General features: G+C 37.2%; 1 protein-coding gene across 6 annotated transcripts; it reads right to left on the bottom strand.

The window, feature by feature from the left end:
* Positions 1-20,437: 20,437 nt before the first annotated feature.
* Positions 20,438-54,599, bottom strand: pax2a (paired box 2a). Of its 6 annotated transcripts, XM_046874947.1 has the most exons (12): positions 54,041-54,599; positions 49,527-49,764; positions 47,529-47,706; positions 46,543-46,740; positions 43,145-43,230; positions 42,939-43,058; positions 42,130-42,174; positions 36,155-36,330; positions 33,226-33,346; positions 25,125-25,226; positions 23,433-23,519; positions 20,438-23,143 (listed from the first exon to the last, which is right to left on the bottom strand). In XM_046874947.1, exons 2-12 carry the CDS (start codon positions 49,567-49,569, stop codon positions 23,067-23,069), a joined length of 1,233 nt encoding a protein of 410 aa, XP_046730903.1. In that variant the 5' UTR covers positions 49,570-49,764; positions 54,041-54,599; the 3' UTR covers positions 20,438-23,066. The 6 variants fall into 6 exon arrangements, with proteins under 6 accessions (XP_046730903.1, XP_046730895.1, XP_046730913.1 ...); XM_046874939.1 differs by lacking the exon at positions 54,041-54,599 and having other exon boundaries at positions 49,527-50,125; XM_046874957.1 differs by lacking the exon at positions 54,041-54,599 and having other exon boundaries at positions 47,529-47,694; positions 49,527-50,125.
* Positions 54,600-72,089: the final 17,490 nt, after the last annotated feature.

The raw sequence follows: 72,089 nt of genomic DNA, 5'->3' as shown, positions 1-72,089 counted from the left end.
CACATCGAATTATACCTAGATTTATGGTTTTAGTTAAGTTAAACAATACGAATATACATGTTTAGGTTTCCACATGGTTTCTCCACATGGACCGGTCAATATATATTCAATAACGCAGATTGTTGGGTAAAATTAACTTAATTTATGTGACTTTTTTACATGAATTCATAAATTAGCTATAAAAATCATATAGAAATCTGAATGCGATTTTTAATAATCTAATAAGAAAAGGGTTAATGGCACATGCGTATCTTAAGCCTGACTTACCCCAGGCTATGAGACAAAATACCTAATTAGTGCTGCCACTTAGTGGTATTAGTTGATAAGATAATATAGAAATATGATGGGATATCAATTCATATAAGGTATACATTCGAACTACCTGTTTACTTGTGTAGATTTCACTATAATAGTGTGATCTCTTAAACATTACTGGACATCAGCTAAGCTAAACACTGCATGCAAACAACTTCACTTGTAATTGCTAAAAATCCAAAAAGAAAACCTATTTACAAAGTTATGTACCATGAGACACCATATAATATTTTATTCATCATTCTACTTAACATCTTATTTTCCCTGGTGCTTTTATTCTTCTTCTTTTTTTTTTTCTCTTTAATATGTAAAAACTGATTTGTGAGAGTATTTGTGAGGTTAATTTTGGAGATGCATTCAGTGTGCTCCCCAATTACTTGAAATGAAAATACTGCATCTTTCTATTGTTCTTGCTCATGCTTTTGGAGTAAAGGAATGTAATTCATGGGATATTCTTGGGTCCTCCACAGAAGCAGGTTCACAATCATTCAAATTAAATTTAGATGAATGTTAATCAGCTTGCACCTTTGCTTCCTATTATACACTCAATACTGACATGCTTAGGTGTCGGGTTCAGAAGTCAGGTTGATAATAAGGATTAATACGATGTTCATGCTGATTTTTGCTAAAGAAAGCACCCTGTGCCTGGATTTGTTCTTTGATGTGTCTGGTCTCTTTACATATTGGCAGTGTGGCTTCCATGTAATAATGATAAGAATGGACATGAGGCATTTAAGTAGCAAATCAATAGCAAATTAAATTTTTCGGGCTCTGAGGCGCACTTTCACAATCACGTCTAATTAGCCCTGACAGTCTGACTCTGGCTGAATTAGATTGCAGCCTCTTGTCATGTTACTGCCGCAGTCCCTTTTCCCTTGTTTTTTAAAGTTCATATTGGCATGCCAGGACTTCATGGTGAATTATAATAGATTCTAACAAAAACAGCACCTGAGCTGTATGTAAATATTGCTTTTTCCTATGACAAAGACAAAATAGTTTATTTAACCCTGCAGAAAGTTATAATTAAACCCTACTATATTGTACACAGCACTTTTAGATGGAATCGGGGACTTGTATTTGAGGGCATAAAATGCATTGTCTTATGCATAGCAATTTCATTGCAATGCATTTAATCCAATTTGCTGCTTGTCTATTCTGTACCCTCACATTCATACCCTCTGATCTTGGAGTTGGAAAGTCTGAAATTGTTCGTTGCTTATTGCACTTGTGCACCTTTGACTTAAAGCTTGAATATCCATATATAGTTTATTCTTTCAAGGAGATCACATTCAAAGGACAGGTCATGAATACTTCTCCTGATGTAGGTTAATCATGAAACACATGGCTCCTTCTTGCTGGAGAAAATGGGCTAGCCCTGGAGTTAGATAAAAAAGCCTGAGGACCCACAGGCACACCAATATAATGAATCGTGCTATGACAATGTCCTCCAAAACATGCTTCTTTGCTGGAGTTCATTATTCATCTCAGTTCTCCATATGAATAAACAGGGTCTTTTAATCTATCTTTCCTTCTTTTGCACGCAAGGCATATGGTCGCATGCTGCATGTGCAAATGTACAAATTCAGATGCATATACACAAAGAACAAAAACTCAGAGGAAGTTCTATCGTTCATTCGAAACATAGTAAACAGTGAAAAACACACATGCACCCTTCTACAATTTTTTTTTGTTTGTTTGTAAAAAAATACAAGATTTTTTAAAAGGCTTAAAAGCTTTACTGTACATGGATTCTTTGCTGATTCAATACATAAAAACATGCATTGAACAGTACTATTATGCAGTATAAATATTCAAACACAGTATAATATCTTCACGCATGTATGTTAATGCAGTAAGCAGTAGAAACTATAGCATCCATTTCTTGTAGATGAAATATATTATATATTATATACTTAGATAATGTACTTTCTTTAGGTAGTGTATGAATAAATGATTTCATTTCCAAATTTAAGATTACGTTAAAAATGGTGCTCTTTTGCCAAGAGTATAAAAGCTTAAAACTACCCCTGCCCCCAAAAATTATAAAAATATAACAGAATCTATTCTAGTCTGCAAACAAATAAGATAAAAATAAATGCACATTTAAAGTGCCCTGTCTGCAGCTATAGTGGGAAATGTTTTCAAACCTCTTGCCTTTTTGTGGTAGGACATATGGGAACCTCAATCATCACCCTGTCTGGTTCCCACTATAGCGCTTGTGTGTGCATTGTTGACCAAATAGAAATTAACTGCACCTGAATGATACGTCAAAGACCCCCAATGGACCAGGAATCTGCACTCAAACTCCCTTTTAATAGACTTGCACCTCATTTGGCCTCTAAAGCCCATTGAAAGGTCCCAGAGGATGACTGGAGGCTGCGGCTTGCTCCTCCACAGCCGTCAGCAGAGGAGGGAGCCTGATTAGAGCATGCCTCCTAGCCTGAGGAGGCTACAGGGGACAATGCCAAGCTTTCCTTTTCAAAACAACAGGCCATCCCGTCTGACCTCTGTCACTGCCAATGTTTGTCACCACGAGGATGACACACACACACACACACACACACACACACACACACACACACACACACACACACACACACACACAAAAGAGCAGAGAAAGATCTTGTTGACAGATTTCATATTGACAAGACCTTCAGTCTACAGTATGTTTTATTTTGTATTCACTGCGAATGCGATACTTCACCCATTTTTTTTTTTTATGTCAAAAGCAGATCTAGGATACAAACCCTCATGTATACTTTGTATTTTACCTGTATGAAAATTGGGGCTGTGATATACAATTTGTATTTGTTTTTCTAGTTACTTTATCACCTGCTGATACTGCTGGCAATTAAGATATTTGTTTAAATATAGAAAAGAACAGCAAAAAAGTACACTTTACAGAAATGACACCCTGCAAATTTTGACACATAAACTGGGAAGTCATATACCGTTGATGGTTTCTAAAATATATGTTAGAGCGTCTTTATGTATCTGTTACCACAACATTTGTAGGTCCCTGCTAAATAATTTGTCTAGCTGTCACTTTTAAAGTCATCAAGTATTTCTTGTAATGGATTGTTTTGTAGAATTTAGATAAATAATAATTTATTAAATGCTTTCTCTGAAAATTGGGGCAATTTCAGGTAAATTAGGTCATATAAATTCAGTTCAAATAAATTGTATAACAAATAAAATGTATTACAAAAATGTACACCTGAGATTGTAATCTTTCATATATTGTATGCAAAGCTTTTCGCTTGTTTATTGTACATTTGGCTGATTTGGCAGATGGCTGAACTGATAACAGTACTGTCCTCACTGATGTGTAGCAATACAGCAAGTTTCCATGAGGCAAGCCTGGTTGAAGTGGTCATTAGAAACAAACGCCGTCATTTGGAATGGATCGTTACTCATCTGAGTATTGCTCGCTCATGTTAATATGAAGATGACCTTCTCGGGAGAGGGGGGCCAGGCTTTGCTTAGTTCCAAATTGGGATGAAAACCAATTGCTATTTATGACATACCACAAAATGCTTATGCATCATAGTGTCATATTCAAATTGGTGCCCATAACCTTGCGATCCCTAAAAAGTCATATGTTATGAATTTGGTTTATTGGCATTGTTTACGCTGCATTAATCATGCAAACATGCATTTGGAAAACAAATGGCTTATGCGTATTTTGGAAATGATTCAAGAATTTTGTCTTTCTCTAGGACTGCACAAAAGTATGCTACGTATTTATAATGCATAGGCATGGATAGGCTGTTGTAGATGTGCTAAAGTATCTGTGTAGTTCAGTTGCCAGAATTAGACTCATGCATTATGTTGTTCTATACCTATAGCCAAAAAAAAAGACATGGGCAAAGTACAGCCCAGTCCATTGTGACTGTATCAAATCAAATTAGGTTTATCTTGTTTGTGAGTGAGTTCAAAATCTAGTCCTTTATTATATGCAAATGAGATCAGTCTATGGCTTCTTGCTTATTGTCCTGACAACCTATTCTTTATAGGATCAAGCTGATGTTGGACTCTGTCTGGGTTGGGTAGTGCATTGAATTGAAATTATTATTGCTGACATTATGCATGCTGTCAATTATGGGTGGGCTTGACCTTAGTTACGTAGTTACTCATACTGAATGCAGGTCAGTAATTGAATACTGCAGCAGGCAGGCACCCTTTTCTTGGTGCGCTTGGAAACTGAAAGAGCTACATTCCCATTGCTGTCTGTTGAATAGGTTCGAGCACATCGAAATGAAGGTCATTCTTGGCCAGGACAAATAAAAAGGATGTTGGCGATTTTCATGAATCATAATGAATATGTGATGTGAACCTTATTGAGAGCTTAACCAAGCACAGCCACGGGTTTCCTCTTCCTTAGTTTCGAAAGGTGACGTCTGAGGTACTGATAAGGTGGTTAATGTACATGAAGGAGCTCAGTGTAGCTCATTTATTCATTGTTGCTTTCAAAGGCATTCTTTGTCTGTTCAGGAGCCCCATTGTCTCCATATTAAGTGGAGTTTCTGTGGAGATTTGAGCAGCATCTTGACTCCCCTAAGTTGAAGTGCGGCCGAGGTTAAGTGGTCTCCGTGCTCACAGCACCCATCTCCGCTACGGTGTGACAGCTGGGGACTGGGCTGTTGCTATGGTTATCACTCCCTCTGTTGTGCCGCCTTGCCCCAGACTGCTCATTTGAGACACAAGCCGCCCATCCAGACACAAGACAACAATTCGCAGATCAGTAAACTCTTCCAGACAGACTGCTGCCTTTCTCACTCCCCTATGACTCGCTTGCTTTTTTCTGGCTTTTGACTTCAACTATACTTGGTTTGCCTTCATGCATTTGCAACTTTTAATTGCACACATTTAAACGAGTCACATGAAAATGGAAAGTCATTTTTGGAAGACTAAAAGTAAATTCCAATCACATGAGATAAGCTCTGTTCAGTTTGTATTACTCTCTCTTACAGAGCACAGTAATGCAGATGGAAGTGTTCCAATTGATAGTGAGGCCAGTGATCAGGAAAATTATTTTTAAAATTCTGCCAATAGCACAGCCCACAACACTGGTCTTATATTAAAGTAAAGGGATTATGCATGGTGATGTTCTGCACACAAGGCTTATCAAATGTAGACTTACCTATCCCTATGAAATCTTAGCATAAATCAAAATAGCACTAAAAATATGTCTAAAATTGCCCTTAACTGTTTAATTTTGTATTTTAGTATTATTTATATTTATATGTTATATTTTTTACTGTGTCGTCTGAATATGTTGCAAATTTCATGCTTCTGACTCTCCATAAATTAGAAAATGGTTTCGGAATTTTTTAATTTTAGAAATAAATAATTTTTAATTAGCAGCACAGGCAAATAATAATAATAATAATAATAATAATAATAATAATAATAATAATAATAATAAAACACAAAATGTTTAGTCCTAATTAAATAATTGAAATGAACATATTGGTACAGGACTTTTTGTTGGCTATACATTTATTAAAAATGAAATTTTTAAGAAGTTATATTTTTAAGACATTACTTTAATAGTTTTTTTTTTTTTATCCTAAAGGGAGAAATACATATATAAAATAATTTTGTTATTGGCTTCATGCTAAAGTAAATTTATCTATCCATTTGCACAAAAACTATGGCAGACATTCTGTTATCTTTAAATCTCAAAACACAGAGGAACAAAAAAAAAAACAGCAGGCAAACAAACACATTTCCACCATCTGAAGCTTGTCTCTCACAGGGCAAACATTAGCAGTCTTGTGTTGTCTTTGTAATTACTGTTGTTCTACTGAGAGACATAAAAACGAACTTCAAAGATCAGTTTTACTGCAGTGCTGATAAGGAGATCTTTCCTTTTCACAAGAATTTGTCACATTCTCAGCCTTTGGCCTCTTTAGGTACAAACCAGCTATATCTAAACTGTAGAATATATACTATATATATATAAAAAGGTTCTTATAAATAATCTTATAAAGTTTATAAAAAATTATTATAACGATATTTTCACTTTTTCACATTTATTTTGCACCTCTTGTAGTATGGTGATATCTGGCCATCGTTATATATTGGTATTTGGCCCAGGCTGTCAGCACCTGTTTGTTGCTGGATGGCAGTATCAGGTCCAGGGAGCATCTGGAAGTCCCCACAGCATTACCATGCCTTTAACTTTACCTCCGCGGTAGCACCGGCCGGTCTGCGTGAAGGGTAAATGGGGGCAAAGCGACTGCAGGCCCCACCGGAGCCTCCAACCAGCAGGCTCACATTAGAGGACATTTGTTCCACAATATTGCTTCCTCCTGCTTTCCCTAGGCTGGGCTCAGCACAGAAGGTAGAGGCAGATATTTGGGCTGCGGCCAAAGCATCTCCGTAGCCACCTCGCTAGCACTGCAGGTGCTGAGCTGGGCTCCCCACTGCTCATGCTTAGGGTCCAGAGCCCACACCTGCTGACGGAACAAATGCCGGTCGCTCGCAAAATAAACTTATCTCACTTGCATGACAACACATGCCCTCGGGTTAGAGCGCTGCACTAGTTTTGCAAACCAAGAGGGGTCACTGGCTCATCTCCGGCTTGGAGAACACAGGAGGGGAGGGGTGGCTTTTTTTTTCACAGGGATGACGTCTACCTCACTCATAATTGGCTTAAATTTGTGTGTATGTGTGTGTGTGTGTGTGTGTGTGTATAACACTGTTAGGCATACATTTGAATGGTTTCCTATCATTATTATACAATAATTCCTATGTTGCAATTTATTACAAAAAAGAAAAAACTGGAATCAATTTGAATAAATCATTTCAGTTTAGAAGACAAATTTAATGGAAAATTATAAACTGTGATACAGTGTTAATGTGAGCTCAGTAGATTTAGCACAGAAAAAAGAGAATCTAATATGTGACGAATCTTTACGGATTGGTTCAGTCATGCTAATCCCTTAAAGTTTAATGGGCCAATCAAAGTAGCAAAAGACATGATTGATCACCAACAGATTATCCCTAATCCTGATCATGGTCGCATATGGCCCCCTCATTGTTGGGGGGTGCATAATGATTTGCAATGATGTAGGGTGAGGAGGTAGATGATGGATGTGGCTTTCCTAAAAGGTCAGACGGTCAAAAGGCAAAGGAGTGTTGACCATACAGGATCTTTAAACAGGCGGCAAATATGTGTCTTTATCATAATTAAGTGGCAATGGTTAACTCTGGACTGATGTGGCTCCTCAGGCCCATAGGGAGGCACAAGAAGACCTCCTCTGGGAAACTCAGCCACAGTTGTTGGCTATATTTCCAAATGATATGCTAATGCGTGTGACCTCTGCAGCAGGAGGGCTACTCCTGTGTCTGACAGGCTCCAGCAGTGAACTGGATTTTCTAAATAAAGTTTGGAATCTTGTTGTGAAAATGCTAAATGCTAAATTCTCAGGATTAAAATTTACAATACGATGACATATTGTAACGATATGCACCAAATTTTATTTTACTTTGCGGTCCTTTTCACACTTGCACACAGTGAAACTCCATATTGTATATTTTCTTCTTCATGCATTATTTATTTAGGATGGTTTCTAGTTTTTGGTAAGGGAAAATATATGTATAACTGAAGAAATTGATACAGTCCAACTGAGTTTAATGCTAGCAATGCCTAAATCGGACATTGGATTCGGAAGGGTCGTCACCGGCACATTTAAGTGTATGCATCATAGAGCAGGAGTGCTCAGCCAACTCCCCCAAAAATCCTGTCCCCCGGTACAGAGAATTACATGACCTCTCTCAGCTCACCGTAACCCCCTCATTATACACACACCAATGAGCTCGGATCATATTTTCCTAGGCAGTGGGAAAAAAATGGAAATAGGAGGCAGGGTGGTGCCATGCATTTGAACAATGCTTTGCTGTTTGTTTATTTATTTATTTATTTATTTTTATAACTCCCTGAAAGTTTAGCACTGATATTAAGTAGAAATCCCAATTTGTGTGCAATTTATACCACACGGTGGGAAAAACCAAATCATTAATTTTCAATGTAACACAAAAAAAAAAAATTATGTTTTGTTTTAATTGAAGAACGATTATAACATTAGCATTTGTAGCCTTTTAATATGTTGTGTTTAAAATAAAGGATGTTATTTTTTTAACAGTTAATGTTGTTCATGCTAATATTCTCTAGAATTACATTTTCATTATTTTTCATGCAGTACATAAAAACCCTCTCAAAACTGTGCAGTATTGAAGTTTGTGCTGTCTATGCGCTGCCTTTTTCTGTGGCCTCTCTCTTTCTCTCTCTCCCTCTTTAAATCCCTCCATTCATTTTCAAATTAACCTTCTAATAGACTTCATCTGTCCATAGAGAGCCTATTAACTAAAGATCTGTTTTCATCTGCTGGACAACCTAGGAGAGGGGAGACCCTTGCCTCAGACCTGCACTCTTGTGTAGTGAGCAGCACCAGGAAACAAAAATCAAATAAAAAAGAGGCAACAAAGGGATTTCATTATATATAGTTAATTATCTCCTAGGCCTAGGCCGACCCTTTCCTGGCTAAAGAATTAGAGGGGCTTAATTGCTTTATCACCCAGCCCTGTGATTTCCAGCAATCAGGCTGACTCCATTTAATTTAGCTGCCAGGAGCCAAAAGGGAGTGCACTGCTCTCTGGCTTCCTAGGAAAGAAGGGTGAGCACCAAACTGGTGAATTTAGTGTCTATAAATTAATGAAAATCAACAGCAGTAGCTGACGACTGCCCCTGAGGTGTGCTAGTGAATAAAGCTCTGCTGGAGAATGGCAAGGATACAAAAAGCCTGTTTCAGCAAAGGGTCAAGATGGAGGAAATCCTAGCAGTGGCTCCCTCCGGATAATTAAAAGGTCCAAGGGATTTGGATGGCACTGCTGATATCTGAACAATTAACACAGACTCTTTGAGCAGAGGGAAGCCTGGCAGTGTCTTCCTGAATGTCAGCATGTCTGATTAAAAAGCATATATTAATTAGAGACATGCTTTTTCATTAGACTAAAAGGATTAACATTCTTTGTCTATGAATATATTTTACATTTAGCTCTAGAGGGAAATAAGTCCTTAGTTCTGAGAGACTCCATCTCAGTGTAGCACAATGAAGGCCCTTGCCACAGAAATGCTCTGGAATATTTTATACAGCAGGTTCAATGACATAATTCCTGTATTACAGTGCACTCGTATAACATCTTGCATGTACATAAAAAAAAATATTTTTTGAGAAATCCTTCCAAATAATAATGCGTTCCTTCAAAGCAGTGGACATTCTCGTTTTAGATATTTATAATTTATAATTATTCTTTCATGGCGGTATCAGAGCCAATAAAAACTTGTTGATATCTTATATAGTGAGGGCAAGATGTACTGCATTATACCACAGTCCATCCTTTCTCTCTCTCTCATCCCTGTGAGGCTAATAAGGTCAAATTTAAATCCAAAGTTCCTGACAGAACATTTTCTGACTCTGCTGCTGCCAGGTTCTGCATGGCTGTTTGGATCAAAGAGTGGTTATCTCTTATATTGAGCTGTTCTAACCTCTGTCCAGTCTGATTATGTGCAGAATGCTGCGAATTTCCTTGTTAATCAGGACAGGCTTTCAGGGTCACTTAGTGTTTAAGACACTTAGGCAAGCAAAAATGCAAAGAAGGCTGTATACAGTTCAAAAAGAGAGTAAAAACTTTACTAAGTTATTGTTGTACTGATTCATCTACTTGAAAAAGAACCCAGTGATTGTTTTAAGTTACTTTTACACTGTAGTTAATTTATTATAAAATTAAACACTCATGTTATAATGCATATGTATGTAAGTTGTGTCAATTTGTGTATAAGTACAAATTGTAGGGATTTTTACACTTACCAAAATTAGCAGTATCCAGCTGTTTTAATGAATTCTTTCTTTTTAATGAACACCTGCCTTGTTAATAAATATTTTAGCCTTACCATTTTAGCCCTGACTAAATCAAAGGGACAATATATGAAACATGCACATGTAAAGACTTAGTGGTGCTCCTAAACAACCAAGACTTTAATTATTATTAGAAAAAGAAAATATTTTTTCCCCTTTATTTTTCAACGTTTTGTGTGGACTGGGAAATCTCTGCTTACTACAACATTGCAACAACAATTTATTGCATCATGGAATAAATACAATCAAATGAATGGACCAGAAATTCACATTTAATTTTCAAAATATTTCTTAAAATTGGGAAATATAAGGTTTTATGCTCTACATCCACAATTCAAGACTTTAAATGGACTACATCATTTGATGGTTTCAAGCTAAGTTATTTTGGTTTTGCCTGACTGGGTTTATAATCGTCAACAGGCCGATACAAACTTCCCTACAGATGCGCTTTTCCAATCACGATTTTGCAGTTTATTTCTTAGTGTGTTGACTAAGTAAACCTCCTGTCTTATATTTGGATGCATTATCACTAAAGTTCTCTCAACATTAGAATTTCACTTTAAATTGTCAGGTCCTGATTAAAATGTTGACTTCTTAGCTTGAATTAACTTACCGTAATTGAATGTAAAAGCCCATAGCTCAGCACAGGCCATGATCAGTGGAGATGGATTAAGAGAGAAGGCTTTCAAATTGAATATAGTTCTCCCCCCTCAGGCTGTTAATTGTGCCGTTTACCACTACCTGAGTCAGTGACCACTGCTACTTAGTTTCTCTAATGATGATGCACAGTCGGCTTGGGCTGGAGATAATTAAAAACGCTGGGCCTCTCTGTCTCGGACTTTCACTTTTGGCCCATTGCCAGCTGAGCTCAGACAAAATATTGAACTGTCCTCTTGGCAGCATCTTGACTCTCAACACCATGCACTTCAAACTGCCTCTTGTGCTTTTTTTAGAGAGTTAAAAAAAAAAAAAAAGAAGAAGAAGTACAGCTCTCTTCCTTTAAACTCAAGAATGTTTGTGCTTTATTTCATTTAAAAGGCGTCTTGCTGTGAGGTTAGGGAAATAGTTATACTAATGCTGTAAATACAATTTCTTGTTCAGGTTCATATACTGTGTACAAAGCTAAAGAAATGTAAAGAAATGTCTTGTCTTAGTAAATTTCTCTCTTCCTTGCTCTGTCCACTTGGTTAGTGTTATCCCATTGTCCCATTTAGTCAAATGGTACATATGACACTTTACATACCTTTTAGAATTAAAAAAGATTTTCTCCTGCCTCCTCAAAGGAAGTTGAAATGAAGTTCCTTCTCTCTCTCTCTCTCTCTCTCTCTCTCTCTCTCTCTCTCTCTCTCTCTCTCTCTCCTTCTCTCTCTCTCTGTTTGGCATAAAAGTGGAGGTCAAAGAGTTATTTCTACTAGAAATCAAATCAGTTCATTAAACCACCTCATCCACTGGTGTTATTTGTTTATTAGAGATTAGGTTAATCCACCCTGACCACCCTCATCAAATAAAATGCCACATTTTTCACGGGCTACTATAACAATCTTCTGTTGTTGTTTTTTAACAACAGATTCTGCAAGGTTGATTCTGTTGTAGCTGTTATATCAAACATGTAGATGCAGAAAATAACAGTCGTCTAATTAAGCCTTTAATGCACCTCCCAAAGCCAAGGCATTAGTATCATGATTTATTCCAGTTACCTACACACAACTTAGGTATTTTGTTTTGTTGTTTATATTGTTATAATACTGCTGGTGGTGATTACTAATATGTAGTGTCAGAAATAAAAATGACAATCAGATGTTCATTGTTCAGCTCATTTTTGTTTAGAAAAGGGTCTTTTACAGTACATCTAGAACACCTTTAATTTTTACAAAGTAATTACAATAGGCAGTTTTACTAGTACTATTGCTATAATGGGCACAAATAAAAAAAAAGACATTTGGACCGAACTTTTCAGTTATTTGAATGTGGCTATCGTCTAAAAATAATTAATTAATTTATACTTACAAATAGTATAATATAATATAATATAATATAATATAATATAATATAATATAATATAATATAATATAATATAATACAAATATTTATATTTATAAAATATTTTTTATTATATAAAAAATAATATCAAATATTTTTTCCCGAGTTCTGTATAAAGTATTAGGCAGTAACTGTACTAAAGAGTTACTGTAAACCCATCCTGCTCAACTACTGCTGGAAATACAGCATGTTTAATTGAGTTTACAGGTATATGAAGCAGTAAGTATTGTCATCTTGATTTTTAAATATGAAGTCTCACTTAAGCTCCCCAGAGGGGGGGACATGCTTGATTCTTTTTCCTAAAACAGTGGCAGAAAAGAGAGAGAAAAAAATTGCTCTCAATTTATGCTGCCACCAGTGCTGAGCATATGCTGAAATAATTAGGGGGAAAAATCTTGCGCTTATGCAAACTTCCAATTGCCAAAAAAAAATAAAAAAAATAATCTGTCTCAGACAAAGGAAAGACCCCCATGGTGCTAGGGTCCACAGTTTCTGTCATATGTATTCCTGTGGGGTTTCACATGACAAAATGCAGAAAGTTGTTTTGTCCCTCTTCCTGTCATGTTACACCCCTTAACCGAGTGTTTTTTCCCTCCTCCTTCTATCTCTCTTTCTCTCTCTCTCTCTCCTCTCTCTCTCTCTGTTTGGCATAAAAGTGGAGGTCAAAGAGTTATTTCTACTAGAAATCAAATCAGTTCATTAAACCACCTCATCCACTGGTGTTATTTGTTTATTAGAGATTAGGTTAATCCACCCTGACCACCCTCATCAAATAAAATGCCACATTTTTCACGGGCTACTATAACAATCTTCTGTTGTTGTTTTTTAACAACAGATTCTGCAAGGTTGATTCTGTTGTAGCTGTTATATCAAACATGTAGATGCAGAAAATAACAGTCGTCTAATTAAGCCTTTAATGCACCTCCCAAAGCCAAGGCATTAGTATCATGATTTATTCCAGTTACCTACACACAACTTAGGTATTTTGTTTTGTTGTTTATATTGTTATAATACTGCTGGTGGTGATTACTAATATGTAGTGTCAGAAATAAAAATGACAATCAGATGTTCATTGTTCAGCTCATTTTTGTTTAGAAAAGGGTCTTTTACAGTACATCTAGAACACCTTTAATTTTTACAAAGTAATTACAATAGGCAGTTTTACTAGTACTATTGCTATAATGGGCACAAATAAAAAAAAAGACATTTGGACCGAACTTTTCAGTTATTTGAATGTGGCTATCGTCTAAAAATAATTAATTAATTTATACTTACAAATAGTATAATATAATATAATATAATATAATATAATATAATATAATATAATATAATATAATATAATATAATACAAATATTTATATTTATAAAATATTTTTTATTATATAAAAAATAATATCAAATATTTTTTCCCGAGTTCTGTATAAAGTATTAGGCAGTAACTGTACTAAAGAGTTACTGTAAACCCATCCTGCTCAACTACTGCTGGAAATACAGCATGTTTAATTGAGTTTACAGGTATATGAAGCAGTAAGTATTGTCATCTTGATTTTTAAATATGAAGTCTCACTTAAGCTCCCCAGAGGGGGGGACATGCTTGATTCTTTTTCCTAAAACAGTGGCAGAAAAGAGAGAGAAAAAAATTGCTCTCAATTTATGCTGCCACCAGTGCTGAGCATATGCTGAAATAATTAGGGGGAAAAATCTTGCGCTTATGCAAACTTCCAATTGCCAAAAAAAAATAAAAAAAATAATCTGTCTCAGACAAAGGAAAGACCCCCATGGTGCTAGGGTCCACAGTTTCTGTCATATGTATTCCTGTGGGGTTTCACATGACAAAATGCAGAAAGTTGTTTTGTCCCTCTTCCTGTCATGTTACACCCCTTAACCGAGTGTTTTTTTCCCTCCTCCTTCTATCTCTCTTTCTCTCTCTCTTTCTCTCTCCCTCTCTCTCCCTCTCTCTCTTCCTCTCATGTTGTCTCGCTGTCTGTGCTGTCAGCCCATAGCCTGGCACCTGCTCTCATGTTCCTAATTAGTCTCATTTAATTAATTATATTCAGCTGCACATCTTCTTATCTGTCTCTGTACTCATTTTTCCATTTACTGTAGGCTGAGAAATAAAGAGATACTTGGACTGGTGAAAGTATGTGCGTGCTTAAAAAAACTTAATCAGTTCCCAAGAGCAATGGCAAAAAAAAAAAAAAATATATATATATATATATATATATATATATATATATATATATATATATATATATATATATATATATAATCATAGAGGAGTTTGCGAAGGTAGGGTTCTTTTTTGTTCAAAATGAGCATTATGTCTCATATTTGCAAGGCTAAATGTAAAGAGCCAACATTTGGAAATTTTCATGAAAAGTAACGCCATTTAGATGATTCTTCAACACGGACTTTATGTTGGTGTGGGAAACTTTAGACATTTGACATAAAATCACAGTTAATCACAATGTCTACGTATTTTCAGCATCTCCATCATTCTTGCAATATTCCGTTTTATTCACTGACTGAGATGTACATTCTGTTTTAGTGCTTGTTATTTGCCTGGCCTCGAGTGCAGAATGTTTACTTACTGACACACTCGTGCTTCGGTTCTTTAGCTCGCCCAAGAAAACAAGTCAGCTTTAAACACAGCATGTGAGTCTGAGTCAGGCGAGTACTTCAGCAAAGACAGTTTACCTAAGCACCTTTTTCTTCTCTGTTAGCTTCTCTATTTCATTTGTCAGATTCACTCAGCTTGGATGCCAGTGTTGTCTATCAGCTTTAAGACTGGGGAGATAAACAGTGGGCTGCAGTGGAGTGTGGACTGAAAGAGGCTGATCTTAAGGCTAGGTTACAGGCCAGAGTGGGCTTAATGTACCCTTTATAAACTCACATAACAGAGCTCATATATATTCACGCTTTTTCAGACAAATTTTGCAATTGACGATGAGACAGATGAGACAGGAACTGTCAAGCTGTTAAGTTTTTAAAAAAAGTTTAAATGTTGTTTTAAAAAGAAAATCTAATAAAGTACATCATCACTTTTGTACTGTGCTGACATTATTCTGAACATGTTGTACAGTCTAAAGTACATGCTATGGCGTTGTCCTATTGGATGTCCATTATGAATAGATGTGCCTCTTTTGGCAGGCACGCCACAACCTTTTTTATTCAATTGACAACCATGGAAGGCCATCCAAGGTTCGAGCGTCTTTACTCAGAAGACAACGTCACAGTGGAAAGAGCCTCGAGTTTCACTTGCTGCTAGTGGAGAGAATTGCAGGACAGGCTCGTGAGGAGATGCTGCCTCCCAGCTGCTTGTCTCTAGCCTCCTCTTAGAGCAGCTCCAGAGCTCTGCTCAAGAAAAGGCTCTATCAATAATTCAGTACAGCGATCAGGACCTCTACAATGGAGATGATCAAAGTTTTGGCTTAGCTCTGGCAGAAGCAGCCTGATAGAATTTCCCCTGCTTAGATAGCTTTGCATTGACCATATGGACATGATAATTACCAGTGGGATGAAGCAGCAACCGCTTGATCACCAGCCCAAAAATCACACAACACCTTAATTAGTTTGCGTTGCTCCAAAGCCCTGCTTGGGCTAATTCGGTGCTGTGATGATCTTTTTAAAGAGCTACATAAGAAATTAATCAATTGTACATTTCACATTACTATTCTAGCAAAGAATCCAGGCTAGACTATATTCTGGACAGTATTGTAAATAAGGCTGTAAATTCATCTGTGTTTTTTGTTCTGCTTATTTATAGTCTGCTCAATTAAGATATGTAGATATGCCTGGATAGTGATATGCAGAGCCTGGCCATGCCTGTTACACAACTTGAAGGCTTAGGGAGGTACAATAGTGTTCTGTCATTTAAAATTGTTTCACTGGAGAATTTTAGGCCACTGATGTTGTCTTAGTATTTTTATAGAGCACAAATGATTTCATTCATTTCAATAAGGTACAGAAATAGCAGAATACTGAAGTGTTTCAAGTTCACTTCAGCTGATCTTTAATAAGGTTTTTCAAAACTTTATAAAAAATACACTTAACCCTTTGTGCTCATTATGAGTAATGGGGAAAGTTTAATAGTAACTATTTGCCACAAAAATGCATAATTTTGTAAACTCTGGAATATTTTTGGAACACTGTTTTATTAACCTCAGTGTGGTGTTAAAGAATCTGTTTATGGTAAGGAAATGACAAGAAGTCAGGTTGACAGGCCTGGAGTGAGACAGTTAAATGCCCCTTGCTGCTTTGGATAATTAATAAATAAAGCACCAGGGGAGCCCTGCCATGCCTTCCTGTATGACAGGGGCTGTCTCCAGTGCGCTAAAGCATTAAATGACCAATTTCTGTCAGACTAACTTCCACTACGCACTCTCTCTCCCTTTCTTCCTCTTTCTCTGTGCCTCCCTCCTCCCGCTCTCATTCCCTTTTCCAAAGTAAGCCACTTTGCTCTTCGCAGCGAGTTTTTCAGCGACTGATGGCTCTAGTTCATTTCTGCTGAATTAATTGGTCCCTGAATGAATTCTGTTGACAGGGCAATTCATCATGTGTTTGGCCTGACAGTGACTGGGTGCTGGGGAAGGGTAGGGGGTAGAGAGAAAGATAGAGAGAGAGGGAGTCTGACTGGGGAGCCAGGGAGAGGTTGGGGTTAGGGAAGAAGGGAAAGAAGGGTTTGCACTTCTGCTGTATCTCGACTTCACTCTTCTATTTTTTTTCTCTCCATTTGTAATCCATATAAGGCATAATGATCTTCAGTGAGCAGACATGATTATTGTAAATGATATATAAGTGTAAAGGGGATGACACATCAGAAAATAATTTGCCAAATCACACCTTTAGGGTCCCTGGTTTGATCTTGAGTTCATATGTCTGTAAAGAATTTTTCCCAAAAGGGTTTCTTCTGAGTTCTCCAGTTTTTTCTCACTTTCTAGAAACAAGCTGGTAGTGGATTAACTAAGCTAAATTGCCCAAAGATGTGGATGTATGTGCATAATGAACAATGGAGGACTGGATTGCCATATATTGTCTCCGCATGTCAGGGGTATTGCTGAATTGAAAAAGAAACATCCAAACAACCAAACAAACCCCTTTTTTCAAATCCATCTTTGATAATATGATTTGTGCTGCTGCCTTCTTATGTGACATAAGGTGGGGTGCTTGGCCCTTAATTACATGATGTGCCGCACAATAGCCATTAGGCGCAATCATTTAGCTGCTGAAAGAAAATGGGTTTTGTCTGCCAATGGAAGTGGCCAGATTTGGCAGTGATAAGGCACCAGGTCTCAGATCAAGCCAGATTTGATAATGTTCCTGTGCTAATAATATAACTAATAAAACCACCCCATTGTTTAGAGCCAGAACTGAACTCTGCAACGCCTCAGCACCACCCAAGCTGATCTTTTTACACTGTTAAGTCAATCAATGCTCGCTCATTAGGAAGCTCACCAACTTATGTAACTGTCTCCTGGATGGGCTCACACAGCTCAGCTAAAAATGACCTCATAATTACAGAGCAGCCATCAGCAGAGACTTTCAGCTTCACTGACATCACGCTCCAAACAGTGGGGAGGCAGACAAAAAGTGGAGCTTACTATTAATTTATAGCCTACACTGCCACACCTAATTAAATACAATACTCTGACAAAAGGCAAAATTAGTTACAACTAATGGGAATAGCAGTGTGCAAAAAGCACCATTTTGTTTTTTCTAAATAAAATGTAATTGTTGATGATAATCTTATGATTTGAGAAACAGAAAATGTATATATATATTAAATGTTATTTTTATTGAATGTTAATATATAAAAATGTTTATAAAAGAAGTAAAGATAGTAACATATTGCATAACAGATTGACAAAACTCAGTTAAAAAAAAATTGAATGCTGTCAGTTTTCACAGAAGTAGTAACAGAAACAAGTGTGACAGTGAACATCTCCAGAAAAAGGGTGGCAGACTATCCAAGGTGCAAATCTAATAATAATAATAATAATAATAATAATAATAATATAATTGTTTCTCCTGTACGATTATTTATCTATTATAATTATAATTATAATTATAATTATTATTATTATTATTATTATTATTAGCCTGCAAAATAGTGTAATAATGATGTAATATGTTTTGTTTATGGTATTTTGTTTGTAGTAAAATTAAGAGAAGGACATTTGAGAAATGATTTTATACATAGTATGTGATGTAAGATACTGTAACCATTAAGATAATAATAATAATAATAATAATAATTAATAATAACTTGTATAATATACATACAGTATATCTGCAAACAGTGTTTATTTAATTATATATTTATTATTTATTGTCTATATTTATTACATTAATGTGTTTATTATTTATGAGTATGCTTCAGTTTATAAACATTATACTCAATATTTTGTAAACAATATATAAAAGCTATTTATGTACAATGTGACTTTTTTCACATTATAAACATTATACTCATTACAATGGCAATATTTATATTGAATAAAAATCATGATGAACAAATTCATTACTAGACCGCACCTAAAATTTCATAATTAGCATTGTCCCTAATGAGGTGGATTTGATTGGCAGCCCTGGGTTGGCCTTTCCCCTCCCCAGCATCAAACATGACACTGATGATGATGATGAGCATGTATGCAGTTGACAGGACTTGCTGCTAAATGTTGTCCACTGCCACTCCTCTGAAAGCCGTCCTCTCTTTGAGGTTAAAGCTCGTGACAGTTTCAGATGCTCACTCTATGTTAAACGTTCATTGACCGGCCCTGTTTTTTTTTGCTGTGTAAGAAATAACGTGTCATCAAATCTTTATCATGTACAGACATTTACATAAAATGTACATGGACACATTTTCCATGCTATTACCATTTCTGATCATGCTTGGTAAGGCTTTAGGTGGTGTCATGCTGCCTTGTCAACTGGTAGGTGGTGTGTATAAATTGGGTAAGTTATTCAACTATAATAAGTGTTGTGCATTTACTGTATTTGTTAAAAATGTTGAACACTGATTTATTGATTTATTGTGCTAAAATATTGACCTTTTAATTACAGTTCTTCCTAGGTCTTGTTGTGCTAATATGTGTTAGCAAACAAAACATATTTTTAATTAATTTGAATAGTTCGTAGTTTAACAATATTAAATGCAAATTGGCAGCATTTCTAACCAAGTTAGACAGATTTTAGCCAACTTAGTAAATGTAAGTAACATGATGTTAAACAAAAAAACCAAATGCAGCATGTTTGAAAGAGTTGCAGAGTTACTGGTGGAATTAGGTAAAACACTGGGTAACTAGGAGTTAGTGTTGGAGAGTAAGTGTGTGTGGAGCTGTTTGTCGAAGCGCAGCACTACAGGGCTTGGGCCTCCTGACTGGGTTTGAGGAGCCTGCAGGATGACAGGTGCTTTTTGTAATGCCTTGCTGATGAGAGCCAATCAGCTGATTCCATTCGGCTAAAACCCCCCACCCCCTTCCCTCCCTTGTTGTCATCTGGCATGCTAAAGTGAAGATGAGCCTGATTGACAGATGCATTCAGGTTCACAGTTTATTGGTTTCAGCAAAAGAGGCAGATATGCCAATTTAGACAGGGTAGTGAGAGAAAAAAAAGTTTCCATCTAAATGGAATAATTTTACCACTGGGAATTCTCAGCTGGGGGAAGAGCGGAGGCGAGGCTTCTTTTCCTTATTTTAACAAGGCCTGAATGACAAACATATATACGACAGTAAGAGGCTGACAGAACACCAGCTTTTGATGCTTCACAGGGGATCCATGAAATAAACAAAAGGCAGGGCAATTGAATTACAGCAGGGTGAGACTGTCTGCCTAGACGAGAGGAGCAAGCAGTGGTCTGCTGCAGAGGAAACTCGAAACATCATTACATTTTGTTCTCTCTCTCTCTCTCTCTCTCTCTCTCTCTCTCTCTCTTTACACTGTTTCTCATTTATTCAGTACATTTGCATGAAGGTTTTTTGTGTAATATATAAAAATAATAATAAATACTCCTAATACAAGAAATGGCCGGCCCTGTGTGCTTGATTTCTTTCTTTCTTACTTTCTTTCTTACTCTCACATTATGTATACTAGTAATGTACATGTACATTCTGAAATTTAAAAGCTATATTATGCAAAAATAAATTTCCACTCAAGTGTTGACATACAAAAATTTATTCTCATGTGCACAAAAAAAGGATTCAGACAGAAGTGGATCTGAGCAACGATTGAGGCCACATGGCTTCAGTTATAGGTTTCCATCAGAAATTGTAATGTCCATGATGCATCATCTTAACAACAGTAGAAACACCATGCCCTCTGCCTGGCTCTGCTGATGCAGATCTTTTCTGTCTTTAAAAAAGGCAACAAAAAAAATATTGGGTGCAATGAATAGGACAAAAATGTTTTCATTCTAAGTGAAATGAAATTTTTTTTAATTGTAACATTCACAATTTTATTTGTATTCGCTATTGTCTCTGTTGCCATAATGTTATGTGTTTTAGTGTCTCTGTGTATGTATGTGTATATTAGATTCTGTGTGTGTATTCTCCATGCTGCTATGACATAGTCACCTCCAGGTCAATGAGCTCAAATATGTTGAATCACAGGCTGTACTTTGCTGCATTTTAAACCACAAAGCAAAGATCATAGTTGGACATCTTGTGGAAAAACGGCCCACAAAACCAGGCATATATAAATAAACCGTAACTGTATTTTGTACAGGGTCAGCATTAATAAGAGATGGATGGATCATCTGGAATTAGATGGAAAATTAAACACAGAAGTAAAAGAGAATACAGAAAGCCATTTACTTCATTTGCATAGCGACTTAAAAAAATATGAACAAGTCAGGAAAAACTGAACCAAACATACAACCAGTCATACATGTGATGGGTAGCATTTGAAACCCACAGTAATAATTGACAGGTTTAAGTTTTTTTGTTGCACTTTTGTTCCAAGCACAACACCTAAGACACAAATGTATGTAATCTTTTTTTTTTCCTTTCAATTTGCATATCTACAAATGAAATCAGTAAATTACTACGATACTGCAATGGTCAGATGTAGATGATCTTATATACACTGAAGAATTGTCTTCACATTATACACAAATTCTACAAAGCAGCAATTTTGTTGCAAATGACGACATTAACTAACGGAATACACCTCTGTGTGTGTGTGTGTATGTGTGTGTGTGTGTGTGTGTGTGTGTGTGTGTGTGTGTGTATATTTTTGTGTGTGTACACTGTAATGTGCATTTGATGGAGCTTGGTGTTTTGTTTAACATTACCACATAGAATCAGTGTTGACTACTATTAAAACATAATACTGCTTTAATAATGCATACAGATACTGCAAATAAAATATTAAATATCAAACTAAATCTTTGGCAAATGTGGTAAAAGTACATTCACTTTACATTTTCAGGAGATGATGGAATGGATGTTTTTCTCTTTTCCACGGATTTTAAATCTCTTATCTAGAAACATTGTTCTAGAACACAATAGCTGTCTTATTTGCATATCTACCTCTCAGGACTGGAGCCAGTTTTCACCCAAAACTTTGTTGTAAGGCAGCTCTAGGACCTTATGTTGACATTAGAGTAGAGATCAATGTTCTGCTAAACATGATCAGTAGGTTTAAAAAAAAAAAAAAAAAAAAACAGTTATAAAAAATAATTTAATTGTGACTGTTTAGTACAGATGGCAATGGCCCAGTAATATGACAAAAGAGCAGACGATTGCTTTGTTTTAACATTCATAAAACATGAACATAATAAACACAATAAACAGGTTACATGAGTTGAAGCAATAGTTAAAGGTGTCAGAATGTTTTCTGTTTTGTCCAGTATAGAATGGATTTTTTTATATTTTTACACACCATTGGACATATTTTGCTTGCTCATGGACCTCATTAGTAACTTTTTTTTGTAATTAAATAGTGCAAAAAGGAGCAAAGCATGATGTTGGTTATGATGTAGCACCTGAACAGAAGCCTGTCATAATCTTTGATATGAAACAAAAAATGAGAAATTGTAACAAAAAAAAAAACCCTGTAAAAATCTGAACTCAAGAAATTAATTTATTTTCAGGCCATTTTTTACCGTTTTTATTCTTACTATTCAGCCTTTTTTTTTTTTTTTTTTTTTTTACAAATGATTGTGTTTCACAGAACATGATGTAAGCCTTTTTATACTGTCACAAACATTATTAAACTGGTCTTTATGATAGAGGGCTTTTGAGCTGATGCGTTCATCCACAAAGCTCTTCTTGCTGCACCTCTTGCCTAACTAATCTGTCCATGAGAGGTTTAGACACTGGCAAAGGACAATCCAAAATGTTACAGTATGTAAAGGAATGCAATGACTGATGGAAAAAAAAAGAAACAAAAAAACATCAACATAAAAAAAATCACATGTTAACATTGTATTTTTCACACGGTTCGCCTTGTTTTATATTTTATAATATATATATAGATTTTGTATAATCTTTCAGAGTCTTTATGGAAATTTTACAGTCATTCTTCAGAGAGTTGAAAAACAGGGGGCTCAGACGTCGATGATTGAAGTGGTGGCGGTGGTGTTGGTGGTGGGGGGGAATGTGGCTGGGCATAGAATAAATGCAGGAGGGAAATTCACGGCTGCTTGACCCTCCTTATCTCAGTCTGACCCTGCAAAGATGGTGGGAGCCACGCTGAATGGCCACGCTGGACCGTAACACTGTTCACACTGGTGCGATACGTTGGTCATGGTTGTGTTGTTTTAGAGTGACGTGGTTGCCATGGTAACTAGTGGCGGTCATAGGCAGTGGCAGCAGTGGGAGGGGCCGAGCCCCGGGACGCGGCACTATAATAATAAGGGGAACCTGGAAGTTAACAGAAGAACGGACCGTTTGAAAACAACCAATGCAAAGTACAGGCCCACTCTAAAAGCAGGAGAAAATACAGTTTCACTTTAAATCAAAATCAGGACAGTGACACTTTTTAGTTAGCTTTTCTCTTTTGTATCTACAGGAAATAACTTCAGTTACAAAGTAGATGCTAATCTCTGAATTAAAAATGTACCCAAGACAACATCTGCTTACATTATGGAATAATCCAACCCACTTTTACAAATCCGCAGTTCTATCTGAAATAAGTAGTGTTAATACTCACTTAATAGTGCAGGGTTGCTGAACCTCCAAGCTTCATTGTAGGTTGTGTATTGTGGATGGGAGTAAGGATTTCCTGAAAAATCACTTCCTATAAAACCAAGAAAAAAAAAAACAGTCTAAAGCAGATCTTATTAACTGCACCAAATGGTTTGCCCCTACCATTTTAGTCTTTCCTACTTCTGACTTTTCCATAGTTCTAATCGTCTTCTATATTTTGCAGATTCTTTCTTTAATTGTGCCTTTCCTCCAGCTTTTCAAAAACTTTGACTTCCAAAAGATCCTCAATGTTGACTAATTTTTGTTCTCACTCGTTATATAGCTTAAACTTTTGGAGAGCAGTGGCGAGTGTGTCAGTGAGCAATGCTGTTGGTCCCCACGTTTCTTTCTTTTATGAGACAATAAAAGCTGGGGTTTATATGAAGCTGGTGAGGAATGGCTTTTGCTTTAACAGTGTTTTGGGGTCTGTCACTAAATCTTAGTTGTTCTGGGAGCAGATAAATAGGAGAGCACATTAAACCCATGGCTCCTGGATTTAAGAGGATTCCTCTATGTGTGTGACCAGTGAAAATGAATCTTTGATGAAGACATTTTTGATGTGCCTATAAAGATATGTTTGCCCAACAAATGAATTCTGTCACTGAATTAAATTTGTCCTGCAAAATGTATTCATGTTTGCAGGCTCGGCAATCCCACCGAGACTGAATCGGGCTGAAGCACTCAACAGTGACCGTAGCAAGAATCCTTTTGTGTTTGATGTAAAATATTTGTCTTTAATGTTTTGCTCACTGTGCAGATGTCTTTGAAGATGCTGTGAGACAGATTTTTCAGCCGGTCCTATGCTTTATTCCTATGCTTCGGATAAAGTGTGAAAACAATGTTTTTTTTCCATTTTTTAAGGATATGTAGATGAGCTCTGTCTGGCCTGGATGAGCTCTTGTACTGGAAAGAATAGATGTTTTGATATGTGTATGCTTGTATGTGTGTTTGTGTGTGCTGTTTGGGGAGAGGGCACAACTCTGTTGCCAGATTGCATCCTGTCCTGGTGGCTGGCAGTGAAACCCAAGCTGGGTCCCTGAGAGAGATAGTGATTTAAATATTTACAGGCCTTCCTGCCCGCTGTTTTGTGACCCTTAACTGTTTGCTGTGAACCTGAACTGCAGGTTAAGTAGAGGGGGAAAGAGATACGCTCTGCAGCACTGTAGGCTGGGGCAAGAGAGCCCTGTTTATCGATGGTCCGTGAGAACACGAGGGGGGGTGAGGCAGGTAATGAGCATTGGAACCCATGTGGAGCTGAGAGGAACTGTCTTATATCCTATGCCTTGATCGCATATTGAGTAGTGCTAATTTGCTCCTGCGCATCCAATAAGCTGCCTGATGCTTGCTCACAGGTCAATTGTCTGTCCTTATTGTTGCTACTCACTAAATGGCTATACCGCCTTATACCCACTGTACTTATCATTGTTAGCGTTATTCTATCAATACTAGTGTTCAGTATAATTTTTACCTGACACATTCATTTAGTTGTCAGCCTCAGCAGAATTTTAAAAGTAAGGCTATCAAACATTTCTTTAAGAACTTTATATTGGTTTGGAATAAACTGGTTTGCTGAAGTCAATTGGTGAGGACTACTGACTGAAAATATTATGAGCTCACTTAAACTTAACAGCCTCATAAAACCAGTAATATGACTTACCAGGAACCATTCCAGCAAGTGTTGAAGTGGGGTAGCTGCCTTGCCCGGTGGGGGGGACGTGAGGGGGGTAACCTGGGAGAGTAGTGCTTGCCATGTCTCGACCTGAAAGAAAAGTGGTAAAGAATGTAAGAGCAGTTCTGAGACCATGCCAGATATATTTTTTGTGTTCTTTACAAGGAAAATACAATTGCTGGCTGATATAGGCTTGGGGAAAGGCACAGGGATGTGTGAACTGCATAGTATTCACAGTAAAGTTTATGGTGCATAAAATAAACTGGAAAAGTGCCCTAAGCATTAAAGAGTGATAAAGTAACACACTGGCAAGATATGTGACCTTAAGCACAATAATAATAACAATAATATTACTTTCAATCATGTTGTAGCAGTTCACCTTCTTTTACACAATGTCAGTATCTCTAATCACCAATGATGTTACATTGTGAATCTCATCACTTATCAAAGAGAGTGCCAACAAACCAGCCACAGATTATTAGAATGATTGGGATGACAAAGAAGAAGACTACATAGTTCAAAACTCATTACTGGTAAACCATGCTGTGGTCAAGTCATCTAATCTCCAATAACATTCAAAAACTGCTTACACGGCAGAACGCAAAAGCACCTCAATGGCTCATCTGAGCCTTCAAATTCACACGTTCACAGAGCAACACTCACTCAGTTTTTTCTCATGCTGAAGTGACCTGGATGAACAGTATCAAGCCCTGTTATTTGTCAGAGCCTTTTTCGCATAGGACAGCTGAAGATTAGAAACGCACTTGGCCTCCACATTCAATGTGTAATTGGGGGTTATGCAAGTTCTCCCAGCAATAATGCTAGTTGTACGACATGAAGACCTTAGCATGAGGACCAATGATATTATTATTCTATATCATGGTATACAATATTATAAGAACACATTTCCTCAGACTCAGCTGTAATTAGAAAATAGGAGTCTAAATTCAAAAATACTGACAATATATGTTGTAGGAATGTACCACAGAAAATAATTGTATTAATTTAATACAAATGATGATGTGATTGGATTTCATTCTGTTTAATATCAATCAAGGTGTTATAACCAGTAACACTGAGTATGAGACTATGTTGGCGAATGCATTCTATAAAGACTGCTTCTGTGTAAATAATACTAATCATATTTAAACAATTATATAGTTATATTTTTAATTATAATAATAAAAAAAAAATCAAATATGAGCATGATTTCCTGCTTATAGACTGACACAGTTATTGACTGACTGCTAATGACATGTATTTCATTAGTAGTAATTGAACACTACTATGTGATTCCTCATTAGAGTTCCTGATGTAAAATGACTATACACTGCTATACAAATAATCACAGTTGTCTAGGTTGGTTGTAGAGAGTGTGTAGAATAAATCAGCTACAAATTTAAAGATCCTGTGGGCAAATCCTAATCAGAACATTGTAATTACAATAATGACCAGGATACAGGGGAGCAGCCTTCAGAGTGAAGCAAATGTAGTGAAATTAACCTAATGATCATTCATGCTCTCTTTTTAGCACTGTCTCCCCGAGAAACAAGGTGCTCCGACCATAAAGAAAATGAGAAGATCAGATCAGATTGAAATTCCAAACTCTTTGAGAGCAGAGTCACTTAAAGCTGCATACTAAATTCAGCACAGCCTCAGGCATTGGAATCTAGTCGTTCAGTGTGCACTAAAATCATGAGGGATGGATAGACTGAGCAATCCAAAATGCAATGAAGCACTAAAAACAAGTCTAAACAATGTCTATTATTATTGCTGGTGGTGGTGGTTTAGATTATTGAATCGCTTTAACCTTTTGTTGGTATTTGTTATATGAAGATCATGGAAGGTATCGCTCTCTCTCTCTCTCTCTCTCTCTCTCTCTCTCTCTCTCTCTCTCTCTCTCTCTCTCTCTCTCTCTCTCTCAGACACACACACACACACACACACACACACACACACACACACACAGACACATGCATAGAATATTTGGTAATGTACGTAATCTAAAGCCAGATGTGAAAGTCTATCTTTAGACTTTCCCAGCATAAAAAAATACATTATATAAAACCATTTATGTTTTATGGTCGCAAGTAGCTCTGGGCTAGAGTAGGACAGTAGCTGTCTCCCCCAAACCAGCACAAGGTACAACGATGTTTTTCTTTGTTTTTTCCTCTTTTGCTCCCATGGGGTTGTACCTGCTATAATAGGCTGGCTTGCATACTGGCTGTAGCTGGGGCCATGGTGGCCATAGGCACCATAACACGGGGTGGAGGTGTCTACTGACACACCAGGCTGGAAGGGTAACAGTTCCGCTAGCCCCGAGGCTGCAAGTGAAGAGGGGGTGAAAGGAGCCAGTGAAGCCTCGTGCGGCTCTTGCTTAACACACACCGTGGAGGAATGGGATTCTGCCAGGTGAAGAAACAAAAACCATACACACAATCAGACAATGCTCAGGCACACCCATGCACAAAAAAAAGTATGACAGATGATAAGAATAGGAGCACTCATTCAAAACCAAAAAAAAAAAAAAAAAAAGATGAGGGTTTTTGGGGGTTACTATGATGATTGTATGTAACATGAAAAAATCACAAAACTTATGATGTCTTTGACATTCCTGTCTCAAGCTACAGTAGAGGTACTGAAATTAAGTTTAAATACCTATATCCTGATATTAATTGTGATAAAATGTGAAAAAATTTTTTTTTGCTTATGGTCAACTATGACTCTGTGTGTGTGTGTGTGTGTGTGTGTGTGTGTGTGTGTGTGTGACTGAGTGCTCGGAGGGTGGGGGGGGTATAAGATGGCAGGCAAGCATGTAAAGGACACGCACTGTATAAGACACAGTTCACTGTAACACTGTGTAGTTGCGACTGATCCACACATGATCACCCTGGCGATACCTTAAACACACATTGTTAACCGAGTAGAATCTAATGTGGTCATCTCTTGCACCCTGTGAGTGTAAATCCCAGAGCGTAAAGAGCTTTCTTTGCTTTAAAGCGTCAGCTGTATCTTCTCAGCCAAAACCCATGGGCTTTTTCTTTGAGTCGAATGCAAAGTGTCAGGTTAGAGATAACTCCTCTTTCCAGCACAGATGTGGTGCATTTTTTGTGCAATAGCAAATGCATAGAATATATTTGAAGAAAAAAGCCCAGTAATAAATCTAAGCAACTAAAATTATTATAGAGCAAATTTTTACAAATTAGTCATCACTGGAATTCAGATTGCTGGCAGTTCTTTTGGGCGAATATGAGCTGTCTGTATATACTGTAGCTCAAAAAAAATAATGCCAACATCTAACACTAATCCTCCCAGATCAATCAGATACAAATTTTGAAAGATATTTCCCCATGGTTTAGTGGTGGGAAAATAGACAGATTTCTCCAAATCAAAACAAATACTTTTATTCGAAACATCAAAATTATTACCTACTGTTTGATGAGACCTAAATCTTTCTCATTCACCATGGTGGATTTGCTCCTGCAACTTACACATTCTTTCCCTTTCTCTCTTTCCCCCTTTCTCTTTTTCTCTCTTACTCATCTTCTTTAACATCCTCCTCTGTTTATTGGCCTGGCCTGTTGGGAGGGCTCTCACAGCTCCATGATAGCCTCATTAGCTGCTTCCCAACTATTGTTGTTTTACAACCAAGCTATGTGCACAGAATCCCTCATTAAGATAAAGTCTCCTTTATGTCAGATGCAACTCTGATAACCCTTTTAGACCTTACTCTAGGTCTAATAAGGTAATGTAACTGGCCCATTTCCCACACAAATCAATGGCAGATTCTCTTGTTTTGAGGGGGTCTAACTTAACAGTGACATCTGCATACAGTACCTGAATAATAAACATTGTTGTTTTTTTTTTTTAACTAAAGAACTAGAAAATTTTGTTCTTGTTCACACAAAAGGGGTCAAGAGGAGGTATAAAAATAAACAGCTCTAATGACTATATTTTACGGAACGTAATATTGGTCATAAAGCTTGACTTTTAAGACAAAAACCATAGAGGCCAACAAACAAGAGGGAAAGCAAAGCTTGAATGGGGAATTAGACCTCCTGTTTTCATACACTGTGCACCCCTGTTGGCAGACAAACAAGGGCACTGAGCTACACTGACCCAGGCTTAGTGTTCGAGATCAGTGAACTTTGAAACTAATCAGAAGTGCTGTTGCTTATTGTCCTGTGGACGAGCGAGGCCTGCAAAAGGGAAGGCTGTCAGCCTCCTGATTACTGAGATAGGAGATAAACACATGTCTACGCTGAGGTTCTCTCTCAGCAAAACACATCACATCAGCTCCAGCTATAGAGTTTTCTATTTCTGTCTCTCTCCATTGTATGGTTTCACATGGGTACAGATGACGATGGGAGGAGCAGGGGATGACTTTTCTTTTCCTTTCTTTTCTTTTTTTTCTTTTTGAATTCAGCATTTACAGCAAAATCACCTGCACTGATGCCTTTAGCGGATTTAATATATTATATTTCATGACAGGGACACCTTCTTGTTTGCAACAACAATAATAACTCCAAAAATCAATTCATTTATTAATTTTTGTACTCGCTTGATCATGGTCAGGGTCACTGTGGATCCAGGGCTTATAAAGAGAACACTGGGCATGAAGTGGCAATATGTAAGAAAGAATTATTGCGAATCACCAAAAATAAAATTAAAACACCTTAATCAACTTAAAACAATGTTAGGTAAGGTCAATTAAAGTTTACTTCCAACCTATGTGTTAAAAGTCATTGGTTATCAGATGTGTGCTCAAAGGTTAGTGTGCCACTGTAAGGATGAAATAAGCATTAATTTGGGCTGCCGGGCCTGGCGGGCCTATGCTGAGCTGAGACACAGGTAGTTTGTCACAGGGCCACATATGAGGTGCCTGAGCTTAGCTGGCTGCCTGTTGTTTTCTGCTCACTGGAGAATACCAAGCCACACTTTAAAAATGGCTCTCTGGCGGATATATTTCAGCCGAAGCTCATCAGCAGCATAGGCCAGCACAAAGCAGCCTTTTCTTTCTCTCAGTCTACGTATGCTGCTTTTTCTTCTAACTTTTCCTTCTCCTACCCCATTGCTTTTTCTTTTCTTTTCCTTTCTTTTCTTTTTTCTTTTGAATTCAGCATTTACAGCAAAATCACCTGCACTGATGCCTTTAGCGGATTTAATATATTATATTTCATGACAGGGACACCTTCTTGTTTGCAACAACAATAATAACTCCAAAAATCAATTCATTTATTAATTTTTGTACTCGCTTGATCATGGTCAGGGTCACTGTGGATCCAGGGCTTATAAAGAGAACACTGGGCATGAAGTGGCAATATGTAAGAAAGAATTATTGCGAATCACCAAAAATAAAATTAAAACACCTTAATCAACTTAAAACAATGTTAGGTAAGGTCAATTAAAGTTTACTTCCAACCTATGTGTTAAAAGTCATTGGTTATCAGATGTGTGCTCAAAGGTTAGTGTGCCACTGTAAGGATGAAATAAGCATTAATTTGGGCTGCCGGGCCTGGCGGGCCTATGCTGAGCTGAGACACAGGTAGTTTGTCACAGGGCCACATATGAGGTGCCTGAGCTTAGCTGGCTGCCTGTTGTTTTCTGCTCACTGGAGAATACCAAGCCACACTTTAAAAATGGCTCTCTGGCGGATATATTTCAGCCGAAGCTCATCAGCAGCATAGGCCAGCACAAAGCAGCCTTTTCTTTCTCTCAGTCTACGTATGCTGCTTTTTCTTCTAACTTTTCCTTCTCCTACCCCATTGCTTTTTCTTTTCTTTTTTTCCTTTCTTTTTTTTTTTTAAACCAGAGCCTCCAGACATGGAGCTCTGTTGCTTTCAGGCGCAGCCCTCACCCCCACCTCCTCCTCCTAGAATCTCTCTGAAGAGATTTGGAACAAGGGAGATCCCTTCAGCACCTGCTCAGGTTTTCAGTGGGTCAGAGGGGTGCCCATTTATTCAGTGCCATCCCACTGGCACCAGGAAGACTTCCATTATATGCCTCTGCAGGGAGGGCGCTTAAGAATGTGCACTGGCTATTCATTCCAGAGGTATGTGCAAAACGGCCTTTATATAAGACAAGTTATATCTGGAAAGCATCCAAATTCTTTTTCCAAACTTGGAATAAATCATGCCTTTGTTTTTTTCCACCCTTACTGTTAATGCATGAGTATTGGAATGAGACTGACTCATATAGGTAAGCCTCTTGGACACTGATAAGAAAGGGAAAATATTACAAAAGCAATATATTTTACATAATCATAACCAGGTATTTATTAAAGTGATATTTAAAGGATTATCTAAGTTCTTGTGAAAATGTGAAAATGTTCTGTGGCTAAGCACAGGCCTACTTGAGTTTACATGTTTTTGTACATATGCCCATTTTCATTGGGTGAACCATGTTACTAAAACTGCCGTTAAAAGTGGACATTACATTGTTTTTAAAACTTTGACTTCACAAAAAATAATTCAGTTCCATAACAGGGCTTCTAGGCTTTTTCAGACACACAAACAACAGTGCTTATTCCTAGCAGTAATAGGATAAAAAGCAAACAGGAAGGAGCCGTGTCTTCTACGTCCTGTGCTCTTGAAATTCCAATTTCTGTTTTGTAATGAAGAGTTCATTAATCATTCATCTTTAATAGATTATGCAAATCTCATGACATAAAATCAACATGATCAATGACAGCATGAATTTTAATTAGTTCAGGAAAACATTGCAGCGAATAGCCATAATCTGCAGCTCTATCCAATGGCAGGGAGTCATTTATTCTAAATTGGCTCTCAGTGTAAATGCAGGGGATAATTTAGCACCTCTTTTAACTTAGTCCTGATACCCATTTCCAGAGTTTATCACATGCTAGAACATTCAGTTATTGCATATAAGGCTACATGCTCAGCACTGCATTATAAATTGAGTTATTACTGCTAAAAGTCATAAAAAAATACTATGTGCAACATTTAATGATCAAGTCTTTTCCAGTAAAGATGTAGTAGTGAAAATAACTACAATGTCATTTCATATCAGAGAATACACATAACTGTTTTGAATTCTGGCAACGTTTAATATTTTGTTTAACTGTATGAAAAAAAACGTTACACTGCATGAATGTAATTATATACTTTTGTCTTTAATTATGAAGAAGCATGTATAAGGGGATGTTTGTTTGGTAAAGTGTAAGGTGGTCTGCTCCGAGGCCCCCTGTGGAGTCACATCCCAGGTGCAAGAAAGGCCACCTGCCATGAGGGTGCTTCCCAGACCGAGACTGCTTTCATACAAAGGACAAAAACACACCTTTCTTCTCCAGGGGCCCAACTTTCTGGAGGGAATCCTACCTCCCACATATTACCGAGACGCAAAAAGCCCTTTCTTTTCACATAACCCTGGCTATCATTTGAGAAGGGACATAGCTATTTTCAATCATCCTGTCCTACGCCCACACAGAACTCATTGGCTTTGATGGCTCCTGCATAATTATGTGAATTTTATTAAAAGCTCAACATATTAATCTCAGCACGACAGTTGGCTATCAGTAAACTTAACCTTCTCCGAGGTAATAACAGCAGCTACAATGAAACAATATTTCAATTAGTCGGCCTGACATTATCCACTACATATTATAAGACAAGAGGGAGGATGGGGAGATATCGTTGCAGCATTAGATAGCAAAACACAGAGTCCTTTTCCAAACCAGGAATCTTTAAAAAAGTCTAAATAGAACCATCTTTACATAAACATGCTTTTACAGAATTGCTAATTTTCATGCTCCATTCCTCAGAAAGAAAAGATAGATGCCAGTCACTGCATGGTGACGTACCTGACAATGTCAGTCAGCACTCCAATCATCAAGTCGAATATTCCCACTCTGTAATGCCTGTAACATCACCTGTCTGTGCTGAGAGGTATTCTGTCACACTGTCAGTCAGAGCAGGTCACACTAATCTGACCACTTTAGATAGAAACACCAGATTCACAGAGCCCAAGCCCAACTTGTAAAGCTCACCTTACCGCTCAACGCATATCAGAAAAGAAGGACAATGAGCCAGCTCTGCAGGATGAACTAGGACAGTTAACCCAGCTATCTTACCTGTCACTACTGGGTAGCTCTGGGAAACACTGGAGCCCAGTTCGGAGCTGGCGCTGGTGGATAGGCTGGGCTTGACCTCGTCCAGTCCTGGGTTCAGTGCTGGTAGTGAGTATTCATTTGCCTGCCGAATAGGGGACCATTTTTAAACAGGTGCACAGTAGTGCTCAATACTTTAGTTTTTATTAAGAGTTGTTTAGTTGTCAAACTGCTAAAGCATTTAAGCTACCAGTCACAATATTTAGTCTAGCAATTTCCAAGATGTTTAAAAACATTTTATGCACCACCAGAGGGAGAACGGAAACATTTAAGTTAAGCTACCTACTGCTCAACTGGCCAACTTTATAAAATGAGCATCTGAAATTCTGTAATATCTCCCACCTACTCATAGAAAGGAAACAAGATTGTAAAGGTCTGTGTGTGTATTTTGGTGGGAGGCCATGTGCATGGTGAGTGCATACATTAGGTTTTTGAACAGGGCTGAGAGTAGGATTTGGAGAAGCTTGAAAGGCAGGGCTGTCAGCTGCCTCTTTGTGCTTGACTGCAACCATCCCCATGACCAGCCAAGGGAAGAGCTTTGTTAGATTACCAACATGTGGCCCCATTTCTAGAGCCACAAGCAACCGTTGTAATTGTTGTCTTTGGAATATGAAATGATGACACAAAGATTTATAAGTGAGAACAATTAAAAGATTTGAGAGCACAATACATGCATGTTCTAGTGTGTTTTTGCATACAATCATCTTTACGTGTATATTTATTGCTCATTCATGAAATCAATCTGTTTTTCTGCTGGGACAATAATTTGCATGAAATGCCCAGATTTGTCTGCTGTTTAGGTTGGCTCTGACCACATAATATAAGCTATATCATTATCATCTGTTTATGAAAAAATCTTGTTATGAGACACCTCAGTGCCTGCTTTAGACTAGAATGCTTTTATCAAACATCTATGACAATGAAATGAGACTTCCGGCTCCTGTGTTCATTTTGTGTTCTGGGTGTGTGTTTGTGTATGTGTGTGTCTGTGTGTTTCAATGTGTTCGTGCATCTGTGCATCTCAATGGGACTGTGTCCCAAAGGGGCATGCCGTGACCCCAGTCTTGTCTGTCTCAATCCCAGATAAACTCTAATTGTCTGATACAACTGTTCACTAGGCCAGTGGCGGATGTTCCTCTCTATTCGGCCTGGCCTCAGATGCACAACGGCCATTTTATCATGCAGATAGGAGCAGGTTGGGCGTGGGGCAACTGAAGAGCCATCTGAAAAGGATGACCAAATGGCTGGCAGAAGTGTAGGAGGGGTGAATCCATTGACTTCAGTATTTCCAAAATGGCTTTTTAATGCCTTGCTTCAGACCCCCATACATTGGCTAATAGCTTCACCCTTTTCAAGAAGGCCAGAAAGAGACCAATAAAAGGGAATGTGGTCTGATTAATGTTATATTGAATTAAAAGGGATTTTCTGGACTGTTCCAGGCGCTGTTTTTTGCTCACACTTAACCTCTTTCTTTGCTATTTTTATACCTTTTTTGGTTCTCTTTAAGACTGAAAGTCATTTTCAATTCGTTTTGGTATTGATCTTCCAATAGAAATCAGTTTTGTAATTAGCTGCAAATTAGGCCCAGTACTTCGGGTGAGGGCTGTCCCCCTGATTTATCACCAGTGTAATTCACCACGATTGGAGAGAAATTAAAATGAACTCAATTAAGGCCACTGCATTTGCTTTATAGGCATCCATTCGGAGTTTCAAGGGAAAAATGAATAGTTGCTTGTTGTTTAATAGTCTATTGAAAGTAAATAAAGATTAAGTCTAAGATGGCTGTATATAAAAGGATATAAAAGGATTTGACCCTAATAATATTTTAGCTAAGCTTAAACTGTATTTCTGTCTGTATATGGGATTGTTGAACTTTGTTGTACTTAGGCTCAAATGAGTTTAAAATGAACTGAAAATAATTATATGCAGTATGAAGAGATATTTAAAGTTTAAATTTTAAATTGTATTCTTTTAGTAATACATTGTGCTTTTATGTTAAAATGTAAGAATCTCTTTTTACCTGTACGATGTATCAAAATTAGCAAGAAAATAATGTAATCAGTTCACAATAGAAGATTTACCCAGGAAGCTCTCCTTGAAGTTATAAAAATACTGAGATGTTTCTAAATAAAAACAGGTGAAATTTTTCTTTTTATAAATATATGCATAAGCAGCTTATTAACACTATTTATATTTGTTAAACAAATTTTCATCCGTAAGCTTTTATTTAAATGTCTTTTTAATAAATTAGCTTTTTAGTTTTTAGTTTTTTTCCCAGCCATGTAGATAATGAATTAGTGCTAGTTGAATGTGATAAGAATACAGTTGTTTATTTTTGGCCAATAGGGTTATGGGTTTGTTTTATATTAGTGAGTAATCATATGTATATATATAAGGTAGACAGGAATCTGTTTCTCTGAGTGGTTTATGCATTTTCAGCAACTTAGTTGGCAGTAGATTTATGAGGGCAAATTTTGTAAGAAGTGCTCAGTTTGGTGGAAATCGGTTATAAATCATTTTTTATAAGTTTATTATTCAAGCCCTCAAATCAGTTGGCTGATAAAATAAGGAATTTACTAATTTAGCAATCACTATTAATTTTGGAGATGAACTAGAAACATCAGATTGATATTGGAACAGTTATGCATTTTACAGAAGGTTGTTGCATGAAAGTTATGTTAATTTTAGTTAACATTATGCATCATGGCTTGAAATAAAAGATGCAATATAATCTAAAAATGTTTGTGTTGCATTGTCCTTTGGATCAAACTTTCATGATTGTATGTAGTTTATGAACTACAACAAACCAGCCATTGGCGTGCTTAAATAAAAAATACAAATATGAAATATAAGTTTGTTAGAGATATTTTCAGCTAGCTGTGTTGTTACTAACCTGCTCTGGCTTGATGTGCTCTGATGTTGGGAAGACGTCAGGGTACGATGGCCGCTCAAACACCCGGTCCAGAGCCTCCAGCTGCTGCTGAGTGAAGGCATCAGCCCTCAGGTGCTTTCGTAAACTCTCCACACTACCCTGAGAATCACTGTTTGGGCCAGAGCCATCTGAGCCATCTATGAGAGAAGAGAGAGACAAGGCCACATGCTAGTAGGAGTCATTATGGCCCTATTTCTCTTCGAAGAAGACCCCCAACCCCTTCCCCCTTCCTCACAGCTCACGATAGTGCATCTCTCAGCACCAGCAGTGAGAGTGGGGATGAATGATTGGTGTATATCAGTTCAAATTCAGTCAGCACTGGCCTCAAACAGATCCTAATAGCTGTGGAAAGGCAGCATGAGGGGGGAAGGGGAGAGGGGGACGAGAGTCTAAGATTGAAGGAGAGGCAAAAGAAAAATGGGAGGAGAGAAAGAGAGAGTTTTTCTTCTCTTCCACCTTCACCTCCCCTTCCTGGTCCAGCATCAGCACCATCATCATCATGTGGTAGGCCTACAGTAATTGATGGATTACCTTCAGTGAAAAACATGTTGGAAAGACCAAGCTTTTAGTATGAGCTGTAGCAATAAGCGGGTGGAGGGAGACTGTTCTCATTCTGCGACGGGTGGAAATTGAGTGCTATTATTTAAAGGCACAATTTCCTTTAGAATGTAATGCTGCTTTCACTTTCAGATTGCTTTTCCCTGGAAAAAATGGGAGGCCAGCTACAGCCTGAATACAATTACACTGCTTGACTTCTAGCTTATGCATTTCCATCAGATACACTGTCTATAAACAAATGAACAGTTTCCCTTTGCCTTCTGACCTTATCACCTTACTAAAAGTACCTTACTGGCTTTCCTCCCACTTTGTTTTGCTTCTGAAAATCTCCAGCAAACCTGTCTGCCATGCCGGTAGCCAGCCAAGCTCCCAGCCCCTGACTTTAGCTCCCTTACAAATCTGTCATTCTAAATTTGCAGCAGATTATGTTCTCTCCTCGGCGTGAGTGTGGTGATATATGATATGCAAGGCCCCTATTGATTGCCTGATCTGGTGGCAAGAGGGAGGCGAAATGAACTTGAAATGAACATCATGCCTCAACTCATTGTGCGTATAATACTCTACTTAATCCCACATTTTTCTGTGCTATGGAATTCAATTGATCAATCATGTTCCACTGATAGTACCATTTCAGAGGTGTTATTGCCATTCTACCCGGCAGCTTGACCTTTTTTCAATGGCTGAAGCCACGGGATGAACCTGACTTTCAGAAAGAAATGGATCCATAGAGAGCTGTGATAGAGAGCTCTCTGGATGTGTGTGTGTCGTATTCTTTGTGTGAAGTAACATCTAGAATGAAGCAATATATTTCTCCCTCCTATTAATCCCTATTGTGTCATGTATTGTTTTTGCATTGCTTTTTTTCCTGGCATTATTTGAATCATTCCATATTTGAGGTCAAGCATTTCTTATGGACCTTTCCCCCGGGGCCTTTTCATATGACCGTGTGTTGTTGGTTTATAAAACTCAATTGTTCTCTTTGGTACAGAAGAAAATAGAGTCATTAATTACTTTCTATCAGCTAGCCTAAGTGCAAACTCCGATCAATAAGCAAGCGTGTGTCATTCACTGTGGTAAAGCATGCTTCCCATACTCAAAAGCCCAAAAGGTGCAGCACTGCTGGTGGACACAGGGGACACTACTGCTGCTCGAACTGAGGGGGGGTGGGCTGTGCTGCGCTGCGCTGCGCTACATTATAATATTTAGAGGAGATCTGAGCTACACCAAGGTTACATCAGCTATTTGTGTTTGTACATGATATTGATTTAGTGTTCTCCTTCCACCTTACCATATAAAGAATGAAAAGTGTAATAATGGGTACAAGTTCTAACTTCTAAGGAACTGCATATGAGACAGTCACATCGAGAGGAATTCATTATGTCAGTTGTTTGCTTATTACCCTGTGGTTGTTCCACATTGATCACATTTGGACACTTTCTTTTTGTTTTGACATCGTCTTACATTAGCACTCTGGTGCTATGGGACTGCGGCACTGTCAGATCGGATAACCGGAGTCCATAAACCACTACTCTCTAGGGCTTCCTCCTCCGCAGGGCCTAATTCAGATAAAATTGAAGTATAAGACATCTAGGTTTTCTTGGGCTTGAAAAAATAGACAACAAACCTCTTAAAATATGTTTTTGATGATCTTGTTTCATTATTTTTTATTTTTTTATAATTCAGAGTTTACCAGTTTAGACTGAAAATATATATAAGCTGTAAATATTTATTTTATTTCATACACACTCAAACTTAAATACATTAAAATATTTTTTAAAGTCTTAAGTTTCAGTTATAGCTCAAAAAAATATTTACCAAATCTAAATTATTATTTTTTTTGGTTTTGTGTGCTTTGAAAGTAAATGGATAGATGGGGCAGAGAGGGCAGGTGTAACATCCTGTAAACAGAGGGATATTGTGCCTTTTGCTTTCATCTCCTGCTCACTTCAGATAACATCATGCCTTAGACAGAGAGAGAGGGAGAGACTTTTTGGATGGTAAATAAAGTAGGCTTGCTCTTGGCCTGAACTTTACTGACATTGTATGCCATGTTTTGTTTGAGTGTTTGTTTTCTAAATTCGGTTGATGTGACATTGTGATTTGTAAGGTGTTCAATACATAATTCTGATTCCTGCAAAACTATAGTTGATTAAATCAAACACATCAAACACTAAAAAAAAAGGTTTGTGGAGAACAAAAACACAACACAAAGGAGTGGGAGAAAGTGAAGCAGAGAGGAATTGTGCGAAGGGGCAAACACACCTTCCATGTCAGCTGTACTTAGTTTAAGAAAAAAATCCCCTATTTATGAAGGCCATGAAGCGGAAAGGCCGCACGGCAAATAACTGTATCATAAGAGACAAGAAGGGAAGAGAACAAGAGCGAGTAAGAGAGAAACAGAGTGAGAGATGCTGCTGCTGGTGCTGATGCGGGTAGCGGCAGCAATAGCACTAGCAGGGCTGTTAATTTCCTGTTATGTTGCGGCATGTTTAAGAGCTTTATTAATTCAATTTAGCTGTGCTGAGCAGTCTGGCAGTGGGCTGAGGAATGAGAGCCCTCTCTCTCTGTCTACCCCTCCTCCCCTGTATTGTCAGAGTGGGTTGCTCCTGTCACCCATATCACACATCTTCTACTGTACTCACACCCAGGCCATCATTTAGCACATCGAATTCATGTGACGCAACGTTCTGGAACACAATTAATAAACGCATCTTCCTCTCTCTCGCTCTCCCTCTTGTTCTCTTTCCCCCACTCTTGCTCCTTTTAAAACCTGAGTAATGCAGCGCACCATTAATTCTCAGCATCAGTGCCCATAATTGACTTTTCTCTGACATGATTCCTCTTCAAGCGAACCAGCCTGTCCTTAGATGTTTCCATGCTGCAGATTTGTGTGGTGTCATTTTGTGAGCAGGCTGCCAGCAGACGACAGAACAGGTCTGCTTGAATGCAGATGTATCAGCAGAGCAGGGCATAGACCTTTTGTGTCCTTTGATAAGGAGCCCTGACACCTTCTTCTCTCATGGTTACGCTCTGCAGCTTTGCTCAGATCTGGGCTTTCTCTTTCATACTGAGGCTATCATCGGGATGAGATCGGTGGGATGTTCTTTTTCGATCTAGACAGAGGCCAATCCATTTCTTGGTTTGGATGTATTTCATTTCTATTCCTTTTTTAGAGTAGAATCCATATTGACACAATAGAATCTTACAAGCCATGAAATAGAAGCACAGGCTAAAGCATTCTAGCTGCAGGCTAAACTATTTTAGCATGGGGATTTAAGGTGTGCTGGGGCCATCCTTGTCAAATGAACAAACGAGCTATAAAGAGAAGTGCAGAGGCTTCTGCGTGCTTTGGCCATGATAGCATTGGCTTTGAGGATGTAATCTCTTTATCTTGTCACATAAATAAACTGCTTTCCCTTTTAAATCATCCAACTTTAATTTCTCCTTTATAGACCCACATGCTTGTCCACTCCCACAACAGCTTTAACATTAACTTCTATTTTTTCTTTTTGCTAGGTAATTTATTACAAGCTGCATCAAAAACTAAAACTCCCTAACTACCTCGTATTTGCCAGTCTGGATTTATATTTATTTGAAAAGACAGAAGGGTAGCTTGGGTCATACCAACCTGCGTATCAGCATTAACAAGGTAATACTCAACTAGCCACTCCTTTCAGTGAGTGGAACATATAACATCAGTGCATTCCTGAACACTACATGCTGGTAATTAACTCAGTGCACTTATTTGTCATATCTGGTATAGAGGTATTAATGAATGAGTGAAAAAGCCTGAACAGACTTAATTCCCCCCTTTTACCATTAATGCATTTGGCACGACAGGCATTCTATTTTCCATAATGAGATACACAAATAAATTTTGCAATGGTTTGAGGGGCCTGCATAGGCAGCAATATGGTTGAGGCGCATTCTCGGTGTGCTGGTGTAATTGGTATCACTGCTTGCAGACATATAAACCAATCTTTACAATGATAGGGCTGCAGCTCTCTCTCTCTTCCCCTTTAGGCTATTCCTTTTGTCTTTTCAATAGCGTGTGCATCCGTGATAGAGAAACCAGGATCTTAATTTGTGAATTAATAGCTTTTCTCTGCAGAATTGCAAATTCTCTTAAATGTCACTATGTTCAACGCGCAAGGAGCTATTGCCACCAAAGATCTAATCTAGAAAGGGGTATTCCCCCTCCCGCTTTCCCCTCTGCACTATGGTTAACATCACCCATAGCTAGCGAGTCTAACATGCTACTTCTAATTTGCAATAACACATGGAAATGGCAGATTAATGACTCTTATGACACCTATGTCCCTGAAAATCCACTTATGAAGACCTGGTGTACATAACGCATGTCACACTACATTATCTCCACAATCCCCTTGTAATGGGGGCTTTTTTAAGGGCAGGACAAACTGGCTTCAAAATCTGAAAACAAGTGCAATGGGCTGATGCTCAGTAAAATGACCATAATTTCAGCACTATTAAAAGAAAACCCGGAGCGCAAAACTTTTTTCTGCAAAATCAGCCAGTTTTTGTTCCTGTTACATTTGGGCTTCATAAAAATGTGCTAATCTACCCCTGTTCTTCAAAAATCGGATTAACATATTTGCAGTTATGTCATCATCTAATGAAGGCGAGACTTGCGGCACCCAGCCAAATATGGCTCAGGTAGCCCAAGGCTTCTGTGCTGCTATGAAATTGAAACCAAGCGCAGACTGTCGAACAGCCTCCCTGATGTCCCTGTGTGAAATAAGGGCTAAGTTTAAATAACTCACAGCTTTCTCGACATTTGGCACAGAATAAAAAAATACAGCTAAGAGGCCTTTTTTTTACAGACCACCACAGTATGTATTCTCTACAACATATCTAAACACAGAAACACTAAATATTTAAAATCCAGTAAACCTAAAAAAATTCATATTATCAATTTCACTACGATCATTTTAATGCACTTCTTTTTATGGTACTACTATATCCGCTACACAAAAGAATATTGTATTAGTAAATGATAAATTACTCCCCATTCGACACTTAAATTAAGCAAAACATAATCAAACTATCACCACTTGCATTTGAACATTCCTATGGTGATCTATTCACTCTCAATCCATCTTCCTTACAGCAGTGGAGGCACAACTCACTACAGCTTCTGCAAACCATGCAGCAAATGTGATTTGTTACAGACACATTTTCACAGACTTTATATATGATCCAACTGCTCTCCATAAAGATATCATTAGGCATAACTGTACTCTGTCTTTAGCTGGGACTCCAGACACACATACACACACTCTCACATGGCCACTTGATCTTGAGTCGAGTGGCCCATGATTGAGCAAGCAAAGAAAAGGTGGGCTAACAGAACTTACAATATCCTATTTTCCTCCCATCCAAGTGGTTGCCACTCCAGAGAACTAAAGAGATGGAAACATAAAAGAAGCAAGTAGGCCTGCTTTGATAAATGTTTTAAGAGATCATTTCCAACCACTTCCCCCCTCCCTCCCTTAAACTACTCCTGCGTCTGTGTGCTTGTTTGGCGCAGAACCACACTGATCTTTATTCACTAGCCTTCAAAAGCTTTTTTTTTAACAGAGCCGTTGAGCCATTAGGCCTTAGGCAGTGTGTGCCCTCTCATTTTGAAAGGAGAGAAAATGTTAGCACAGGTCGTGTTCTTTATTTGTGTAACTTGTTTTGTCAACTGTAGTTTTGCTACAGATGTCCATTTAAAGCATCGGATACAGACATCCTGACATGGGGCATAGTGAAATTTTTTTTATATTCATTGTTTTTCTTTAAAATCCAAACACTTTTACAAGAATACTGTCTGCTTTCAACTCATTCAGTTAAAATGCGATGAATGCATACATTTATCTGTATTATTTTCTACACACACTTCATATGCACTATTCCTGTCATAGTGCTTACGAAATCACAGTGCCTCGTGTAATATGTGCACTTTCTAGGTGACGCTGACATTCTGCATCATTCCCATAGCAAAAGGTCTTCATTTCCACAAACAGCTAAATGACAGAGCAATCTGCAATTTTTACTGCCTGCTTTTTAAAATGCCTCTTTTCTTGCCACATATTTCATCTGAAATTACATGCAGTCACATAGAAAACCCCAGAAAAGAGTTTCAGTTTTCGTAGAAGCAATAGAATATAATCCAGTCTCTTACCATCATCACGTTTTCTCTTTTCGCCATTAGAGCGAGGGATTCCGAGGATGCCGTTGATGGAGTAAGAGCCCACCGGGTCATTCGAAGCACTTGATACAGGTGGGGAGGCTGTGCTAGGCACTGGATAAAGCACAGAATAGAGGTTAAATACCATTGTTTGACAAAGGCCTTTTTTTTTTTTTACAAAATAGATGAATTTGTATTACCTATAGTATGACCTGCTGTGGTGAGGGTAGTTCCTGTTCCGTCTGGAGATGGATGGAAGGGCTGCTGAACTTTCGTTCGTATTATCCTATAAAAGCCGATAGAACATACAGTATTTAATATTATATCAAATGTAAAAATTGTACAGCTCATCAAAATTCATTTTCATGCAATGATTCTTATGATCAACCTGGTAAAATTTCTGTATTGTATTGCGAAAAATAGCTGATTCTATCCCAAACAACCAATCTGAAGACATTAGAGCCGTGAAGTCAATATTTAAGTAAGAGTAGTAGCTACCCCAGAGAGACTTGATTCAATCAAACAGGATCCCAGTTTTAGAAATATGATAAAGTCCCACTAGCGCAAAGGTGTGATATGGGGGAAGGTCTTCATTGCACTTTGGTCTGAATGATCTTGCAAACAAAGCATGAAATCACATCAATTCACCTCAATGATGGGCTTCACTGCCTTGACCTGGCCTCAACTTCAATAATGTCTCACTGTCTCTATCTGTCTCCCACTCTCTTTTTCTCTCGATCTATGCTGCTCTGTCTGTCATTCTCCCTCCATCGCTTAACTGGTCCTTTAAAGAAGTTTGGATTGCTTGTAGCCTGACACAACTGACTTGCCTTCTCAGACTTTCTCACATTATTCACAAATATCCAGGATTGCAGTGCGGATGAGGCCTTATTGATTGGGACTTTGAGATGAAAAGAAAAGTTGTGAATTAATAGTAGTGGGGAATAGATGCAAATGGTGGGCTATAAATTATATGTGACAGGAAAGCAATAGTGTCTCATTGCCTCACAAAAGCTTACTGCAACATTTGATGCCTTTAATCTGGGCCACACACTTTTGCGAGAAGGAGCTGCCATCCCGTCTTGCACACACATTTATATTATTTCTCTTCACATTACAATGCTAAATATATACAGGGATTTGCAAACAGATATTATATTTGAGATTTAATTTTTATAGGAAATTCAGTTTAAAACAAATTCATCTAATATATAATGCCATTTTTTATATTTATGCGCTGAGGCAATTCTACTATTCCCACAGATAAAATATTCCCCTTAGTAAAATTTCTGCAAAAGTTCCTAATTTATGTGGCCTTCATAATTTATTTTCAAATATCTTTGTTCAAGATCCCTTAACTTGTAATTTTTTTGTCAAGAATGGCAAAATCAACAAGCATTAAAAAACCCCCATCTATATCAATTTATTAGAATTTTTAACATCTAACCATAACAATGATTTGGCCCAATGAATTAAATAAGCCAAATAAATTCAAGGTTTTTATTTGGAATCTATGTTTCTAATATTGAATAAGCAATCTGGGGAGGTGAATTAATGACATGCTGAAAATTCCCAGAAGAATTATGAAAATATCAATCCATACAAATGAAAGACACGTAAGAACATGCGCATGTGCCGGTGCCTCTACGTTGCAGGGCGGACAGTGCGTCCATCCTGTATGTGTCTAATCTTTAAAGATACATGCAGAGAAATTGTGCTTAAAGCTCAAACATTTTTCAATGTCAATAGAGCAAAGGTCAAGTAAGTAACCATTCAAAACATCAGGGTCAACCGTCATGTCCTGACTCTGGAGACAGGACGTGCTTACTGACAAACTACAATAACACCTGTTTGAAAGGTTCGAAGTTTGTGACCTGACATTCAATTTTCAACAAATAGAAATAAATTCCATAAAAGCAAAAGTAAAACAAGGACTACTTTCAACTTTCCAGTGGTATTAATTTGCATACTTAGTGGCAAATTCTTCCTTTACACTTAATATACAATTTTTTCATTGCTAAAGAAAGAGTGATAAAAGTAGGAAAATGTAAAGTATAATTTTTTTTATTATTTAGTTTTAATATAATAAACCAGACATTATGGAATTAGTATTATAAAATTAAATTACAATTCCCTCTAAAACATTATTTTTCCACCACAATCAAATGTTTTTGCTTTTATGTCATTTATTAATGCAAATACAGAGTTGACCACATCCGAGTATAGAACAGTTCAAATCGCCCCTTTTAAGAGTTCACAGTGCATGAAAGGATTTTTTTCCACTATCTCTTCCTCTCATATATATATATTTTCTCTCGGCAGGATCCAGTGCGGCTCGGTCCATGCTCTCTGTGCAGCTCATTAAAGTATAATGCTGCTGGCCGCCTCTCTGGAACAGTGCCTCCTAACCAAAGTTCAGCACTAGCGCTCGCAGCAAGGCCTTTCCACACACTTCTGCTTTTTCCCAGCTCACTCGGGATACTTTTTCTCTAAACCCTTTGTGCTTTAATGAGCAAAAAAAAAGGGAATAAGTAGAGAGCGGTTGACGCTGCTGCTCGTTTTGCGGCGAGATTAATATTCATGCCGGTGACGGTTATTTCCGCTTGTTTGTTTGTTTATTTATTTATTTATTTATTTATTTATTTATTTATTTATTTATTCCACGTCACCTTTTTTACTACTATTAATTTCTACTCATTTTAAATAATAATAATAATAATAATAATAATAATAATAATAATAATAACAATAATGATTTATTGTTATTAATAATAATAATGATAATAATAATAATAATAATAATAATGATAATAATAATATTGTTATTAAGATTATTATTATTATTAGTAGTAGTAGTAGTAGTATTAATATTAGTATTATTACTAGTAGTAGTAGTAGTATTATAATCATTATCAATACCATTATATTCAACACAGAAACACATTCACAATAACAATGAATTGCACTTTTAATAATTTCCAAACAATTCGTAAATACACATGATCATTTAATATAGCGCTAAATTCCCTAAGGTCTGCTAAAATAAGGAGCTGAGCCTGTATAGCTGTAATGCAGTATTGAGCGAGGGGGCCGTGTGTTTCCCGACGCCACTGGATCTTTTTACAGTTTATTGATTCGGGTTTAAGCGGGACAGATGTGACTTTAGCCGAGGAAGACCCCCAGATCTGCGTTTGGCTCGCATGCCTGAGACTATCATGAAGAAGAACACAAGCATTGAGGGACTGATTCCCTTTTCCTGCGCTGTGGTCGCCTGATTCTGCGTCTCTGCTTAACTTTTGCACCTGTTCATCTGTTCAGGAACAGTTATTTTTTTCTTTGTCCTTTTTCTTTTCTTTTCATGATCCAACGCTTAAACATAGCTTCACTACGGCGGAAGTTCCGATCGAGCTTGTTTTACACAGGTATAATATTATGGTCCAAGTCGCTATGCATTATAGATGAGAAAAGTTGAATTTAAATGTAATTTGTATGTTACCCTGTGTATGCATTTTAAGCGACATAATGTAGTAAATTGATTCGATAATTAATTCAAGGATACATATATTTTTTTAGCGTAAAATAAAGATATATTGTTTACCTGTTGATGGAGGATACGCTCGGAACCGTGTCGTTGTCACACACGCCTTCGGCCAGTAGTCGGTCTCTGATCTCCCAGGCGAACATGGTGGGGTTCTGCCGCTTATACTCTGCAATTTTATCCACAACTTTTGGAGTCGCTACTTTTGGTTTGGAACCTCCAATAACTCCAGGTTTAATACTGCCGGTTTCGTAGTATCTGCGAGACACGAGAAGGGAACAAGTCGTTAAAAAAAACAACCTGTCAAAGACACTTTCCACGTCAGACGCGATTATAACAGTGGGCAATGTTTTATTAGGCTTGTGATGTTCCCCTGAAAACGATCTGAATGAATGCACGAAGTTACACAATCACAATTATAGACTTTCTTAATATGCCGAGCATCTTATTTTAAAACTGTCATTTTAAGAGATCATTTTGTCACAATATTTTTTTTTTTTGCGTGATTCTAAGTGCATAATAATAATAATAATAATAATAATAATAATAATAATAATAATAATAATAATAATAATTTCGTCAGTAATGGTGATGTTCCATGCAACCAATAGGTAACAGGATATAACTCATGTTTCACAACGTATCGAACATTCCAAATGTATAAAACAAAATACCTCATGAAATCCTTTTGATAGCTAGAAAAAATATGTCAGAGAATTCAAAGAGACATATGTAAAACGTTCCCAGTAAACATTTTATTGTCCTTTTCCCGTGTGCAATAATCCAGCAATCAACAAAAAAAAATAATTTGACCACCGGGGAGCAACGTGACGAAATAATGAACTCGTTACTGTGTGTGTTACACATCCGGTGGTGTTTGTTTGTTGTTATTAGGATTTTGTTTGACTGGCCATTTCTCAGTCTACCTCATGTTTTAGCCTTAAAGGAGGCTGAGGAACAGGACTAGCTGTATGGCATTAATGGCAAAATAACTCAAGGGGGCTGTGAAGGTTTGATTTTTGTGCGACTTCTATTTTTTTTCTTACCTGCCCAGGATTTTGCTGACACAGCCATGGCTGACCCGCAGCTGTCTGGAGATGTCACACGGCCTGACCCCTTGGTGTGCCAGCTCCACGATCCTTTGCCGAACCACGTCAGGTAGGGGTCTGCCGTTCACAAACACCCCTCCGAGCTGGTTCACACCCCCGTGCCCTATGTGGGAGACAACAGCACACACACCCAACAGCGTAACATTACATACATATAGAAGACACGCTGCATCTTAACCTACACAGTCAGTCTCATTTTTTCTGTCTACATATCTCTCTCTCTCTCTCTCTCTCTCTCTCTCTCTCTCTCTCACTGTACACACACATCCGGACGCGCTCACTCACACACACACACACACACACACACACACACACACACAGAAATCAGAACCTACAAACAATTCATAAAGCATTCTTCAAACAGCTAGACAAAATCTTTATCTCCATATACTCACACTGAGGTAATCAGAACAACCCATTCCAATATTAATGCACAATAGAAATATTTCGTACCTAAACACTGATATTTAAAAAAACATATATATATATATATATATATATATATATATATATATATATATATATATATATATATATATATATATATATTGGAAATAAACAGTAAAACCTACTCTTAGATATTCATACATACATCATGTCGCATATCATTAAATCATGTTTCCTTACAATTAATTAATAATAATAATAATAATAATAATAATAATAAACAATAATAATAATAATAATAATAATAATAATAATATTATTATTATTATTATTATTACTACCCATAGTCTAAGTTCATTTGTACATTATTTGCGTATTTATAAATGCTGATATTCGTCCAGCTAAATACAGAAATTCATGACAGAATTGACCTTATAGCATTGCTGTCTTTTCTTCACCTTTTCTTTACCTCGCACTAAATTGATAGATATATTTGCTCCTCTGTGCATAAACCCAGCAGAGACGAAGGTTGTGTTTTCTTCTTCTATTCCATTGCAGCCAAACACATGTCGCATAGATTACGTTTCAGGCTGTTTAATTTTCCTTGCACGATTATTGTAAATAATTAAAACGATCTTTGATAACTCATATTACAACCACAAAAAAGCCACTGCAAAACAAGAATGAATTATTTATATTCAGCGATCGTGGACATTTAATAAAAAAAATTTAAAAACACGAACAAAAACTTCTTTACTTTTTCATTTCATTTTTGTGTGTATGTGCATTCTGCTGTTTTTTCACTAATAATGTCTTACATTTTTATCTTTTCTCTCACTTTTCCTCACCTTTTTTCCACCCAACAAGAATAAATGTGGCGTTTTAAATAATATAAAAAAAATACTTGAGATTTGCAATCTCAGAAATATCCAATAAAACACTATTACACTATCAGTCACTTTACTATTTGCATATTGTTTTCGTTTCACCCTTTGAGCATCACGTTTAATGTCCTTGTTGTAATAAACCCTAGGCCTAATTTATTTTGTTTACATTATAGCCAATGAAGGCAGCTAAATACTGAACACTATAAACAGTAATTGTTGCTGGGTCTAATTAGCACAAGCTATTTTATTGTGTGGAATCTCATCGACTTTTTAGTCCAACTTCATCTCCAGCTACTCAATACGGGATAACATAAGCGCCAATATGGCAAATTATCTCTGGAAAAAAATATATATATATTGCGTTTTGCGCATGGTACAACTGTTCAGGTTTGCATCTGCGATTGTTTATGAATTCCTCAACTTTTCTTTCTGTATAGTGCAACTCATGCACGTATAATTTTTCTTTTCAATTTTGTCATAAATCACTTAAGAAATATTGTGATGACATTTAAGCTTGCATGGGACTGGTTAAGTTCTTGCACAACGCAGTGCACAGCAGATAGATTTCTATTTTCTTTTCCTTTTTTTTTTTTTTTTTAAGAAGTAAAGACATTTGGAAAAGATAAGAAATTAGAGAAAAAAATATACTATATATACTTACGGTGCATCGCCGTGAAAGGGTCTGCTTTGCAGTGAATATCCATGGGATAGCAAAGGAAGGAGAGATAATCGACTGAGGTCGCCGTCTCGCCTCGATTATGCAGGTTTCAATGCGGGTTAGAAAACTGCTGCTGTCCGTGTCGAGCTTCAGAGCCGGTGGTGGCTCACTGGAGAACTTCTTCTTCTTCTGCTGCTGCTGCTTCTTCTTCTACTTCTTCTAGTTATTCTTGCTTCAGTTCCTTTAAGGGGAAAACGAGTTTGGATTGCAGACCATGTCCGTCACTTGTCTTCAAAAACCGAACATAAAATCTTTTCGCAGCAATTTAAGCGGAACTGGCCGTTCAGTGGATGCTTGCTGACCACATATTTTGGAGAAATACAGCTTTTGCTTTGCTTCCAAGTGTCCGCTCATGAATGTGCAGTGTACGAGAAAGAAAAAAATCCCTTCGATATATCAGCAACGCGTTTCTGGGCTTATGTGCGGGGATGCCACGACAAAAAAAAAAAACATGGACACTGCGAGTTTCTCTAGCGGTCCCCCTCTGTGGAAGAATGGGATGTGCCTGTTTGAAGCTTTGGGCTGAGAATGAAAGCCCTCTTCCCGGTGTGTGTGTGTTTCTAAAAGCTGCAGTCCACCGCCCCCCTCGCCCCCCACCCCCCACACCTTCCTCCTCCTCCTCCTCCTCCTCCTCCTCCCAGATCCCCCCCCCTCGCATAGAGATGGATGACTTGTCAGACAAAGGCAATAGATTCCAACACTTTGTGATTCGCCAACGCAAAAAAGCCGAAGCCCAAATGAGGAGGTCTCTCCGTCTGACACTTCGGGAAAGGGAGGGATGCAAACAGGAAAATGAGTGACTTCGGTTTGGGAAATCGAGGAAATTAAAAGATAAGGAAGCGGAAACGATTATAGCAGCAGTCCAATTGCTGTGATTGTTTTTTATTCTTCAACATTTTACGCGCAACAAAAATAGCTGGTGCTTTTCATGTGCATGAACAATTTTGTGAAAGATTTGTCATCATTCTAGATTATCAAGTGTGCCGCAAGGCTGATTCACATTATATGTATGATTACTTCATTTCTTCAATGACCAAAGATATCTTCAGGTTTAGGGGGTTTTATTGCCCCAGGTCATGGAGTGGCGTGTGTTTTTTCCATTCTGATATTTATATTGAAGAGAACCAAAGCCTTCTGGTAAAATAACATAAATAACATGGCTCCCAACTCTGACTTGATTTCAAGTTTCAGAGATCTGCTGTATTATGTTGTCGTTAAAAATGTTAGGTTGATGTGAGGTGTGAGGTGCGTGGATGGATTTTGAAGGCTCCCTTTGGGGTGTTATTTTTGAGGCAGCTCTGTAGATGGCGCTGTGTGGTATGACTTTTTTTTTTGAAGATAGGTCGCTTATGTGGGTGAAAAAATACGATACCGCACATGGTAAGTGTGCTTATAGTGGGATAGAGTTTTAAACTTCTTGAAAATACTGTATGTAGCACAGGCCACATTTATAACTATTATACATTTTAATCTGTTTTAATTATTGTGCCCACAACGACATGCATACAACATGATAGGATCTTTGTGAAGACCAAAAGAAGTTATTAATAAATGTTATTAATACTGCTTACTCGTTAAATAAAAGTTGCTTATTATCTCAAAAATAAACACATTTTTAGCTGATTTATATGGCCGTTATTTTATAATTTTATTTATTTGATGTTTTGTGTGGGGAGGCTTATGCTGTAGATTTGCTCTTATACTCTTGGACTAGTATCCTTCTTGTCCTTCTTCTTCTTCTTCTTCTTCTTCTTCTTCTTCTTCTTTTTCTTCTACTTAATATTATTATGAATATTTCCGATGCAACGGAATTCGACTGTCACTTTAATGTTTTGTCACATGATTTCACTCACTCTTCTTGAGCACATTTACTCACAGCAGCACAGCAATAAGACATGGTGCGAAGTTATTAGGGTTTGAGAGCTATTTATACCCAACTATGTACAAAAAGGTTGTTTTAAATATTAAAATATTTTCTTTTTGCTAATAAAAATACATTAAAGATTAGCAAACAATTTCTAATAAGCCCGATTCAGCTGTCAGTTATTATTTATTTATTTTTCTTTGTGAATCCTGTGTTTTTGTTCCTTTTCTTGTATAAAAATAATGATGATGATGATGATGATGATAATAATGATAATAATATTATTATTATTAATAAAACAAGGATAAATGATGATGATGATGATGATTATTATTATTATTATTTGTAATAGTAGTAGTATTATTAATAATATATTGATTGACTTATTATATTGCACGTGACAGCATATTAACGTTAAACACGTAGACACATGAAAAATGGGATATATAACGTATTGTATTAGAGAAAAAAATATATGGCTTACATATTTATCACTTGTGACTGGAGCAGTCTAACCATTTAATGATAAGTAAGAAATGAGTGAACTGTGGGTGACTGCTGGAGAAGAAAAAGGCATTTCGTTTAGCCTCTGTGTGCTTTGTGGCCGATATGGATTGGGCTAAAAGAACAGGAGGCCATGTTGTGTTGTGCCTTGCGGCTAAATTTGCGGACGATTCTTCTTTTTGTTAGTGTTTTTGGAGGGAGCTTCTGGTACAATATGTAACACCATGGGCTGTAATTTCACACTCCACTACACATTTCCCCTAAAGCTGCTTTTATTTCCCCGCAAGACCCCTGCTTTTCGCCTCCGCTCAACTTTAGTGTATTACTTACTTCCCGTGTTAAATGGAAGAAAAACTAATTGCAAATGATCAGACTGTAGTTGGTAAAGATGTTGAATCTGCACTAGTCAGAAACACGTCGAAAGATTGTACTTTTTTCTTCTGTCCCTTACAGTGCCATATATCAGGTCACTTTTGGCCGTAAGTGATCAGATCAGACCTTTTCTGTGAGACTAAATAAAAAATGGGATAATTCTCACTTCTTCACTTCTGCAAACTGTCAGACATGTAATCACAGGTTAATAGATTTATTATTATTATTATTATTATTATTATTATTATTATGTTGATGATGATGATGATTATTATTATTGTTGTTGTTGTTGTTGTTGTTGTTTTTATTAGAGAGAGGGGGGATGATTTCGGGTTTGTGCGCGAGTTTGTGTTGGTGGGTGGTGGGTGGTGGGGTATCAATACTTTTTGCTGCAGTGCCTTTAGTGTGCCGTAAAAGTTTGTTAGCAGCAGTCAGCCATGTGAGCAGTAATGAACTTGCAGTGAGGAAAAGGGACACCCGTTTCCTGTCATAGCTGGAAGTCTGTGCTTTCCGTCCCCATTCACCTTAATAACAGCCCATATTATAGCGACGTCACCAATCGATATTTACTTCAGCAGACCGGTACAGGTTAGACCCTGCTGTAGACTACACCACAGCAAGTGATAAATAAAGCACATACTTCATGAAGACTATTTTAACTTTTAACTCTTGCATGGATTTAGCCATTTCTGTAATAATACATAAGAATAATATCCAAAATATTATTTTGCAAACTAATAGCACAATGTTCAAAATATGGTATGGATTAGGGTTAGGGTTATTTAAAAATAGTTACATACAAATAATTATATATATATATATATATATATATATTATAAATACATTAATTTTTCTTCGAGTTTAATCCGGGTTTGCGCATCACTCTCTCTTCAGCTGTGTGTGGTATCCAAATGTTTTGCTGTTTTTCTGACAAACAGCAGGACGGCCTCTCCTGCGCCATCATATCAGCTGCCTGCTTAGATTGCCTATTCATGTTGTCTATAGGGTGAACAGATGGACCATCAATTTAATTCTATCCTCACCACCATCAGAGATTGATTTTGTACTTGCTTTTAATTTTGCTATAATTAATTAGATCATTACAAGTGTTTTTCATTGATCTTCCCATTTACACCCAAAATGGAAAGGTAAATTAGCATGTGATCTATGTTTTCAATTAACTGACTGATATAACACAGTATTAATTACCATATGGAACGCCAATAATATTACGAGTGAAATTGTAATAATAATAATAATAATAATAATAATAATAATAATAATAATAATAATAATGATAATAATAATAATTATTATTATTATTATTGATGTTTTTTACAGTATAATAATAATAATAATAATAATAATAATAATATTATTATTATTATTATTATTTTTATTATTAGTGTAAATAATAATAAATGTCGTGTCAGTGATAATCAGACCACATGTCATGGTGTTAATCTTATTTGGTGAATATACAGTGTTTTATACAGGAATTGACCCATGGCAAGGTAAATACAAAGGAACTTCAAATAGACCGCTTGAAAAAAAAAACCTTCATCCAACAGGATTACAAAGGTGGGTTTAGTTTTCCTCACTATAGCATCTTAAAAGTACTGGTACTGGCCACCTGAACGAGGCACATCTAGCACAAATAGCCTAAACACTCAGGAGAGAACATTTAGAAAAGGCGAGAAAGAAACGCGGCACTTACCTGATCGAGCAGGTCTCTGAGCCATGCCTTTCTTCTGTCTAATGGTCCGTAAGGGCGGTGCAGCCCACTGGCTGTGTCCGGCCTTGTGCGCTCTCTCCCCGGCTGGGCGAGCTGCCTCTCCCCGCTGCCTGCCACACCATCTGAGCGATCATCCAAAACTAAACGGTTTTAGACGGCAACAACGAAAAGAAGGACAGCGACCTCTGCTTCAGTACACTGGGGACTGATAAAAAAAAAAGAAGAGAGAGAAATAGCAATCAAAGCAAATAAAGCGTTTCAGGTATGATATAAAAGAAAGAACAAAACTGGAAGTAAAAGCGTGGACTGAGAGGATATGCTAAGAGCAGCTCGCAGGGCTTTTGCCCTTGTAGAAGACTGAAAGGTAGGACTAATAGCAATGAATATTCATGAATATTTCTCCCGTATGGAGACCCACGAGGTATTTTTTGGTTTGCATTATATATGTTGTATACTAATGTCTCTTGACATATTATGAGGTGTTATAAGTTTCGAGAAGTTGGAGTAAGAAAGTTCAAGACAAGGTGGTAAAGTTAACGCAGCCGTGGTTCTCATTGGCTGCACCTCGAAGTGAACCTGCGCTCAGTAGGAGGGTCCACTTAACTCACCCACCTCATATAACAGCAGTGTTATTAACAACCAGATGATTCCCATATAAACTGCACACAGCTATAGATTTGTTTTGACAGACTTCAATTTTGGTTTAGCAAAGAACAGGTTTAGGTTTTTCTCACAAGCTTTGGTCTTGTAGACTTATGAAACATTATTTTTTTTAAGCCTGTATTAAATAGTAAAATAAGGTATACATTTATCAAACAGATGCAAATGCTTAAAATGTCCTAAAAGGGTTAGAAGGGTGTAAAATAATAATTATTATTCAAAAAATAATTATTTAATGTATTTTTTCAATTGCTAAGACAGCTTTGGGGCTGTGACATTTTGTCACAGAACCATTAAAGGACACATGAAATAATAACAACAACAAAATGATTAATAATATTAATAATAATAATAATAATAATAATAATAATAATAATAATAATAATAATTATTATTATTATTATTATTAAACTCAACTTAAATTAAGTCATTCTATAATCATTTTGGTTTTAATGAATTTCTTAGTTTCTTGCTTAATTGGAAAAATTACCACCTTAAAACTTGCTTGTTAAAGAAGGGATAAAATATTTTAAATGTTAAAAAAAAGTATAATAAAAAATTACTTTATCAACATACCATTTGTACGTGTGCGTACTACGTGACCTTTGTTTGTTTAGTTTAGTTTTGTTTAGTTATGGTTGTTTTGCTGATGTGAGTGAATTAGTGAATGATGTGAAACTGAACTTCTCCTTGGCCAGAAGGGGCACTGTAATTCACCACTGAGGATAAATGGATATTGCACTTAGAATGTAAGTTTACAATGTCACAGCTGATCATGTGCTGATCAGCAAAGCTGGAAAATCAGCTGAGCATGACCCAATTCTAGTTAATAAAGCACACATACATGTACATACCTTTATGTGCTCAGTGCATTACATTCGTTTGCTAATACAATCAGTTGTATTTTAAACCCACACTAGAAATATAGTTCATATTCATATTTTATATATTGTTCAATCCTCGAGGCAACTGCAAATGAGTTTCCTGCGAGACCATGGGAGTCAGGTAGAATAATTATTTCTCTGTCATTTATTTTATCTGATGTAAGCCTCGTCTTTGCCTATGGTCCACATTCTTGGAATCATAAAGACAGGGCAACGTGTCATTAGGAATTAATGTGCTGTTTAGGCCTAATTAAAGCAGCCAGATACTGCTGATGAAATTATATAAAAATGACTTCTCTGTTACCAGTAGCCACATTTTTGTGCGTTAATTTTGTTTAAAAAGATATTCAGTGCTTTAAGATATTCAAAACTCTCAGAAAAATGTTTGTTAAATAGGAGATATAGAGGCCATAATAATTTAATGCGGATTTTTATAGCTTCACCACGCTCGGCCGTGCTTTTGGATATTGTATTATCGCGTTTTTACAAGTTGCTCGTGCGTTCATGTTCCAGTTAGCAGCCTTTATTTGTAGTAGCGCGCGCTGTTAAACCCTTTGGAGAGCTTTCGGTTCATGTGCGCTTCTCAGACACCTCAAACAAATCGCTCAAAACATGATTTTATGTGCGCCACTTCAGTGCAAACTGCTGTGGACAGATCCTTCTCGCATACAAGCTGCGTTTCACCGTTTCTTTCAGCTATAACTTACGCGGGAAAATCGTCTAGATCGTCAGCTTTATTCGTTTCTCGGTAAAGGACCAACTGTGCGTTCAACAAAATGACCCCAAAATGACACTTCATTTCATCCAGCATTTTAGCATGTGTAAAACCTGATGGTCATGTTTAAATGTATTACTCTCGTGAGTTAAGTAGAAAAAAGTAGCCATCCTTACTGAAAATGTCTGCAGTTTAAAATATATAATATATTATTGACCTCTAAAAATACTAACTGAGCACATAATCTTGTGGTGTTGAAAATAAATAAATAAATATTAAAAAAAATCTATTAATATATAATATATTAATCCTGAACATATATATATATATATATATATATATATATATATATATATATATATATATATATATATATATATATTAATATAAATATATAATATATTATCCTGACACATGGGTGATCATTTCAGATTTAATATTGTAGCCTATATTAAGAGAATGCTGTATTTTTTTTTTTTAATAAAAATAACAAACAGCTATTTTTTTCTTTTCTTTGATAGACATTCATTGTTTGTAATATATATTTTCATGTATTTTAGACTGAGAGCTTTCAATTTCCATGTAATGAGTGTCAATTTAAGTGGATGCATGTATGTGCTTGTGGATTAGCCCCTGAGGCAGTCTTATCCCAGCTGCCTCTGTCTAACGCAGACAGGAAACAGCTTCCACTTACATGTCCACAATATGGAGAGCAACGACCTTCTCCAGGCACCTCATGTCATAACACACACCATTTTTAGACAAACGCACACTGGACAAGGCATCTATTTTCAGCCTTTCCATTTATTTTGACAAAGTGACTCTTTGGGTGATTTTTGTTTGTCCAGTTCATTATTGTGGATATCTTTTATTATTTAATATACAAAACACACAAATTACTGATAACGAGGTAAGAACAGTTCTGAATATTAAGACCTGCTGGAGAAAAATGACTGTTGCATCTATTTGCATCCAACATGTCTTAGCATTATGTATGTGCCTAACTTCCTCTGATCAGACCCTTGTGAGCACTGCCGGTCATGTTCAATGGTGTAATAATCATAGAAACAGTGAGTTTGATCTATAGAAGCCATAACAGGGCACAATGAACCTCCCTTACACACACTGCTTAGCACTGGCAGTGGAGACTGACATACGGGAGAAGCCTGAGGAGTGATCTGAACAGGACTATTTGATTGGCAATAAAGGCAGTTGGAGTATCCGTAATGGATGTGAGATTTCTCTTGTTAAGTCCATTTGGCCTGGACGCTGTGACTGAAGTCAGTGAGAGGCTAGATTGAAAACTCAGGGAGAGGCTGATTATGGTGTGTGTTGGAGTTTTATTGCATAGTCCATTACGCTGGTCAGCGCTTACACTACACACTGTCTCCCAAAGCAAAGGCTGGGTGGATTAATGGAGCAATGCTGCAGTACAATCCAACCCCCTCAGACATCCCAACTATTATTTCTCTTCACAGAGACTCTAAACTTGTCCCAATTCCTGCAGCATTTAATGTTAAATAAGTTTCACCCTCCCTTCTTCCCCAAAGAAGGGCACAGCGGGTCCCTACACCCTGTGAATATGCTGCTCATCATTTATCTTCCTTCTATTTTTGGAAAGGATGAACAGCAAATGTCACTATCTTTTCAACCATAGATTTTTTACAGTAGCTGTGAGGTTTGACTAACTGTTTATTTGGTCTTATTTTATTTCACATTTATATAAATAAAAAGATGTTACAAAGATCAGGCAATATTGACTGAAAATGTAAACCATTATTTTCTAAAAATTATGCATGTGGAGAAAAAAAAGGAAAAAAAAACCCCAAAGAGAATACCATTATACTGATTAGAGATGAGCAAAAAAGATGGTGAGCACACAACATTAGAAAGACATAATAAATAATGGAACAAAAGTACAAAATTCTCCCTGCGGAAATCTGGACTGCTTCGTAAAATCTGGTCCCCACACCAGCAAGCCCCATCAACTCATCTCCCCTTGCCAGCTTTTCATATTTAAAGCCAGTACGGGTTTAATTACCAAATGATGACAGTGTCATATGGTGCCATGATGGCACAGGATATGTGCGAGACACTGAGTGACAGTGGGAAGCTGGAAAGCAAAACAGGAGCGAAAAAAATAGCTGAGACAGTAAAACATCTGTAATTTGCAATTCGTTGGTGTTCAATGGTTGCTCATGGATTAAAGATTAAAAACTATTGTCTGGCAGATGGAAGAGAGGGAGAGAGAAAAAAAGAGGGAGGGGGAGTTTCTGAGCAGCCCATTTACATTTGTATAAAAGAAAGCACTGTTAGGATAATCACATGGAAAAAAAATAAGCTGTCTCCATTACATCTCAAGGCAATGCCTCCATTAGCCCTATATGCAGATGTAGATGCTCATATTCTCAAATCATACTGTAGTGACTGCATGGCATTGGGTTTACTGTAGCTGTGCTGTTCCTTTCTTTGGTTTTAAATATATTTCAGATAATGACCATCAAGATGTTTAGCTCACAACAAACTAAAACATTACAAAGAAATGCAACAGTCATAATTGCTGCACACTATTGAAACCGGATTTAAACCAGATGTTTCTAAACAAGTTACATACTGGTCAAATGAGTAGGACTTCTACACCTGATCCGTTATTGTAATTGTAATTAATTGCTGTTTTGTTAGTCATGCTGAGTCTTAATGAGTTTGCTCTTCCCAATAAACAGTGAGAAGCAACACTTTGTATATGGATAAAAATTGTGTATAATAAAATGATTTTCAAATATTGTTATGGTCTGATGCTACTGTGTATGTCTGAGACTAACCCAGGGTTATTCTAGTTGGATATGCTTAGAGGTTTCTTTGATGCGCTCTGTGAATGGTTATAGGTGGGGGGGTAATGGGCAGACCACTGGAGCATGGAGGACCACCTGAGAATTATTTTTTGGGCATTTGCTGGTCATCTGACACCAGAGCTCCAGAGAAGGTGCTCAGCACTGGATTTCATGAAAGCACTAACAGGGCTGAATTAAAAGACCTCTTCAATAAAACATCAGCTGTTTTGAATAGCACACGGTTGAGCTGCTTGTGTAATTGACTTTTTGACTTTTTTACGGATTTGCAAAGACTCTATAAAAAGCTCACCTGGATAGCATTGCTCGGCAACAAAATTAAAGTGGTGTGTGTTATGTTACATATAATAATCACACTTTACTGTGCAGTGTTACTCAACAGGCCAACTTAATTCTTTTATTCTAGCTTACTTGGGAAAGGGGCTCTATGTAGGCCAAAACTGAGATAAAATTGTTGTTTGCAATATTTAATTGTAAACACCAATTAATATTTCATTTTGTAAATTCAATCAGATTCTGCATTCTTGTATTAAAGTAGAAAGATGTGCATCCATCAAGACATATACTATAATTAAATCCTCTAAGATTCGAATCCTTCACATTTATATGTTTTAATATATATCCCTTTCTTTCAGTATGTCACATAAAAATTATTTAGTTTCTCAAAAAACATTTTGTCTAAACACAATCTGATGTATTGTGCACTTAAACCTGCTGTCTAAACACAGCATTAGATAGAGTAGTACAATACTAAACTGCTCTGGATAGATGAGTGAGAGCCAAAGGTGAATTACACAGGGGGTTGTTGGTATCTGTGACTCTGATCTCCCTCTGATAGCCCGCTCACTGCCGAACATCTGTCATGCCGCATGCTGCGCTCACTCACACGTGGAACGTCAGGTGATGCTGTTGCATGGTTATCTGTGCAACGTGGTCCATGTGGAGATCCCCAACATCGCTGCTCATTAGCAGGGAAAGCAAGGCTGAGCTGGACTGCTGGAGCCATGGCTGGGTCTCGGGATGGAGCCTGGCAAACTGGGCAGCACGTCCAGAGTGGGCAAGCCTTTCCAGATTGCATGGATATCAGAAGTGACATCACAAAGCCAGCAGAAATTAGCATCCCTAATGGTCTGCCAGGCCAAACATTATTCTTCATGATGAGGGGCAGCCATGCCTGCTTAGGGTGGTGAATGAGCCAAAAGCATTGGAGGGTTTTTAGATTTCAACCCAGCCAAAAGCAACATGCTTCATCTTCCAGTGCGATAAAGAAGTTTTATCATGTTACTAGAAAGCTATAAGCCATTGTTTCGACACCAATTCCAAGATTTTGTTCAAAACTAACATTCTATCATTTAAAATGGTTGATTTACAAAAAACATACACAATAGGAGTCTTACATTGTTATTATTGCAATTATAAATTACAAGGAGAAAGCAATCCTGCATTGCAGAAAGCTTCCCTACTCCTTCTTTATAAGGGGGAATAGATGCCATAGTCTAAGAACATTGTGTCATGAATGATCAATGAAAAGAGGAGAGTGGCTTGGCAGATTTAATTAATTACAGCACATTAAAATGTTTGTTTACAGAAGTGAATACTTACAAGGGGTCTGATGTAAATTAATTTGAAATGTTCTTCCCCCAGTCCCTGAAACATGTTGACAGCAGTTGAGGTAGTTTCATGGCAGGTAAGCGTATGTCTCGTTGGATTTCCATCTATTGCTCAAAGGTGTGTTTGAAAACAAAGATGCATGGTGCACAGATTAGCCTTAATGGTAACATGATTGCATATTGAGAAATCTAATTAGTATTCAAGAGAATGCAAAGAGAAGAGCCGAATAATATTTCATTAATGCATGTGACAGAGATTTTAAAAGCGTGTTGCCGTTATGTTCTTTTTGAACAAAAACATCAATTTTTAGAACTAAAAATCGTAAAATATGTTTAAAAAAAATATACATTTCAAATAATTTCGCATTAGAAAGTTGCTGCATTACTACACAAGCCATTTGCTTTTTACATTTCTAATTTGTCTACTAGCATATCTCACATCTCAACATGCCATATTAACCATTTTTATGAATAAAATATGAACATAAAGCTAACACCTATTAATTTGATTACACCAACATGATACATTGTTTTTGCTATGTATAAAAGTCTGTATTAGCAAAAAAATAACGTATTTTGTGTGTGTGTGTGTGTGTTGTATGTGCTAATGTGTGTTGAAATGAGAGAGAGAGAGAGAGAGAGAGAGAGAGAGAGAGAGAGAGTGGTCAACAGGTCTCCTGAGGTTCTTCTCCTGGACAATGATGTATTTAAGTCCTCTTAGAGGTCAGATGGACTTTATCCAGCACATCACCTGCAATCAATATCATTGGTAAACCAGGCTCAACTGAGTGGCTGTAAGAACTCCCCTTATAAACAAACTCACAGAGAGGCCAGCACAGCCCACTGCCCTGCTAAAACTGTAGCCAGGGTCCCTACAGACACATGCATGTAGTGCCACTATAAGAAAACACATTGAGGAGGGGCGTGAAAATAAGAGGCAAATTGACAGATATGTGAATGTGTCTGTAAAGGCTTGTGGGTTGCTGCAGAGATAAGAAAAGCAGGAAACACAAAAACACAGATACCTATTTGTGTGGGGACCATATCTCATTATTATTTGTTATTATTATTTATTACTTAATTATTATTTTTATTTTAACATATTGCATTATTATTAGTGGTATTTAGGATCTAGGCTCCTTAGGTTTTATGTCACCACAGAAATGTCACATGCACATAAAAAAATTATAAAAAAAATATAATATAAAATAAAATTATAATAAAAACTTTATTGACAAATTTTGTAGTGTTATACACTTTTAGCATTTCTTAGTTGTCATGCAATATAAAATATTGTATTAAAGTTTAATATAGAATTAAAAAAAATATGTACTCTTGTTCTACTGGTATATATATATATATATATATATATATATATATATATATATATATATATATATATATAATAAGAATATTAATATTTTTAATTTCTAATAGTGCTCATAATAAGAAATATTTGATTTTTGCTTAATAAAATCTAGGTTTCTGCAGTATGCATTTGTGAATTTTTGAGCAACAGTGTAGAAATAAAAGCTAATCCTGACTGGCAGACTATCAGTGGTATTTACAAATGTGAGAAACTAGAATGTGGAATATTATTCATCACCATTAGCTATCATAAAGAAGAACATTTACTTAAATCATATTTTGCTCTACATAAGTGATTTTACATTTATGCTATTTAGGAAGTGTCTAATACTCAAATTTCTAGCAGAGACAGAAATTGACTGAAACAATTATTGAAAAAAAGCAAGAACATGGTTTGTTCACAAACTGACACATAAAATAAGAGCCCATGTTCAATCAAGACCTTTCTACTCGGATTGAGATGAACCCATGAGCCCAGGCAACAAAGGCAGATGCTGTGGGGTGTGTAGCTACTGTAAGTGGCTTTTGAAGAATTGGCACAGTCATCTGGTGAACACCTCACATCTCTCACAAACAAATGAAGACCCAGCACTTCAAAGTGAGATTGATATCTCTCTCTGAACTTCATCCCGAATATTCTGAATATTGAGAGAGGTGCACTCCTCCCTTGGGATTGTAGTGGCGGTTTCTCCTCCCTTGCGCTGCCAAAGAGGGGAAAGAGATTGCCCCTGCAGATCTTTCATGTTCATCAATATTCACTCATTCATTGTAAACCATGGCAGCTGAAATTCGTCCAAGTATTGCTGGATGAATGGCCCAGGGATCCACTTTGTCGCAGTAAGGATGTCTGAAATTGAGTTGCAGAATTAAAATAGAACAATCCTCAATTTTTACAGACTCCAGACACTGCTATAAATTTCACTTAGTGACTGAAAACTTTTCCATTTGCTCCATGGGTCCTTGATGTACCCAGCTCTTTAATAGGTCATGGATAGATGTATCCTGTTTGTGCTGCTTTCAGACTGAATGCACCGTTTTTGGTAAATATATTCTCAACTAAACAGGTTTTTGTGAATCAGACACCCAAATTGTAACATTTCCATTGCCATTGTATTGTTGGATGGGGCTTTGCTTAATAAGTATTCAAACTTGAAATCAAGTGAAAAGGCTTTTAAATATTTGCAGATGTTTTGGCTAATTGTGTGGATTTCTGTAGATCTAAAAGAATTGATAAAGTAGGTATCACTTAGCTAGTATATACTGCCAATAATTTCAACCATGAGAAAATGGTTCAGTGACATGGTCTTCCATGGGTCACAAAATAGGCAAATGGCTTTGACACAGAGGCAATGGGCCAACAAGGTTTGTCTTTTTGTCAATAAACCAGGTGACACCTCTATTGATGTCCTGCTCTTCAACATCTGAACACAGACAAAGATGAAAAATCAAAGATTTAGAATTTTTGGACATATGTCTTTTCAAAACTGAACATTGTCTTTGTTGGTTTGCAAAATATATGCTAACCAGGTTTAGCCAGGAATACAATATCAGCTATATATAGACATTCTGTTAAGAAGACCTGTGCACCTGCTCATTCATGCAATTATCCAATCATGTGGCAGCAGCACAATGCATAACATCATGCAAATATAGGTCAAGGCTTCAATTGCTGTTCACATAATACATCATAATGTGGAAAACTGGAATATTTAGCGACCATGTCATCGTTGCTGGTGACTGATTTGAATATTTCAGTATATCCTAGGATGTCCATGCATGAAGGAATCTAGACTATATACAAAATGGTGCAAAAAAAAAAGTGAGCAACAGAAGGTAGAAGTGCAGGCAGAAATGTCTTGTTGATAAGAAAGGGCAGTGGAAAAGGGCCAGACAGGTTTCAGCTAACGGAAAGGCTACAGTAACTCAAATAAACACTCTTTACAACGGTGGTGAACAGACAACACGACATGTTGAACATTGTTACCTTGTTACCTTGTAACCTTGTACATAACAGCAGAGGATTGGCTCAGGTTTCACCCATTGGCTAACAGCAACAATAAGAGGTATATATATTGTGCACAGGTTCACTAAAACTGGACACCTGAAGATTTGAGAAACATTACCTGTTCTGTGAACACTTGATTTTTGATGCAACACGTGGAGGGTAGGCAGAAGTTGCCATCAACTGTAAATTTTCATCTACCAAACTTTTTTCTGGCTATAATTAGGGCCCATTAATTATACCAATTAGTTTTCAATTAATTGCCACAGCCTTTATTGTCAGTTTTTTTTACCTTTATTTACCCCTCAGTATACTCTGGTTGCAGGGCGTTTCAGAGTTTTAGAATTTTAGGATTGTTTTTCTGTGCCTTTCCTCGGACATGCCACAGCAGAGATCAGTGAAGCTGCTTTGTTATTCCTCCTAGAGCAATTTGATTGGACAATTTCGAAGGTTCAGTGACTTCCCATTACACATAGATGATAGAGTCAATGACTAAATAATAAAATCATTGATCTTCATTCATTCATTCATACATTCATCCATCCATTCATCAATTCATTTATTCATCCATTCATTCATCTTTTGTAACTGCTTGACCTCCCGGTCGGGATCATGATGGATCAAGAGATATCCTTTTAATACTGGTTGCACGTTAGGAGGCTTTAATGGCCTTCAGTTCATCTGCACTCAGGACACCTTGCATGCAATCACTGCATGCGAGTGCACTTATTTGTTTACTCAAAGAAAACCAAAAGCTCATTTGATTAAAGTGTAAAGTGTGTCACTGGTTATTTTTGAGCACTTTAGAAAAAATACTACAATATTAAATATTTACCTTTGCCACATGATCTTACATATGCTTGTCTGGCAGATATTGGAAGATAAATCCTGACAATCTTTCTTCTTAGTAAGAATGAAAGTGGGTTTACTTTAATCAAAGACAGTATTTGGCAAATCTGGGATTTAAACCTAAATAAAACTCAATACTTTACTTTGAACAATGAATAAATCCAGTCTTTCACTCTATCTACTCTATAATGATCTTCCCTTAGAGATAAATCAATAATAGCTAAGCTACAAAGACCATTTTGTCGTAAAATGGTAATTAGCATGGGTCTTGACCTCCCTCATGGCATCCCCCACTCACCCATCTGAGGACCAGGGCATGTCCAGAGTTGCCACTTAATGACGCTAACATTACACACTCGCTGAACATTGTCGAGCTTTTGTCTTCATTCACATCGAAATGAAGTTCTTGGGGCCCACGTTTATCAATCATGGTGGGGCTCCAGCTGTTCGCCAGTCTTTGGCCTGACTTCAACAGCCGTGCTTACAAATTGTCTCTGAATAGCATGGAGCACAACCCCCCTCCTTTTTTGTCACTCTCTGTTGACAAATGTTCCTCTGCTGCTTTTCCCAGACATGGCCGACCCTACCTTCTGCTCCTCACTATTCAAGCAGGATTTTGGGCCTCATGTTCCTTCAGTGACAGAAGCCTGATAAGCCACAATGGAATTGCTTCGAAACATCTACTGGCTCATTGAGGTGTTGTTAGATGATATTTTGTAGATAATTTTTTAAGTTCAGTTCAGTGTCATTTGTATAGTGCTTTGAACGGCGAGCACTTTCACAACGAAGCATTAAGAAATACACAAGTATTTAGTGTCACAGCCCATATTTTCTGTTAAATGAGTAGTTTTGACTCACACACAAGCTATTTATGCCTATGAGCTTATTTAACTATAACACCAGTTTGTACTTAAAATTAATCTGCAGGACAAGTATCTGGTTCTTTTTTTCCCAATATAGTTCCATTACTCCAGAGTACAGAGTAAAAGAGTAGAAAACAAAACCAACATCTGTGAAGAGATGGGCCTGCCCCGGAAGGATGAATGACGTACAGTTTCTCTTTCCTGCTGCTTTGAAAAGTGAAATAATTAAGATAGATAGACAAAAGAATTAGTTGTCTTCCAAGGTCAAGTGCTGATTGCCTTATTACTCTATTACCTCACTGTTGTGAAACTGTTACCACTGACACTTTTTCATGATATTTGGTTCATCCACTAAAGAAAGGGAGTGAGCGGGGGAGTGAGAGAGATACAAATTGATTGTTTGGCGGCCAAATCAGTCATAGTCATCTTCGGTGGATGGATTAATGGGTTTGATGGCTGTTGCAGGTTCAGGCACAGAGACACGCTGAGAACAAGAGAAATTGGTTTGAGCCCCTGGGAGCTGAATCGATGTGAGTAGCATGTAAGCGGCACACTGTTATTGTGTGGATGTGTGGATGAATTAGTGTTTCTGTAACTTAATATTTTTTTAAACTGGGCTAATTAAAATTTGTGGAGGTCTGACTCTAAGTATTTAAATGTGTTTGGATTCTTTTAAAATCAAAATTAAAATCAATTGTCTGCATCATATAAATATAAATAAAATCAAATGTTGAATGTTCCATTCATCTCAATCAATCTGGAGCCTTTTTGAAAGGTAAGTGGAACTGAAGAGTGCATGAAATCTTGATGCTAGTTTTAACAAAAACTTTTGGGGGTTTGCAAATTTCTGACTATATATAAATGTTGTCCTGAAACTGTGCTCATGCCATAATGAAAAAAAATAAGGTGTTCTAAAATTCACAAGAGTAAATGAAGGATGTATAATCTTCTCAGACATGTATTGAATAGTTTCACAGCTTAAATTATGAGAAAGCTACAAATGTAGGCAATGGTTTCATAGAATTGCTTCTATTTAAGAATAAAATGGGTTTTGCTCCATGTGCTGAGACACAACACATGAAAATTGCTCCCTGAATTATGACAGAGAGCCTTCCTACCTCAGTCTCGAACAAGTCCACCCACACTAAATCTGTATCAGTGGCCCACATCAGGGTAGTGCAGCTAAATCTCCATTTTAGCCTGCACATTTTCCTTTCCATTTAAACAGGGCATGTGTGAAATTAATCAACTCCCCACTGTAATTCTAAATATTTTCCACGTGGGCTGATTGGGGTCAGTGGCTCAATCCCACATCAGGAGAATGCATACTCTGCATCATGATTGATTACCGGCGTGGCTGCACATATTATTATGAAATGAATTTATTAGATTTAAATCTACTAGTAATGTCCCACTGTTTTAGGTCCTTTATGCAATTTTCAGCAAGTCAGGCATGGGTGACAAGAGCTTGTGTAAAACACTTGGCTGTGAAGGCTTTACTGTGGAACACCCAGACTTGCTTCAATCTGGGGGGGAAGCGCTCATGTAGGTGCCACAATGGTAATAAAACAGGTCTGAACTACCAGAGTATTTCTGCTGCTGATTTGTATTTAGAGTAAGCACTGAGGACTCTCGCTGAACACCAGTCAAGGCTCGTTTTCCCCCAGATAAACAGGCTGATTGAATAGAGATTAACTCAGCCCATTCTCACTGCTTCCTTTACATCAAATTTTTTTGTATTTATGGTGTAATCTGTATTCCCTGACAATCATAAATCATCATTCCATGGAATGAAATGGTACCAATTTACCTGTCGGCAACGAGGTCTTGTATTTATAGCTATACTACCAGTATATTTTATGGTTATGATGATGTGAATTGCATCAGTTCATTACAATCAGAATCAGTACCAGTCTTTGAAAGAATAAAAAGATTGCGAAGAGTCTGTCTATTTTAACCTGCACTGCTAATAGCTGTATGAGTGTGATAACTAAGCAAAGCACTTGGTGGTAATGAGTCATGTGACACCACATGGGGTTTACCATAACTATTTGAGTAAATGGTCGCTCTCCACCAACAATTCCCCTTGATGACCCATTAGATATTATGGGGCAACCTGCTGTGAGCGCCATAGTCATATTCCTACCAAATTTGTGTTTAATGCCCAAGAGACAAATAATAACTAGTTTTAAAAAACTTCCATACATTAGCTTTCATTTGGAAGTTTCATAATACATTGCAAAGCACTTTATTAGAATCATTAAAGTTTGAAATTTTCATCAAGCCATCATTATCTCATGATTTTTTTGTTTTTAAACCTTAGGTTATTATGCTACACATATACAAGTAAATATTGCCATGAAAGAGCTGTTCATTACATTTACAGTTTGGCCTTAGGCACAAGACTTTTTAATTTTAACTGCAATTTCATAACAGTTCTTACTAAAACTGCTAAAATATTAACAACCCCACTACAATACTGCTCCTAGTGCACTGGCATCAAGCATATAGAACATTGTTCTACACATCTCTTTGCTAATAGCATGAGGATATCTCTGCGTATCTCCTCATAAATCTTACTTGACTGCAAGAGAATGTATAGCTAATCTGAATCCCCTCTTTTATTTTTTTTTTTGCTGCTCTGTTGTTCCATGTAAGCCACTGATGTCTGATCAACTTCCAAGGCTGCTGCTTGGCAGCTGGGGAATATATAAAGATAAATGGTATTATGTTAAATTCCACTTAATGACAAATTTTTAATTTTCTGAACATGGTCATTTTCTGGCTTGTGAATCAAGTGTAAGAAGCTAATTACATAAAGATCTGAGCAAAAATAACTCCTCATTTTCAAGGATAATGGAAGAGAAATGTTGTAGATTAATGGCACTATTTATCTTTTTTAAATTTCTATCTTTCTCTGGTGATAGCTGGGCTCCCCAAGGAAAATATTCATAAAATGAAATTGAAGTCGTAACTTAATAGGTTATTAAAATTTTTGAGTGCATATCACTTCTCCTTTCTCGGCGCTGTAAATTTAAATTGAAGTTTGTGGCGTTTGGAGTCACCAGCAGAGTTTTTATGATGGCACAATAGAGGGGGAACATGCATCTTTGTCAAGAGGTATTTGCTATTCTAATTTTATGGCAGGCCAGATTATCAAAAAGGAATGTCACGGTGCGGGCTGCTGACAACACCTCAGCCTTCAGCCATGTGTTTCCATTAAAGGACCTAGCTGTCCAGGGGTTTGTTCCTCCTATTATTTTCCATTTCTGTCTTTTATCTTGATTTAAAGTGAAGCTCAATGCATATTCCTATGCTGTCATTTTCCTTCCTCTGCCTGAGCCTAAGATTGGACAGTGCTGAGCTCCTCAGCACAGAGACCTTCTTTCTCAGGGGGCATTGTAGGGAGCGCTTCAAGGTGGAATAACTATCTTTAGCTGGGTGTGTTTAGAAACATGGGGAGAATAAGAGATGAGTGACCGAGGTGATGGAAATATACAGAGACCATCATCATCGCCCCAGCTTTTTTTTTTCAAGGTCAGCCAAATTTATTTATTTCCGTGAAAGTTATGATGAAATTTTACTGAGTACTTTGTGGTAATGATAAGGGAGATCAGTGACCATAAATTTGTCTTGCCATTTGGCCACCAATGATGAACAATTTATTATTTGGTCTTCAAGGACACAGCATGGAATTTGGATGGCAGCGATATGTAATAAAAGACATTTCATAACGTAGCCATTATAAAAAAACGGAGGGGGGCTATCTAACTACTGTTTCACCCATAGTTGGCTCAGATTAGCGTAAAAAAAATCTGAAGATTAAATGAATTATAAAGGATTATATTAGAACTACACAGTATTTTTTCTTCAAAATTCATAATACTAGTGGATTCATTATCTAGCAGCCATGTCATTTGCATAACAGTGTAATGCCTTTTATTAATTGGCTATTTAAAATCTCATTGTAGTCCCAAGACAACATTAATGGTTTGGAGACACACCCCTTCATTGCCTCATGCTCTCTCAAGGGCCCTTGTGGGGATTCCTCAGTGGGCAGTGTTTTTTAGTTCATTAATGGTCAATTACTTTGAGCTTATGGGCCCCTCTGTGCCATCAGCATAAACAACCCTGAGGGTCGCAGTCTGTCCCAGTATACTGTCCCAGGAAATAACATAAAGGCAAGATTACATGTGCTTTATAAGGTAAAGACATCTAGTTAATTGGTTATTCCAAAATGACTAATATTTTGTTCCCTTCTTAGGCATTCCCCATATAAATTTGCCATCAGAAACAGTAGCTTTCAATGTTCCCTCAAGGATATTTTCCTTCCCGGGTTTCTACTTAGAGATTCTGCATGCTGAAAGCTTAAAGTAGAACATATTGGAATGCTCAGACAATCCTGACCTGTTTATGCACGAAGAGTTGATAGGCTGTCAGGCCCCCAGCGAGAGGGCCTGGAATGAGGCAAGCTATCCTTTAAACTGCTTGCCTGATATTTGTGGATAATAAAAGAAATAAATCAGACAATAGGCCTGAATATTCCATTTGTTATCCATATTCCTTATGGGCAAAAAAGATACCGAAATGTAAAAACAGCAATTTTTTTCCTGGCATGTGCTGGAATTGTAACACTGCCTAGGCTGTTTTCATGTATAAAGACAAAGTGTATTCTGCTGCCTATGTGGTATAACTCTACTCAGTACTGTGAATAGCACATTTAAATGCTACTAGACACAATTCCCTCTTGTCTTCTTTTGTCCATGTTACACTCACAGCTCAGATGATTATTGCTTAGCTTTATTCATTCTTTGTCTCCTCTTTTCCTCACCTGCATCTCAAGTAGACACAGATATGACTGCAGGGTCCAGCAGGGTTAGGATGTCCAGCTTTTGCAGCCTAATGCCCTTCATTTAGTATCGCTCTCCCCAGTGCTCCATGCCGCGTCTGTGTGAAAGATGCCTCCATCAGCAAAATGGTGGTGACAGTCTAAGGGGAATGAGCTCATGAAGTGATTACGAGAGCGGGTGGCAGTCATTCAGACCCCCAAGATGACAGCACATCCACAGAGAAAGTGCCCGACTGGCATTAATCCCAGAGAAAATCGCCAGCCTCCAGGAATGCATTGTGGGCCTGATAAGATGGTTGTTATAATATGCACTTAATCAGCAGGTCCCCAATGAGTCTCCTGGTATTTCCAAACTGGAGGGAGTCTTTGTGAGGGACCTGAAACATCAACACCAAATGACAGAGTCTTATTATCTTTTAATGCAGAATATGGCATTACAGCTCTATATCTCATCAACCCCACAGCTATCAAATCAGCTATCAAAGCATCTACAGACTCATTTCATTCACCTTCATATCTCTCCAATTCACTGCAAATATTGACAAAATCTGTTTTAAAACCATTGTCCTAAAATTAACCACAGACGCACATGCTTTGTTAATACTTTGTCTCTCAGAATAACTATGAACACACAGCTTTGATCAAGGTTTGATTATGCTCACTCAGCATGCTGTTAAAGAGTAGCAAAGCAACACTTCTTATGCTGTCATTAAGCGTTTAAGTGAAATAAGGTCTTCACTGAAACCTGAGAATTTTGGGGATTGCAGTTTCACTCTAAATTTCACCATAAAGAATCTTGAGTGACTGTATATACTTTCCAGTCACTTTATTAGGAACACCAGCACATTCACATAGTCAGGTTGCAAAAACCCCAAAACCATTGTATTTTATATAGAGCTGCAGATTGAAACATTGTGCAGATTAGAGAAAGAACATTGACCAGAGTGGTTTGAGCTGACAGGTAAATCTATATTTATTCAAAACACTCTTTACAACCATTGTGAGCAGAAAGGCATTTCAGAATCCACATCACCCTAAATCTTGAGGTGGATGAGGTACAAGACCACATTGGGTTACACACTTGGGTCCATCCCAGTAGTAAGTAGTGAGGACTTTATGTAGTGAGGACTTTATGAATTTCTTCACTGAAAAAATTTATAGTATTAGAAAAACAATTGTGGCGGTCCAATCTCTGACCCAATCTCACCTAAAACTCCACAACTACACTGTTTTACATGTATAGGACAGGAACTCCTCACTATCTTTAGGTCATGTCCCTAGACCCCTCAAGTTAGAAGTTATTAAGCCCCTCATTAAGAAACCTAATTTGGATCCAAACATGCTATCAAATTACAGACCCATTTCAAATCTCCTATTTATGT

This window comes from Silurus meridionalis, chromosome 2 (genome assembly GCF_014805685.1).
Source record: "Silurus meridionalis isolate SWU-2019-XX chromosome 2, ASM1480568v1, whole genome shotgun sequence".
In the NCBI taxonomy this organism is placed as follows: domain Eukaryota; kingdom Metazoa; phylum Chordata; class Actinopteri; order Siluriformes; family Siluridae; genus Silurus; species Silurus meridionalis.
This window is presented reverse-complemented; position numbering and strand designations above follow the sequence as displayed.

Coding starts and splice junctions, on each gene's coding strand:
- pax2a (XM_046874947.1), bottom strand. CDS start 49,569: ATGGATATTCACTGCAAAGCAGACCCTTTCACGGCGATGCACC. Junction 42,175..42,938: donor AAAGAGAAAACGTGATGATG/GTAAGAGACTGG, acceptor CCATCTCTTTAG/TTCTCTGGAGTGGCAACCAC. Junction 25,227..33,225: donor GAGCTACCCAGTAGTGACAG/GTAAGATAGCTG, acceptor CTTTTCTTTCAG/GTCGAGACATGGCAAGCACT.